At 35.4% G+C, this 72,089-nt stretch overlaps 2 protein-coding genes across 2 annotated transcripts; both read left to right on the top strand.

Moving 5' to 3' along the window:
- The first annotated feature begins 19,335 nt into the window (after nt 1-19,335).
- On the top strand, nt 19,336-20,902 carry LOC129786638 (protein maelstrom homolog). Its single transcript, XM_055821762.1, has one exon. It carries the CDS (start codon nt 19,441-19,443, stop codon nt 20,686-20,688), a length of 1,248 nt encoding a protein of 415 aa, XP_055677737.1. The 5' UTR covers nt 19,336-19,440; the 3' UTR covers nt 20,689-20,902.
- A 26,603-nt stretch (nt 20,903-47,505) lies between these two features.
- Nucleotides 47,506-50,906, top strand: LOC129786636 (sodium-coupled monocarboxylate transporter 1). Its single transcript, XM_055821761.1, has 6 exons — nt 47,506-48,138; nt 48,208-48,325; nt 48,395-48,462; nt 48,547-48,701; nt 49,573-50,409; nt 50,483-50,906. The coding sequence occupies exons 1-6, from the start codon at nt 47,749-47,751 to the stop codon at nt 50,766-50,768; spliced, it is 1,854 nt and encodes a 617-aa protein (XP_055677736.1). The 5' UTR covers nt 47,506-47,748; the 3' UTR covers nt 50,769-50,906.
- The last annotated feature ends 21,183 nt before the right edge of the window (nt 50,907-72,089 follow it).

The following is a 72,089-nucleotide window of genomic DNA, read 5'->3' as shown; positions in this document are numbered from 1 at the left end:
AAAATCCCAAAATCTTTAACTTCCAAAAAGCCAACAGTCTTCCACAGTCAATCGTGAACGAACACTGAGAGATCACCTTAATGGCTGCATTTTTATTGCGCATCAAAATGTAATAAATAAACTCAAGGAAATAATTCTCTCTATCGAGACAACACCAAAACCAAATTGATCCACCTCTCAGAATGGGAGAAAACAATCAAAATAAATAATAACGATGATGGCGCGAGGGAAAAAAAGCCTCAAATGAGAATAAAATTCTCAAATGAAAATTGACGAGAATCAAGCAAGAATTTTAATCAATACGAGGGTTAGGGAGGAACCCACAAAAAAACCCCGAGCTTTCGGGAGATGAGAAATTTTTATGGGATTTCTGGACTCTCCTAAAGTGTTACATTTAATTGAGTTGTTAATCGTTAAATGAATAATAATACAGGCTCGTTTGTTTTTAATTGAAAATCATAAATTTGGTTAATGATATTTGGGACCCATTTACGGAGTTGTTGCTTTATTTGTTTTGCGTGGTTTTTTTTTGTGAAGCATGATGGCCCAATAAATATCTCACATTAAAACCAAAACTCTCAATGCTTTTTCAATCTTTCCTTCTTTTAATGTTGCGCGGCATTTTTTTTTTCTTTAATATAAATAAAAGAAAAAAGAAAAACTTACAAGTGAAGATCCCAAACTTCCGAGGATTATGGGGGGTTAAAGAATAAAATATGTTCTGCTACTTGAATTATGCTTCCGTTAATTAGTGGGTATTTAATTGTAGCCACAATCTTAAATTTTTCCTCACACCAAAATGCATTTCCTCACTTTTTTTCTCACTCCAAAAGGCGCCAAGAAAAAAGACCTCCCTCCGTGGAATGCATTTCCTATGCAAGAGAGCTAAGGAGAAGTAGACGGTGTGCGTGCATTATTTGTGGTGTAAATTTGTAGAAAAGACTCAACAACAGAGTGCTTGCAGAGGAATATTTAGCGAAATCGGTCGGTAATAAATTAAAAGAGTGTCACTGTGAAATGAGACATGGCTCTTGGTGATCTCAAATGAACTCAAAGTATATTTTGCCTTAATCTCTGGCACTGTTTTCCATTTAATCCATATATTTGAGGACAGCCAAGAGACACTCTTCGAAAATATGTAAGCAATTCACAATGATGATTTTGGGTTCGCAGAAATCTTCGCATTTAATCATTTTATTTCCTTCGTTTTTTTATCATTTTGTTGTAGGATATGAAAACCACCACAAAGGGATTGTCAATTCAATTTTTTCCGTACAATTTCTAATAAAGTTTTTTAATTAATTAATTAATTAATTAATTAATTAAATTATGGATTGTTTTAACTATATTTCAAAATATTTTATTTATTGTAATGACGAAATTCTGAAATTTAAGCTAAACAATGATAAATAGCAGAATATTATGTAGGTACTTAGAAACATTTACCAAATCGTCGCTGGAAAAAGGATCTTCTTTTTCAAAAAGAAATTTTTATATTAAGCTCTTAAATTTCATAGAAAATATTTTTTACAATCGCGTAAAGAAATAATTAGAAGAAAATATTTTTGGACGTATAAGATGACCCTTAGAATTCCTTAGACAAAAACCTGGAATAAAAAAAAACAAATGACCCGGCGCCTCCATTAATTGGGTGAAATTCACTAATAGAACAGTCTTAAGTTTTCTTAAGAAAAACTAAGAAAACTTAAGAGAAGTTACGATAACTTAATATTTCTTAAGTTTTTTTTAAAAAAAACTTAAAATTTCTTAAGTAATGCTGAATTATTTCTTAAGTAATACTGAATTAGACCAAATGTTTATTTTTTGATGATCTTTAAGAATTTCGATATCTTAAGACGATCACAATTTTCTATTTCTTAAGTTAAAAAAATGCTCTTGGTCGTTTTGAGACATCGAAATTATGTATTAAAAATCACCAGAAAATATACATTTAGCCTCATTCAGCCTTACTTAAGAAATCTTAAGTTTTCATAAAAAAAAAGAAATCCTAAGTTTTCTTAAATTTTTTTAAAAGTTTTTTTTTGTTTTTTTTAAGAATTCTTAAGTTTTTTTTATAAAATTCTTAAGAGAACTTAAGACTGTCTACTAGTGAATTTCACCCAATTTTTTTATGACAAAATAAACTAATTTATCTTATAAATTTATATTTTCTTACCTAACATAAAATCTAAAAAAGAAATATTTAAAATTTCATCTCTAAAAATTAAAATGTAAATCAACCTAATTCTTGAATAATAAGCCCCTTGTAAACCACTTAAAATCCCCGTGGAGGAAGACACTGTTTATTTATTGATATTTGTCTTTTAATAATAATGGATGCAAGGCAAGAATTCTATCGCGAAATTCACCCACGCACTCTTCAGCTCTCTCTCCCTCTCTCTGAGGTGAAATTCCGTGCAATTTTCCACCAATTTCGTGCTGTTTACATCATCTGCCACCACCAGAAGTCGAATAGTTTCTCCTGCGTGTCGCTAAAAGTGAGGAATTGCAATGCAATGAAGGATTTATGGGGGCATGCTTGTGAAAATCATCTTGCAGATTTTCTTACGAAATGCATGTCCGAGAAGAAAGTTGTCTAAACAAACGCGAACGGTGCATTCCCATGGATTTTCGACAGTTCAGTGATCAGTAGAAGGATTTAGAGAGCCCGTCGCGGTGGAAGAGGGCAATGCCAGAGTGGAGATTTATTGGCAAAATTGCGAGAAACTTCTCAATGCGTGACCACGCAAAATACACACACCATGTGAAATTTGCTCTGCCAGAAAACATGGTCCATCCTCATCCAAAAAAATCGTTCGCGTCGTGGCGGTAGAAGGGAACACCTCACCTTACCTTATCGATATGGAAAATCGTGACAATGGCTGGAAGAGCGAGGTATGTGGACAAGTTGAGGTTCTACAAGGAGGATATTTTATAGTGTTTCCCAGTGGCAAACGTGAGGGTAATTGTTCGTTCACGTTTTTTTTCTTCTTCTTAATCTACCCATAAAAGCCATGTCGTTGGCAAGTACACACTTTTCGCCCACAAAACTTCACCAACATCACCTGCAACATCACCAGCAACAAGCATTCAGCATTATTTGTTTCGATTAATTGATTCTAATTCACTCCTTTTACCAGAAAGAGACATTTCTTTCTTTTGGTTTCAAAGAGGGATTTTTCGGTGGAATTTTCAAACAACTTTCAGTCATGTCTTATTTATTTACTGAATTTACTTGCGGTTGTTGAAAGTTATTTGGGAGCTCTTAAGGGGCGATTAAGTATTGAAAAATTCACATTTTTCATTTTTTATTCTCATTAATTTATTAATGAACATTGAGCTTAATCTGTGGCTTGTGTGAGGAAAACCCATTCAAAGTTAATATGAAAATTCACATCATTTAATGACCTGAAGAAAATACTCCCTAGGATCGAAACTTCTATAGAACATTAAGTAAAAAGTATAGTCTTTTCCTTAATTCCTAAATCCTTTTTGATGTTTTTGATTAATTTAAAAATCCTTTTATAAAAAAGATATTTTTTTTAATTATAAAAAAAACCTTTTTTGACTGAAAAAACTTGTTAATTCATCCTTTTATTTTTCTTGAATTAAAGTGAACTTTAACCCTTTCAGTTCCATTGGGTCATACGCTGACCCAAAGGCTCGATTTTAGAAATATTTAATTTTGTATAGTTAGTTTGTAAATATTGAGTCCAAATTAATACAAAACTATGTCTTTACAATCCCAGGTCACTTTATGACCACAAAAAGACATCCCCAAGGACTCACAGGATCAGGAAGGACGAAAAACTGAAAATAATTATGTTGAGATTTTTTGTTAAAAATCTTTTATTTAAGCTCAAAGAAACCCATAAAAATTATTTTTAGTTCAAGCAGTTCGCTAGATTGATTGCGGACCTCAAAGGGTTAATACTAAATTTATTTTACTTAAATTAAAATGAACTTTAAATTTCAAAATATCAGACTTTTAACATCACACAGCTGTTCAGAAGTTCCAAACAATCTTGCACAGAGACTACAGACAGCCCATGATAATCTTTAAGTTCCTTCTTCTTAAGGCTTCTTTGAGCCCAAAAAAGACTTTTCAATGTTTGCGTGTTGAGATGCCAAAAAATTTCGGGAAGGAAATGCATTGGACAGATACACAATCGCGCTACCTGTTGGTTCTGTAATTCGTCGTGGTGTGTTGCTTCAACCTTGCCCAAGACACCGCTCGTGCAGAAGGCACAAATTGCCGATCACGGATTTTGTGCAGAACAAGACACTTAAGAAGTGCTACTGCTGAGGGACTATAATTTGCTCGTGGAGGCCAAAGAACAGCGAAAATTTTCCCTTCTATTTGTCTTTCATTCCTCCTTCGCTTTGGCCCCCACTCCGTGTGCCCCGTGCAACCAATTTGCCCAAACGTTGTGCCCATAAGATCAGACTTTCTGTGCGCTATAGGTGAGTCCCATAGGTCAGGGCACTGTGACAACGTTTCTTGGTTGCAATGTAAAGGAGGTAGAAGATAGGAAATAAATTCATTGCGAGGAGGGAAGAAAAACGAAACATTTCTGCGTGATTGTGTGTTCTTTTAGCATTTTTCGTTGTTCCTCTTCCAAAAGCTCCAGCGCTCCCTTCTCTCAATCCCATCCCATAGTGCGCACATGAGGTTGCCATATCGAGGTTGCGAATTATAAAGCTGTCCAAAGTGTTAAGCGATCGGTGGAGTTTTAATAAACATGTCTCTTCGCTCCAGAAGGCTTCTTATTCACGCCACATCCAACACCCCACAACCCATTGATCCCCTCGCCGCGTATTGTAGCATTTATGAAGTTGTCACAGAGCTATATGCGCGCAATCATGTACAAGACGCACGGGATGATCTCCTCTCGATATGCAAGAATGGGGGGCGCGAGCAATATTGTTTCGAGTCACGGATCCAACGCCACTTGACTCTTATATCGGGTGCGCGGGCTCAAATTACCTGCCTGTGAGAGCGTGTGCTCGCGGTGAGAATCACCAAGAATATCAATTTTTTTCTTCTTTTCAGTTCAACTGTGCCTCAAAATGCTATAAATGCAGATTTTATCCAGCTCGATTGTTTATGAAACTCCCAATGCAATCGTACGCACGAATGATCGTTTCGTTTAGATAAATTACAAAATCCACACTCCCCGCGAGTAATTCTGTGCGTGCATTTTATGAAATACGCCATACATGGAATATTGCTTTCTTTGACAATTTTCCCCCAGCATGATCTTTCGGTTATTTTTCTTTTTTTTGTATTAAATTAATAATTTCTTAAATGGGTATAGTTGGGTGTTTTTTCGTTAAAGTGTTTAAATTTAAATAAATTAACAATTTGTATTCACATGTGCATAAGGTTTTGCTTTATCTTTCACTGAAAATCAATCGCAAAAATTTCACAAAGAAAAATCTTTGCGCTTTGTGCTATGTTCTCTGAAAATTTATTTTCTTAATTTATAATGTGGAACAATAAAATCATTTTTGAAAGTCTTTAAAAAATTCTTACGATCCTCATTAAAGACTAAAGTACCTCAATGGAAGATTGAGACCAAATTATTCAGTCCCGATCTTCCACCATATGAATTGGTCAAAAAGACAAAAACATTTATTAAATTGACAGAATGAATTAGTTAAATTTTATTCCGGGCAGTGTTTCCAGCATTTGAATTGGTCGAAATGACCGGAATACTTCAGTGAAATTGATTAAATAATTCAGTTAAATGACAATACAAGATCGCTTCAACCATTTGAATTGGTCAAAACGACCGAAATGCCTAAAAAATGACTAAATAATTCAGTCAAATCACCTGGCCAGAATGCTTTAACCATTTGAATTGGTCAAAATCAATGAAAAAAATGGTTAAATATCTTTGACCAAATAAATTAGTCAAAATACTGTCGCTAAATAAAATGGTCAAATATACACCAAATAAATTGATCAAAATAACCAAATTTTTGACCAAAGTAAATTGGTGGAAGATCGAGACCGAAATTTTCCGTTAAAAAAGCTGAAATATTTTTAACAGTGATTAAGGTCCATTTGATTTAGAAGTCATAAAAATGACAATTTTGGCAAGAAAGATCACATCAAACGATCACTTCAGCGTAAGTACAGAAGGTATATAATAAAATTTTTAATTTAATTAAATCTCTCCCCGGAGAAGCATAAATTGGATCATCTATAGAAAATTTCAAGCGGCTGCTGAGGTAATTCTCGAGAGAAGAGTTTTTTTTTTGCTCGAAGAATGATCATCAAAGATCAGGTCAATTGTTCGAAAATGTACGCAAAGAAATGGAATGGGGAGATGCCTTCGGGATCAATGAATTATTGCCATCGATTAGTTGCGCCCGATTCAAATCTTGACCCTAATTTGTAATTATGTTCCACTGTGGTGAGCGTCATTTGTGATGATCGCCTCCACATAAAAAGGCGATCCGAGAGGCGATCAGAAAAGGCAATCCGAGGGAAGCAAGAGGAGGATGGTGCGAGACATAAGAAATATCAGAAGAGATTTTTAACATCGAAATGCCATTGAAAACTCAACTTCACGCGATTTTAAATGTTTGATCAATTTTTTTTGCTGCTCTCACATCACATGGAAAATTTATGAGATCACATTATTAATACCGCACTGTCTTCTTTTTTTCCTCAACTTCTTACATGTCCACCATATTAACCACTGAGGGCGATGCATTAAAGGCCAAATCTCACAGCATTTCAGCTCACTCACTTTCTGGTTCCATTCAGCATGCAAGATAAAGGAAGCCCCTCTGTCGGTCTTGTGGAAAATTGAAAAGAGATAAAACATCCTCCATATGGGATTTTTTTTTGCTGTAGCAATATTCTCTGGATATAAATTCAATTTAACATCAAAATGATATACAAAACTGTGAGGAATCCCACACTGAGAGAGCGGAAAAGAATGCTAAAGATGGCAATAATTTAGGAGAATTTATCGTGTGTGTCTGCAATAATTGGTGTCGAACCCATTGTGGGACTCAATTTGGGGATTGAATATTGATGAAATTTGTATTTATTATTAATTAATTAGCAAGGTAAATATCGTCACGCCCATAGTGCTGATCCCGCGGACATCTTATCAAATTGGCACCCCATTGATGTTGGTAATTTTCTCACGAACCACCAGCTTTCGTTGGATCATTGGCGCGATCGCGAAGGTGAGGCAGTGATGGACAAGAAGACGTGAAGACAGCCACAATGGATATCAGAAGCGAAGAGCCAATCATCGAATATCTTAATTATCAATCAACAGTGTGGTTCAACAGACACTGATCACCCATATCATGGATCATTCATTTTCATAATAAAATATTCACCGCGAGAAGCAACCAACCAGTTCCTTAATGGTGTTGTATGGAATATTAAAGAAGCACCAAAGAACAAATCATCTCGATCGCACAAGACAATTTATTCACCCAGCTCCCCAACCGCCTCATGCTACGTTGGAAATCCAAAGAAGAAGTGATAAAAGTCTCAATATGAAGTAATAAAATTTCTCTCGTGAGCTCTCGAAAGAAAAAAATAAAAGAAATTGTACCAATTCTCAGAAATGAACGTGAAGGAAATATCTTATACAGCGAATGTGTCCCCAACGAGAGTCCGAAAAAGAAGCCTCCGGAGAACGATAAAAATTATTATTGAAAATGTGGTCATAGAGGAATTCCTATAAAATATTGGAGAGAAGCTCGTTGATCACGTTGTCGATCAATCGATACAGCTACGAGTTGTGCTGCAAGACTATTTATTTGTCTGCCTTATGGGGAACTCTGGAGGAACTTCCAAATGGGAATTGATCAAGTGCAACACAGGGGGTTTTCTGCACAACTCCTAAAGGAACCTCTTATGCCAAAACTGATTGCGAGGGAGAAATGCGCCGTATACTCCATCCGTATGAATCTCATTTTCCAGCTTCTTCACAAGCCTTCGAAGGGGTTTATCAATTTTCTAAGTAAAGTGCATTGAGAATATTTTATAATTATTGTTTGTGACCCAAAATCCATTCAGATTTGCTCTAAAATCAACAGGAGGGCCAGAAAATGCAAAAAACTGATTTCAGTCAAAAATATGTCTAAACTTCAAGGGAAAAATTGAAAATTCCTATTTTTTGCATTTGAAACTTCCCTTTGGTACATATCGATCAGGCTCATCGACGAACCTGCGGGTACGGGATGACCCAAAAATCCATTCAGATTTGCTCTAAAATCAACAGGAGAGCCAGAAAATGCAAAAAACTGATTTCAGTCAAAAATATGTCTAAACTTCAAGGGAAAAATTGAAAATTCTTATTTTTTAGAGTTGAAACTTCCCTTTGGCACATATCGATCAGGCTCATCGACGAACCTGCGGGTACGGGATGACCCAAAAATCCATTCAGATTTGCTCTAAAATCAACAGGAGGGCCAGAAAATGCAAAAAACTGATTTCAGTCAAAAATATGTCTAAACTTCAAGGGAAAAATTGAAAATTCTTATTTTTTAGAGTTGAAACTTCCCTTTGGCACATATCGATCAGGCTCATCGACGAACCTGCGGGTACGGGATGACCCAAAAATCCATTCAGATTTGCTCTAAAATCAACAGGAGGGCCAGAAAATGCAAAAAACTGTTTTCAGCCAAAAATTCAGCCTAAGCTTTATGGAAAAATTGAAATTCAAGTTGGTTATAAATTTCAAAAAATAAAGACTGGATTACGATTTCTCTCAAATTAAAAAAAAACCTTTCAATTTAAAAGTTTCCATTAACTTGAAAACTTCAAGACTTTCTTGATCACAGAATAGAAGCCAATTTTTGAGTTAATTTTCATTTATTTGCAAAAATTTAAATTGATAAACCCTTTCGTGCTAGAGACACAGCACGACAGAGATGTTTAACGCTATTTTTACAAATTTCTTCGTCTTTTATTTCTTCTATTTTGTGTAAATATTTCCTCAGATTTGCTTTTATTGCATAAATATCAGACGTTTTGGCATACCTGAGGTGAGGATTCTTTGCTCTTCTGTTGCGTCTCTCTTTTCGCCACATGTGTCTGATAAATTTGATTATTTTTAAAAATATATTCCCAATAATATTCTCACATATATTTGAGCTGATTTTTTTCTTCTTACGTTGAGATTGTTGCGGGGCCAAAGAGGCTAAATATTGAATTTTTCCTGTAATTTATGTGACACGGATTCTGCTTCACTTTGGACTCCTTCTCATTGAGTAATTTATGATCTTCCACAAATACTGGGTGTTCAAAAATAAGCGCAAAACTTTTTTTTGGAATAACTTTTTTTGTGTTTGAGATACCGGAAATCCCATGGTAGATTTGTTTTCAGGAGACAAAAGGTAATTGTCCTGCCGTATTTTCAAAATGGCCGCCATCTTTTTTTTCAAAATGGCGTTTTTCAGCCCCATATTTGGTAATGTTTAGGAGGTTTTTTTTCACCCAATCGATTAATAATCCATTAAAACACATTTTTTGAGTCAGAGGTGGTGAAAGAATCTGGCGGCCATTTTGAAAATACGGCAGGACAATTACCTTTTGTCTCCTGAAAACAAATCTACCATGGGATTTCCGGTATCTCAAACACAAAAAAAGTTATTCCAAAAAAAAGTTTTGCGCTTATTTTTGAACACCCAGTATATTGTGGGTGTCACATGTGAAATTTCTATCTTTGCTTTTTCTCGTCTCTCTCTCGTTCTCCTTTTATTGTCTTCCTGGCATGTCTTCTTGGGGAATTTCTTGTGTATGGCGCGAAATATCAGGCGCCTTCGCACAGAGAGACCTAACATATATAGAAAGAGCCTCGATGGTTGATGTATATAGCATTTGTCAATGAGAAATGCTATCAGTGAAATTGATCTAGTTGACCCAGTGTCTACCCAGGTATGAAAAAAAGGATACAAGGAAGACACAGCGATACAATTAATTCTCCATTTATAGATAGATCATGATACGGGAGAAGAATGAGAGGAAATAGAAGAGAAATTTCTCTAAAGGCTCTAAAAGGGATGATTTTGAAAATTTATTCGATTTTTATTTCTTCATTCAAAAAAATGTCTTCGTTCAAAAGCCAAAATGTTTTTTTTGGGGTAAAAGTCGTAAAAATGTGAAACAAACCAATTACTTCTGTGCACTGGAAATTGATTCCCAAATGCACGTTGAATGTTTTAATTCGGGATTAAAAAAATATATATACGCAGGGTTGACCCAAAAGTGAGATTACAATCGATATTTCTGCCAAAGCTATTAGGGAAAAGTCATAAAAATCAACCTCTGTTGGGCGAGAGTTTTAATTAAATTAATTAATGGGAAAAATTTTAATGAAATTTAAGGGTTGATTTTTACGATTTCCTCCCCGCAAACCGCATTTTTCTCCCTCTCTGCCACAGATAAGATTTTAATTGCATGGAGATGAAAGACATAAAATTTGAATTTTATCTGGAAAAATTTAGATGAGCAAAGGGTTAAAGCAACAGCAACAAAAAAATCACAAGAGATTCCTTTTCGTTTTTCTCAAAAAACTCCGCGCAAAGACTTTTCTCATTCTCCATTTGAGAATTTTATATAATAAATTCAAGTCAGAGCATTGCGATGTGACATGTCAAATTTGTCAAGCTACTCTTTCTCCGGCATCTCACCTCCTTTTCCTTCTCTTACTGCTGAAGATCCTCGTTGGGAGCTATAAATTTTTAAAATAAAAATCACCGCACAACACTGAATGACCCTCAAGCAGGGGGACACAAGGGAAGACTCTTCTTCTTTTTCTTTTCTTTTTTTTTTGGTTCTACGAAATCACCACCAAGTTGCGATGGCGATGCTCTCCTAAATCTTTTAACAAAACCAACTCTCTTACAGAGTGGACAGACAGTCAATAAATTTGGAATTCAATACATTAACTCTCACATTATTTATGTGGTGTTTATCCCCCCTTGCTTGAAAATGCTTTACAAGTGGACGCGACGAAGATGCGTGTAAATGGTGAAGAAGAGGTTGAAGGAAGAACCCACGATATTGGGCCATTCTTTCACCACACAAAAACTCCGCTGAATTTGGTATGAAGAAGTAGGAGGATTCCTTTGGCAAATAATGCGGAAGTTTATTACCTACATACATAACCTTCTTACATATATCGTTCAACCCCCTCTCTCCATCATTGAAGCGCCCAATTCATCCCTTGATTGACTTTGTCGTCAATTTCTCCACCGTGCGATCGCACCTGCCAGACTAATGAGTCGCCTGTGTTATTTATGGTTCAAAAAAACACCACAGAAGTCAAGTGATGTGCCCATATAATTAATGCCCGAACCCATGATGTTTTACTGCCCTTAGGATACCCGCTCATGCCTTCTCACAGCCCGGTTCAAGAGCCCCGCGAACATTAATGTTTCCAGAGTATCCAATTCAATGACAAAATGCACACCAAATCATCCAGAGAGAAATACAAAATAAAAAAAAGTATTTTATCAGTAAAATCCCACACACAGTGTCTTCTTCGGGATTCTCTTTTTTTTTCGCATTATTATTTATTGAGTGACCCATATGGGTGATAGATGGGCCACAGTGGGGCAATCGTGGAGGAAATCCAATGAATTTTCACCGCGTCTGAGGCGCTACTTTATGTAAATTTAAAATTTTGTCGTCTTTGACACTTTTCTGCCAGTGTGGCTATAAGATAAATCCCGTGTGGAAAAATTTATGAACACCAATTACTAGATGAATGTGTTTATGGCGCATCGATGAGACATATTTTGCTGCTTCATTTTGCCACAACGTCGGTGGTTTTGTATGTCACAGAATGTATGATGCATGGACTCGCGCATCTTGCTTGGTAATTTAGAGAAACTCCAATTAATTTATGGAGAATAATTCTATTTGATTGAACTCGTATTTTTTGCGAGAAAAATTAGTGGAAAATGGGGTAATTTTTCTCTTGATGTTTTTTCCGGGAAATTTTGAGATAAATAATTTTAAATTTAGAAATAAAAGATATTCAGATAGAGGTTTGTAATAAATTCCCGCCTTCATCCGATTTTGCTAAATATTTTTCAAACAAATGGCTAGATTCTAATAATTTTTTTTCTTTTCTTTCAATTCATGATTTTTGGTATTCTGGGAAAAATCTGGGACAGTTTATTTCTCTCTTAAGGGAGTCCCTTTGAGAGCTGGGGCTGTATTCTCTAAGAATGAAAAACTCTCGTGATAAACTCCCGAAGGCTTTTGGAAGGGAAAATGTGAGGAAAACTTCACGTGAGCTTGATCCTCTAAGAAAAATAATGCATCCGTGATAAACTCCCGTAAGATTTTCACGGTTTTCTTGTTTCTTTTAAAGCGCTTTTAAAGCGATCTTTCTGATTGTTTTCTGAGATAAAAAAAATCTTTATTTTTCTTTTACAGCACGACAATAGTACGATTGAAAACTGTCAAAATCTTACTAAAACTTTTACGTTGTTAAAAAAATAGATTTTTATCTAAATCGACCTCGAAGCTTTTAATTTCTCTATCTCTAACCATTTTCAAAAAAAAATTTCCTCACACTGCAATCATAATTTATGCTCATAATTACGTAATATTGAACTTTATGTACAAAATGCAGTAAGACATTGACCAGAAAACTTTAAAGTCGCTCTCTATTTACCGCCTTTTGCCATCGACTTCTTTGAACCACCTTTACCCATATTCATCGCAAAGTGATCAAACTTTTCTTGAATATTTTGAGAATAAATGAGCTGTGTGATGAGAATCTTTTATGCATGATTTATGGGCATTTTGCTTTTCATGACCCACAAATAAGTCTGCCTAAATACTCTTAGAGTAACACAAGAACTATAAAGATTTTTTTCTTTTATGCTGAATATTCTAAAAGAAATAATTTTTTGTTGAATTCTTGATTTTTTGTTTAATAAAAAATTGAATTTAGGTCATTTTCGGTGATTTTCTTCAAGACTCAACTGTGATTTTAAATAAGAATCTTAACAAAATAATCCAATTTAATTAATCTAGGGGGTCAATGTGATAAATTTTGGGTATTTAAGCGCCCTGACATTGAATTTTATGTGACGATGCGCCTCATTGAAAATTCCCACAGAGAAAAATCGCGCATCCAAAGAGGTTTATGCCACAAGTCAAAGTTAATCCTCACAGAAAGTTATATTGATATTTACAGCAAATCAACGAAGAATTCCCCGCCGATGGATTCTTCTGATTCTTCTCGATAATTTAGCAGACTCTCTCAGCTATATATATTTGCTATATAGGTGTGTGTGTTTGAATAATATATTTCTGACTTTGGTCGATGATTCCACTGGTGGTGGAGGCGCCGACAAATAGTTTTATTACACAATTCATCAATCGACCAGTGGGATAGGAAATTAAAAATATCCACCGGAATGTATTTTATGGCTCCCCCCAACGCAAATAGCATTAAATGTTTAGTATTTTTTCCTAGGAAAAAAAAAGGCCCGCGCAGAGGAGAGGGAAGAGAAGCGCCTACAGGAATGAGCATCACCCGAGAAATTCTTCACACTCACTTGAAAGGAAATTATTATTTAGTGAAATATAAATTTTATTGATGCCACTATCGTGTGTTTATTTGAGAGGTAAATAAATCTCATGTGACAATATTTTCCACTATTTTGATTACCATTGAAATTGACCGTGTCTCCCCAAGTCATCCTTTCCCAATAATATAAAATGGATATCCACCGCATTTGCTCTTTTAATGGACTCCACCAAACGCTTGAGAGATGGGGCCTTGGTGACAAGAATCACCATTAAATCCCCAATCCACACTCCATTCCCGCATAAAACGTATTATTATTCTCACATAAAATCCCAAATGTGATTCACATTTTGTGTAATATAATTCACATTTTATATTATATTACTATTTGAAATTGATCGTTGACTGATTGGCCACGAATGTTAGTCCGCGCGCACACGGATGGGAAATTGGTGCTCTGCTCAACACAATTTCTGTGGCGAATAAATGACGCTATATGAAGGCCTTTAATTTATTCATTTTAATTCTCCAACTTGTGACTTGATTGCTCTTTTTCCTCCTAATTTGATTGTCAATCAATCATATAAAACCCATTCGCATTCTCCTTTTTTAGCGCACTCTACTCCACAGCGTCGTGACGATCCTACAAATTCACCTTATTTGATACATTCAATTTGATTCACAATCAAAAGGGGCGATCAATTGACAGAATAATATCCTGAATTATAAAAAGAATTAAAAATATAATAAAAACTCGACAATAAAGATCTTTTGAAGGTTTTTTTTTCATAAAATTTGATGAAGGATCTATAAAATTTAGAACTTTTGACATTTGCTTAATTCCAACAAAAAATTCTAACGTTTGACATTTCAATGATCGTTTGAATCAATAACTGTTTTTATTTTTAATTTTCACGTTTCTCCATTTTCACATTTTGAAAGTAAGAACTTCAAACGGATGACAATTAAAAAAATCTAATCTTCCAATTTATTTTTCAACAATTTTCTAACGTTTGACATTTGAAGAGAACAAAATTTCTAAAATTTAATATTAAAATTGAAAAACTTTTGAAATTCTTACGCTTCTCTATTTTGACATATCGAAAGAAATAAATTCTAACGGATGACAATTTATTAAAAAAAAATCTAACGTTTGAATTTATATTTTTCAACAATTTTCTAACGTTTGGCATTTGATATTTAATTGTAAAAATGCGTTTTAATTTTACGAATTTCTCTGCGAATTACATAAAAAATTATTTTTTAACTTATCGATTTTAAAAAAAATATTTTCCTAATGACAAAGGTGAATTTCTAACGATTACCTTGAGAGAATTTTTTATTCTGGATCTTTCTTTTAGGAAATTTAAACTCAAATAATTAAAAATTTTTGACTTTTAAGTTATTATTAATTTCCAAGGTTTGACATTTAATCATAAAGGTTAATTTTATTTGTTTTAACCCTTGGAGGATTTTGCTGGCCACCGTGACCAATTTGATTTTTTTTAAATCGTCCCAAAATTAAAATTTATTTAATATTTCGTGATAAATTCTACATCTATGTATAGGGAAATTCAATTAGCTCAAGTTTGTAGAAAGAAAACTTTGAAAAAAATTGTTTTATAAGAGAAAATTAAGTTCAAAGTTTTGAGGTTAGAAACCTCGATCCTTTAAGTGTTAAGTGAGATTTTCTAACGTTGAATATTTAAAGTCTAAAATTTTTAACGTTTGATAAGATCCCTGAAAATCTATCGTAAACTGTCTGAATTCAAATTATTCCTACATGAACTTCAAAATAAATTACTTACCAACCCCTTAACTTTTTAATTCAAATTGCCAATTTAACTTTCAACATTTATTTATCTTCTCAATTTATAAAATAGGTGTTGATAAATGTTATTCCTTTTCATTTGTGTGATGACTAATTTTCCAGTTTTATAAAAAATATATTTTCCAGGTGAAACTTGAAGCTTGAGAAGCGGCAAGTAAAAGGGATAGGGGAACGTGGCCCAAATCGGACCGCCGCCCAATTGCGACCGCCCCTTTTTCTCGTAAATGACGAAATATTATAAAATTAGTTTCACTACATTATGAAGATATTATAGTAAGGTAATGTTAGCGCCTAAAATAAATTAATTTGGTACACAACAGGACTAATAAAAAATCAAAATTCATTTTCAGCACTTGGCCGACATTTTCTGATTTTAGAAACTAAGTTGATATGAGTTTTTTCCCACTATTATGTCTCATATTATGCCGCGTTTCTGTAGCTTAGAGGGTCTAGTTTATTACTTGATTTACAATTTTTTGAAAGATTTTAGGTATTTTAAGTAAATAAGTGAAAATGTAATATATGCAGAATGGTCTAATTGCGACCCCCAAAATGTTTCAATTCGGACCGTCTATTTCCACCATTCACCACGGTAAAGCAGTCGCGCATGCGTGTAGTGGTGTGGAAGTGTCTCTCTCACACAGACCGCGCTGTGTTTTGATTTCGGGAAAATCAATATTTTTTCACGTTTATTGAAAGTTTTTTCGCAGTGAAAATGTTCCTACAACCAAAAGGGAAAGCAGAAAGTGTAATTTACGCATTCCTCAGAAGAATTTTCGTGGATTTTCTGCGAATTACGTCAGTGAGTGCGCAATTGTCGGTGTGTGTGAAAGTGTGTGTAGTCACCTCAAGGGCGAAATGTCAAAACAAATGTGGGGAAGAATGAAAATAAATTCTTGATTTTCCGGCTTTTCCGGGTAATTCATGGCAGTTTCCCTATTTATAGTAGTGATAAATGTGATCTACTAGTGAAAAACCCACAAATTACGGCAAAAAAAGGGGGTCGCAATTGGAACACTCGGGGGGTCGCAATTAGAACACCGTGGTGAAAAAGTGCAATTTTAGCAACTTTTTTTAATTCCATTATTACTCAGAACAGGTAAGAGATAGAATGTTTGCATCTATAGAACAAAGTTAGCCTATTAAATGACCTTTCCAATGGTACCAAACTTGGGAAGATTTAATTCATTTTAATATAACTTTTTTCAGTCCTTCTGAAACAGAATTTAGGGGGTCGCAATTGGGCCACGTTCCCCTATTTTTGTCATTTTTAACCGTGCAATGTAAGACAAAAATGTCGAACATAAAAATCTCGGCTTTTGATACATTTTCACGCACATTAAACGACAATTTGTTCCATTTGTCTGGCCAGTGTGTGTGTGGAGGCCTCGTGGTCGAGATCTATTGAAATACTTCTTCATCGCAATTGCATCCACATATAGAACCCATTGTAATGATGATTGTTGGATGATGATAATGGCAAAGTAATCACGATAAATGACCAAGAGAATCTTCAAGAATTTCTTGGGTGCTTCTTCCAATGCTTCTTGTCTATATGAAGAATTATGTTTTATATGTGAGAATGGAATTAAATGGAACGAAGCTTTTGAAATTTTAGAATATTGTCTCTTCTTCTTCTTCTTCTGCACTTTAAATTGTACGGCTGTTGGATTCCTTCCGGATCCATATAGCCTGAGAATATTGTCTCAAGATGAAAAAAAAAATAAAATTCAATTAAAAATATCTTTTAGAAATCTCTCTCTAAAAAAAGATTTTCTCGTTAGATTTTCTTTCTTAAACACTATCTGGGCTTCGCTGGAGAAGCTTTTAAATAACACATTTTCCCATCTATATGCAACAACAGATCAAATGCACCTGATTGCAAATAATAAAAACAGAAGCAATAAAAGAAGGTACACATTGCTGTTCAATTGAAAAATATAGAACATGGCAAAGAGAGAGCAAGAAAGATGTTCCATAAAAGACAGTAAAATGCGCAATTCAGCACAATTTTTCCATTTAGAGGCCATAAAAGTTATAGGAAAGTCTTGTGCAAAAAATATAATAATTCTCATTCACCAACAACGTAGTCAAATGTGCCACATCACCGATATGCAAATTTGTCCCACAAAGAATTATGCACTGAAAATTCCCTCAGCACTGCTGAATAATACATAATGTTCGTGAAATAATCAGATGATCTGTCAGGTGACGTTAATCATATTTTGCATAAATCATAATGAGAATTGCATTTCTCACTGTGCACACTGCACACGGTGGGGCCAAAAATGGGAAGAAAATGGCAGCTGAGGGAGCAAAGAGAGGGCACAAAAAAACATTCCCTCTGAATGCTAAATGAGCAGTGAAAATTCAAGCCCGAAAAATAGTGTCAAATGATAAAGAAATCTCCGGTGGTTTCTTTTCCTAAAAGCCACCAAATTGTGTGGCTGCAGTGAACATCTTGGGCTGTACTGCAGAAGTAACTGCTATTCATACCGTTAGAAATTAAAAAAAAGACGTCAAGCGTAAGAAATAAAATGTCAAACGTTAGAATTATATGCAAATCAGCCATTTGGCGTAGTGAGGAAGAGGGTTGGGCGGTTTGTTTACATTTTTACATTTTACATGCTTTTTTACATGTAAACAATTCCTTTCTTTACATGCTTTTTTCTTTACATACTTTTCTTTACATTTTAATTTTACATAAATAATGTAAAGAAAAATAATGGTAGCATAATATTTCTTCAATTAAAAAAAATGTAATTATTTCGTAAAATTATGTAAAAAGTTATTTTATTTATTCAGACACAAAAAAATCTTAATCAGAGACAAAATTGTAAAGTAATTTTTTATGCATTTATGATTTTATTAACGTTATTCAAATGTTTTATAAAATACAGATAAAATTAATTTGTTAAATGTTTGTAAATTCTCATACTTTTATGGGAAAGTTCATTTCTAGTTTTGTAAAAATTGTTTTCAGCTCCATTATAAAGGAGAAAATTTGTTGAAACTGAACTCATTCCCTGTTTTTGACCCATTCTTTCCTATATTCAAAATTCTTAATATAGCATTTATATACACATTACCTTTAAAAGATGCGTTTTCTCCATGAAAAAATATATAAGTTTTCATCTCAAATAAACGCGTAATGATCTATCATGGTAATTTGAGCTTTAGCTTTTAGTATTTTTTATCGATATACGAAAAATATCCATTTTAAAATCATTTAGTGTGCTTTAAGAACCACAAAAGAATGAAATCAAGGATATTTCATCGATTTCTTTACAAAAAGGAAATTTCTACATACAGTCATACCCCGCATAATCAAGTCGAGGTTATACTCTTCTCACCCATTAATTTTAATGCGTAAGAAGAGTATAACCTCGACTTGATTATGCGGGGTATGACTGTATTAATATTGACCTAAGTTTGTTATTTTAAGATTTTTTTAAAATATTTTAACGGGTTTCATTTAAAAGATGATTTCTCATCTAAGTTTCTGACCAATCAGTAATTTTGCATACATAAGAAATTAAAAACCTTTTAAAAGAATTGACAATCTTTTTACAAATTAATTTTTCACTTAATGTAAAACCACTTTTTGATTTAAAGACTTTTAGTTGATTACTTCAAAGAAAAATCAAACTTTAGGTTTTTCCGCTCATTTCTCTCTCAAATATTGTTTTTTACAAATTCTTTACATCTTTTTTACATTTTTACAAATACTTTACACGCTTTTTACATGTAAAATGTAAAAATCATGTAAACAAATAATTTTACATATTTTAAATATTTACAAACCTTATTTAAGAAAAATATCTACTAAAAACACTTAAAATGTGAAAAAAAAAATAAAATTTTAGTTGTTTCACGTTAAAATTCAAACTAGATCAAGAAAATTCCGCGGAAAATTTCTACTGCATCAATTCTATGAACTGTTGGTGGGAAGTTTTGTTTGTTTAGAATTTGAGGTTATGTCGCACGTGAGATCACAACAAAAACATTGGAATTAGTGTGGAAAAGTGAAAAGTTTAATTAATTGCGTAGATTGAGGTGAAAAGTGAAGGGAAAATGCCAACTAAAAAGCGACAACCCTTCTACTTCTTCATGGTGGAGATGCAGAAGAAGCATCGGGAGAAGGGAACAAAGTATTCCCTGCGTGAGATGCCGGCAATTGCTGCGCCATTTTGGGCAAAGATGACCAAGGAGGAGAAAGCAAAGTATGAGGCCCAGTCGAAGAGGTACAACGAGGACAGGAGCGGAAGTAGTGACATTAAGACATGCCATGGGATTGCCTACAGGGAGGTTGAGCAGGAAAAGCGAAGAGCTGCTGAGGAGAGTAGGAAGATGAAGGAGGAGGTGCGACAGCTCATCAATACGGCAATCCTGGCACAGAATCTCAGCAGCAAGATGTACTACGTGATTCACATTAACTACTTCTGTGAATCCAGAGATTCCAACGGGGAGGTGCGGTATGATGCGGCTGAATTGGCGATTTTGGACTTTTCCTTGGAGGATGGGGTGAAGCATGGCATGCACACGGTCATTAGGCTCGATGAGCTGCCCTATGGGTACACTTTTGAGGCATCCTACCACACGGAGAAGACTCACATGCTGCCCCTGCCGCCGAAGACAATAGGCTGCAGCACAATTGACGATGCCGTGGAGGAAGTTTTGAGATTCATAAACATGGATGAGGATGTTTGCCCACCGATCTTCACGTCGGACCTTGATCTCCCCATTGTCCGGAGTGTCTTCCGCGAGGTACTCCAACGGCTCCCGACAAAGCACCACGATGTACGCATTTATTCCCTCTCGGAGCTTCTTTTCAATCTCAAGAACGTCACGCACGGACAAACAGCCTCAGCCGTCACACAGCCTCCCTTTGCATCCGTCTACCTGGCTGAGTGCTACCTCGCACGGGGAACATTCGACTTTGCCGAGGGGCTTCCGTGTCAGTTCCATCAGGAAGTTGATCGCGTGACGCACTGCTCACAGACAAAGGTCAAAGGTTGGGCATTCTCCGTCATTCACAGCTGTGCTCCGGATTTGGGGATTCAATTTGTTGAGGGAAAGCACGAACCGGAGAGTGCTATGAGTGAACCAACGTACGTAAAGCCTCAGGATGAATCATTCACATCAGTTGCTGGATTGATGTCTGAAGCTGATCGTTTGAAGTACTTCAGCATCTTGCCGTCCACGGATACGAGCTTCCTGGACAACTTCAAGGATCTCTCAATTGCCAACACCATCAATACGGATGACTTCCCACTCTTGCGGGACTTCAAGAGGGGCAAAGGACGTGGGAATCTCGTATAAGTCTCCAAAGACTGTATCATTTTTATTTGGGAATTAAAAGCCCCCTGAAAACCCCCAATTATCATTGAAATAAGAGCATAGAAGTAGCATAAATGTATATAGCTAAAAGTATGAAGAAGAAGCTTTGAAGAAAAAAAGCTTCCAAGAGAACTCAGGAGGTCAAAGAAGTTTGTAATGAAAATTCTGCGAATTAAATGTTCTTCTCAGATGGCAAAAGAAAATTAGTTGATAATTTATGATTCTATTCTCAAAATGCTTCGGGGGCCGCGTAGACACTTTGTCTCTCACGTGAGTCATCGTGTGCGCTGCTGCTGATGATGAAAATGAAGAAGTTGTCACACATGAGTTAATGGAATTGAGACGATGAGGTGAGTTGGAATGGTTGCAAGAGGAGGTTCAGCAGCAACAACAACAAAAAAAATTAAGAAGAAGTTGTAAGAAATCCTCCGTATCACTCACTGTTTGTCTTGTTGCAGAAGACGAAGAGATCACAATCATTTTGATGCGTTTGTATTTTTATGGCCATCACATTTTGCCATGTTTGTGCGCCAAGAAGTGAACAGGGACAAGGGGGGAATGCAAAGGGGTGTTTATCTGAATTTAAAAAAAAAATTGTGTCTTCGTTAATATTCGGTTGATTCGCTGAAAGAAATCAGAATATTCCGCAGATAAAGAGTAAAAGTCTTTAAAGTAGTAAATTTAAACCCCAGACGTACTAGTTTTAGTCGAAAATATGTTCAGTTTTTACTCCTAACAAGGCTCAGACTGAGATTAAAATAAAATACTTCATTTTTAGCATAAAAAACCTAATTTTTAAGTCTGAAAAGAAATAAATTAATGCCTAAAAAGTATTTAATTCAAGTCTAAGAAGTAGTAAATTCAAGCATAAAGAATACTTGACTTAAGCCCAAAAAGTAGGTACTTAATTCAAGCCTAAAGAGTAATTAATTCTAGCCTGAAAGGTACTAATTTCAAGCCCAAAATAGTACTTTATTTAAACCTAAAAAGTACTTAATTTAAGCCTCAAAAATACTAAATTCAAACCCAAAAAATACTAGACTTAAGCATGAAAAATACTTGATTCTAGTCAGAAAAGTAGAAGATTCTAACGGAAAAAATGTTCAAAAAGTCTTAGATTTTCAAGAAAAAGCTTAAAATAAGTATTTCATTCACAAATTCGTAAAGTATTAAATTGAAGCCTAAAAAATACTAAGATCAAGCCATAAAAGTACTCAATTCAGGCTCAATTTGAGAAGAAAAAGTTTTAACAGAAGTACGTACTTTACGTACTTAATTCTTGAAACCAAAAAATACTAAATTCTAGCTCAAAAATTGATAAATTCAAACTTGAAAAGTACTTAATTAAGGCTTCAAAAATATTAAATTAAAGCCAAAAATAGTATTTCATTCAATCCTAAGAAGTAGTAAAGTTAAGCCCCAAAACTACTAGATTTTAGCCGAAAAAATGTTCGGTTTTACTCCTAAACTAGCTAAGATTAAGATAAAAAAGCCTAAAATGAGTAATTAATTTTCAAATTAAAAGCTACAAAATTTTAAGTCTTAAAAAAATTAATTATTGCCTAAAAAGTATTGAATTCAAACCTAAAAATTCTAGCCTGAATGGTACTAATTTTAAACCCAAAATAGTACTTTATTCAAGCCTGAAAAGTATTTAATTTAAGTCCTAGAAATACTAAATTTAAGACAGAAATAGTACTTGATCTAAGCCTAAAAAGTATGTACTAAATTTAAGCCCACAAAATCTGAAATTGAAGCCTGAAAAATACTAGATTCTAGCCTAAAATGTGCCGTTTTTCTCAAAAAAAAAAGCTTAGGTTGAGATCAAAAAGCCTAAAAAAAAATAATTTTCAACCTTATAAGTAGTAAATTCAACCCAAAAAAACTACTAAATTTAAGCCCAAAAAGTGCTAAATTCACACCCAAGAAGTTCTTAAAAAAGTACTAAAAAGCCGAAAAATACGTTTTTTTCTTTAAAAAGTCTCAGATTAAAAGGAAAAGGCTCAAAATAAGAACTTAATTCTCTGTTCAAGAAATACTAAAATCAATCTTAAAAAGTCCTAAAACTGTTAAATTCAAGAATAAAAAGTTCTTAATTCAAACCTAAAAAGTTCTTAATTCAAGTCTAAAATAGTTGATCAGTTTTTAGCTTTTATCAATCTGTAGGAAATATTCCGTTCTTTTTGCCAATATTCAGATAATTCCCCAAGAATAAGTCAAAATATTCGACAGATAAGCACCCCTTGGGGGACGATGTGTTGTATGTGTTTTTTGCACCAAAGCAGATCATTTTTATGTGATCACCGCGGCGTCATCAGAAGGCTCGCTCTTCCCTCCTCGCCCTGCCAAGTTGGTTCCCATCTCTGGGTATGCATTGGGGAGAGATAATCAACCGCAGAAAATATTATTTATGGTAAATTACATTAGGAAGGAGCATTCTCTGTGTGGCTTTTGGAGAAAACGCGCGCGCGAATATTGATGATCTGCAGCTGCCGCTTTGACGATCTCTCCCGTTTTTACGCTACCGAGCCTGATGGGATCCTCGTGAGGGGATGATTTTTTTTGCCCACACGGAGATCGTACCAAGTTGAATCTCACTGAATCTCTTTTGATCATAAAAATAAATAATTTTACTCCTTCCCCAATGAGAGGCGCACAACGTTTTATAATTGAAATATTCTGGCCGTGCTGTCTGTCTCTGCCATGTCATGGGGCCGGGGGGAGACAGTGTTGTGAAAGAAGGCCTCTTTCCGAAGAAAGTTGCGACAATAATCACAAAATGCTTTGTAACAATTAAATTTATGTCGTTTGAGCTAATAAATCACATTGTGATTAACTCTATAACCTCTCTCACGGTCTTTCATTGCGGCAATTTTTCCAGAAAAACTCTTTAACATTACCTACTATATACTATATTTATGTTTGTATATAGCATGAGGCTAAAAAATCCTCTGTTGATTTTCCTTTAATTTCTAAAAAGAAAAGCTGAAAGTTTGCTGAAAGATTTTTTAAAAATCTGTTAAAAAGATATTTTATTTGTGATCATTTTCTGAGAAAAAAAATTCTTTTTAGCAACTTCTTTTTTGATTCAGCGTTCCTTCGTTCCTTCATACGCTTCATACAATGTATTCTGTTGTGCGAGACAGACAAGACACCTCAATAATGAGTCTGTCGCAAAGAAATGATCCGCAAGAGGCTCGGGCAAATGCTTATAAATGCCAATTAAATCCCCTGACATTGTACGTGCTCTGAAAATATTGCTTGTTATGTGTGTGGAGGATGGTGGTTTAATTTTCAAAATCTCCAATTGTTGGCGCGCGGGGCTTTCACTCGATTATTTATTGCCAAACAGTGTGCGACACAGTCCTCACTGTAGCGATCGTTGCTTTATGAGTTTTAAGAAGAAGAAAATATAAGTAGGTACAACAAAATGCTTGATCTGTTATCACAAAGTAAAGATCACGTTCACGTAAATTCAATAAAAATTACCATGATATTTGATATTGTTTCCACTCCCTCCCGCGCGATTCATTCGTGCGATCCTCGCGATCGTGCGATCATCAACTGTTGGCGGTAAATAATTCAGCGTCTTGGTCGTTTTTTTTTTTCGTTGATCTTCCTCATCAAGAAAGTAGCTCTTCACTGGCTGAGTCACGTAACTGTCGTTCCATATTAATTTAAATAATTATTTTTCTTCAATCCCCGAGTGTGGCTCCATTTGATGTTGTGTTGTGTGGCTGAGCCACCTCCGGAGTGACGTTTTCTTTTGATCGAGCGATCGATGGCGATCTGTGGGGAGAGATCACAGAGTCAAGGAGTCAAAGAGAGCGGAGCTGAGAGGGAGCTACTGGGCTATCAATTTGTCTTATTGATTGATCGATCAGTCCGATGATTTTGACATTATGCCGTGAATAATAATATTGAGATCGTGATCATCGATTGATCAATGGGTGGCGCACAACAGCATTATTTTATCGTACAAGTCAATCGAATTTGCTACCGTGACGCGAATTCTTCTTAATCATTTTTTTTTCGTTTAGTTTCTTCAACTTCTTCTTCATCATAATCGCTCTCTAAACTACTCACATTTCTCTACTCATTTTTTTTTTAATTTTATAATTTTTTTCTGCTACGTTTGAAGAATAACGTCGAATGGGAAAATAGTTTAAGAGGCACAGAGAGCAATTTCACTAATTTACTGCACAACACACCTTTTGCCCATACGGTTGTTCCTCACGGCTGTCTTATCATGGGGACTATGCAATTTTCAACAAGTGCACCACTCCACGGAGCCATCAAAGGTGACACGCAATTAATTTATGATGCGATCTTGCTGCATGAAATAATTCCAACATACGGAATAAAAGTTTCATCGCAGATACTGCTGAATGATAATGTTTGTTTCCTCTTGTTTTTTTTTTTGCAAAAATAATAATAATTTCTGGATTTTTTTTTCTAATAAATTGTCAAATTTATTGGTAAATTATTTCGAAGAATTTTACTCTTATTTCTCTGAAGAATTTATTCTTCTTTTGAGATTTATTCTGTTTTAACGATTTATTTTACATTGAGAATTTATTCTTTTGTTGGGATTTTTTGCAAGGGGTGTTTTCTAGGGAATATTTTTCTTTTTGTGATTAAACATTTGTCATATAAAAAGCATAAAATCCGAATTATGTTTTTCGACTTAAAATTAGTATTTTTTAGACTTGAACAATCAAGGGGTGTTGAATGAAAATCTTCGAATTTGGATTTTTCGTCAAGATTCAGATAATTTGTGATAGAAATTCAGATTATTCGTTAAGAACAATTTGTTGGATTATTTGTCAAAATTCGAATAATTCGTTGACATTTGGATTGTTCGTCAAGAAGATTCAGATTATTCGTAATGAAAAATTGAATTATTCGTCGAGATTCCAATTGCAAAAGGTTCGGATTATTCGTTGAGATTCGGACTTTTCGTTGAGAATTAGATTATTCGTGAAAAATAATCGAATTATTCGTTAAGACTCAGATTTTTCGTTGAGATTTGAATTAACCGCCAAGATTCTGATTATTGGTTAAGAACATTCGGATTATTTGTCAAAATTCGGATTGTTCGAAAAGATGAAACGAATTATTCGATGAAATTCGGATGATTTGTTCGAATTCTGATTATTCATCATGGAAATTCAAACTATTCGTCAAGATTCGGATTTTTCGTCGAGATTCGGCAAAATAATCGAAATATTCGACAGACAAACACCCCTTGATCGCAATACTTTTCAGACTTAAATTTAATATTTTTTAGGCTTCAATTTAATACTTTTAGGGCTTAAATTAAATATTTTTTACCTCATGTTCCTTAATATTCCGAATATTTCCGACAATATGAATATTTTCATCCATTTGAACACCCCTTGATTTTTTTCTCCAATAATTTTCTCCTTTTGTAAATTTCTTTTCATTAAGAATAAATTCATCTGAAAGAATCAAAAGAATAAATTCTTTCAATGAAAATAAAATTCTTAAGATCTCTCTTAATCATCCAGAGAGACGTTAAAGAATTTTGATTAACATCTGAGTGACAAAAGATCAGAAATGATTTTCTAATAGTCCCATCAATTTTATATTATTTCTCCTTCAACAAAGCTCAACATTTTGTTAAAAGATCGTGGACCATTGACTGCCCGGAAATGTATTGTGTGTTCGTATGTGCGTCCAACAAATCATCCGGATGTTGATTTGAGAGAAGAGAAGAAAAGGTACGCGCTGACTAGGCGAAAGGTATGCTAGGCAAGCATAGCAAAGAGTTCAGTAGCTCCGAGAGAAATTAGCGGTGTATTATTCCAATTGGAGTTTAAGAAAGCAATTCAATTAGATCTCTATGTGTCCATTGAGCTGAATGGGAAGAATCCCCGGTGGAATCCAAGGCTAATTGGACAAATTTAACGCCTCACCTTTTAGTCAATGTGACGTCGGCACCTGTCATCCACCTCTTGTATGCGGGGGACCTCCAAAAATTCCTCGCATCCAGAAAAATCTCCTTTGGCATTCAATATGCTGTGAAAAGATGAGTGACAGTGATCATTAATCAATAGGCGAGAGCCAATCCGTGCCTGAATGGGCATTTAGTGGCCTCAAAAGAGATCTCCGAAGGTGATGACTTCTCCATCACACTGTGTCCGATGCCGCACTCGCATCATTCTTTGCCAATGGATCTTCCTTTCGACTCATTGTCTGAGACATTTATATTTTATACATTCACCATTATATACATTATATAGGTATATATTTCTATTTAATAAAAGGCACAGAACAAACCGATCTTGAAGGGTGTTATGTGTGGAAAATAATGGTGGGAGAGAGAGAAAAAAATGATTCTTCTCTCGTGAAATCTATCAATCTGTTTGCCTCTTCAGGGGGAATTTGTGTGAAAAATTGAGATGTCACAGGGAACAATATGTAATGATAGGTAATTCTCTCAATCAACGGCAGAACTTTTTATCATTCACGTCACTCAGCCCATCAATTTTGCTCATTCAATTCGGCAATTCCATATTTGTTATGTTACCTTTTATATTATTCATTCGATACAGAAACTTCCCCGCAAGCTCTTCTCAGTGAGACTTTTCATTGAGATGTTCTCAATTAATTTACAATCGCCAGAGGAATTTTTTCTTGAATAAAATGAAATACCCACAGATCTATTTTTAGGGGTAAATGGGGTGAAGTCGGTCAAAATTGAACTTTAATGAAAGAAAATTGAATTCTATAGTTTGCAAAGTTTAATAAAATATCTTTTTTAGAATTATTTTGATCAATGAAATATTTCAAGGAAGCAGTAAAAAAAATTAAAACAACATGATGAGCATCACCCCATCCTCCCCTATTCACTCTGATAAATAACAAAATAGAATTATTTCTTTCAAGCTTAAAAAATAAATAAACTCTCAAAATTAATCAAAGAAATAAAAGTAATTTGAGGAGGAAAATCAAAATTGAAATGAAATGCAAAAAGAGAGGAGAAGAATTTTCCTGTGAGGAAAATCTCTCTGAGTATTTCGCGCCATTTAATATGCATAATCAAGAGATTTTAATTGAAATGCACATCAAATTTCGGAACTTTCTTAAAATTGTATTTAATTTTATTAAAAGACGGTTGACACGACAATATGTGGCATGGAGACTTTTTGGTTGAGAACAGAGAGAGGAGGGAAGGATTCTGATGGAAATACATGCTGAAGGCATTCTCTGTCAGGAGAACTAAAACTTGTAAATTAGTTTGTTGGTGGCTGTGGGTGATAAAAAGCTAAAGTATTTCACACATTTCTCAATTACTTTGCAAATTTTACCCACACACACTCACGAGACTTTTCGAATTTTCTTCGAATAATTTTGGGTTACGTGGAGGCGCCTGGTGTGATGGAGACGCCTGGTGGTTTTTTCTCTCTCTTTGGTTCAGGAGACTTTAGCTGTGCAAATGAAGGCGGGAGCGGGGAGGGAGGCGTCTTGTGGGGTATTTGAGATGAGAATAAGAGATTTTATGGGATTGACTTGAGAGCAATTATTTACAGTTTAAAATTCATAATGATTGATTTTCTGTCATGCTTCGAGTGGAGCATACATAATTGTACTCTAAAAGAACGTGCTTTCATCGGGGTCTGTGTGGCTCTCCTCGATATGGATCACTCACGATCACCACTCAATGTTTCATTCTGACTGTGCGGCTTTCTCAAAATCAATAGATGTTCTGTGAGACAAATTTTCCCCGCATCAGAGCAGTTAAAATTCTGAGAATTCTCCGCGATATTTTGCATTGAATGTTTGCAGCAATTGCTGTGTGAATTTGGTTTGGTTTCGCGGCAAAATGAGCACTTGAGGGTCTTGGGGGAGAGACGCGAAAAAAATAGGGAGGATCAGATGGAAGAAATTACCCGTCGATGGGGACATGAAAGAGTGACCAATTCGTTTGTCACACGCCATCAATTGTGGTGGCGGCATCGGTCGCCTTGATGATTGAGCCCCGGAGTGCAAATGTGAGGCCACATCAGAAGAATCCATCCGCGCGCGTTCACCCATTCTTTTTGGCCCCCCTCGAGACATATTTGTTTCTCCGCAAATGGGCAGCACGAGGAGGAGGGAAACACCCAAGAAGACACAATGGGGAAATGACCAAGATTTTTGCTCAATTGAAATTGAGACTGCAAGTTCAATTGCTGCGGAGAGATCAGCAAAGAAAAAAAAAAGATCGCGGCGAAGGAAAAGAAGTAAACAGAAGAAAATGTTTTCTTTAGCGCTCCATGCCACACGTTTTGATTTCTATTAGCGCGGCAAATGTGGCAAATTTATGATCTCATCTCTTTGCTTTATTCACACAGAATTGATCACAGTGGACGCTACCATTGGCATACAATTCTTGATTGCGATGGAAGGGCGCAATCGACTTTTGCCACGATTGCATCATTTTGCCTTAACAGAGTTGAGTCAGCAATGAGGTCAGAATGTAGAGTGAAGAATTTTTTAAGAAGTTTGAAATAACAATGTTTAAGATTTTTTTTTTAAGTTTTAAACTCCTACTGACATTTTTTACTAAAGACTTAAGTTTAGTTAATGATTCCTTGAGAAAAAAAAACTTAAAATTTCTTGAAAAATTTAAGATTCTTAAGTTCTTTTAAGGGAAATTAAAGATTTCTTAAGTAAATTTTGATGATTTTCCAGAATTTTGATGCCCGAAGGTGAACAAAAAATCATCGAAAAATATACATTGAGCCCAATTCAGCTTGACTGAAAAAATCTTAAGTTTTGCTTAAGAAAACTTAAGAATCTTAATTTTTTTCTAAGAAATGTTAAGGTTTTTCTTAAAGAATCTTAAGAAATCTTATGAAAACTTAACAAATTTTTAAGAAAACTTAAAGAATATTTAAAAAAAAAAATTAAGTTTTACTTAAGAAAAAACTAATGATTTAAAAATTTAAGATTTTAAAGTAATGGGTAAAGCCAGTCAGGCTGAATCGGGATACATGGATATTTTTTCGAAGATTTTTTTGATCATCTTCAGGCATATTTATTCATTTAAGAAATCTTCAGAAAACTTAAAGAATTTTAAGAAATCTTAAAGAATTATTTAAGAAAACTCAAAGAATCTTAAGAAAACAGAAAAAAATATTAGGAAAACTTTAAGAATCTTAAGAAAACTGAAAGAATCTTTAAAAAAAACTTTAAAAATCATAAGAAAACTTAAAGAATATTAAGAAAACTTTAAGAACCTCAGAAAAACTTTTAGAATCCCAAGAAAACTTAAAGAATCTTTTAAGAAAACTTAAATAATGGGCTTTCTTCAGCGACCAAGAAACCCTTGAAATTCGCTTAAAATCTTGAAATTTCAGTACAAAATTCAAAGATTTCAAGAGTTTCTTGGTCGCTGAATCAGGCCCAATATTAGGAAAACTTTAAGAATCTTAACTGAACTTATATCTTTCTTAAGCAATCTCAAGTCGGTCTGACTTGAATTTCACCATCTCTCTGAATTTTAAAGACAACTTTGAAACGATTTTAAGAAATTAGGAGATCGCAGCTTCTAAAGTTAATTAGAAAATTAAGGAATTAAAAGAAATCTATAAAAAAAGAAAATATAATTTTTTAACAGTTGTTTTTCTTGCGTTTGTGCTTTATATGGGGTTCGAATTGTATAACGAAAGCTCCGGAAAAGTCTCTGGAATAAAATTCTACCACAAAAGATTTCTTTTTAAGCCCAGATTTAAGAGAATTTTAAGAGAAAATTTAAAATCTAAATCTATATTTTCTCCGTTTTTTATTTCAACTCTGATGCTATTCGCAAAATGGCATAGATATTTGTACGGGTGGTCCATGAGACATTGATCCCGCGACGCCTCTTGTGGAACGTGCACCACTGCACCACTTTTGTGGCACTCTGCAATTTAAGCTTTATGTGTGCAGAGAATACAATCAATACGTTGTCCAATTCTTCTTGGCTGAAACGTGGGGTCACAGGTGATAATCTCGTGATTTTATTTTCATCTCAGATGTGGAAGAAGTATTCCCTTTTTCTTCTTCTCCTCTTCTCCTTCTGCGGGATGTTGTGTGTAATCCAGGGTGGGGGTTCAAAGGGACTCTGTGTCGGACCTCCGTCACACACAGGAGGAGCCAGGAGGAGCTTCATGAGAGAGGAGACTTTTTCTAGGCATACAAAACGAGGGCAATTAGGCCTAGGGGTGATGGGATGTGTGACACAGGCTAATTATGTCAGCACACCTTCCAACCAACCGGCTGAAGAGGTCGAAGGAAAAAGATTAATAGTAGAACTGTGATATGTAAATACACCAAAAATTTCCAAATGTGCTCTCGGTGCGTCATTCATCTTATTTGGTATCAAAATTACATTATCCTTAATTCTAAATGATATATTGTTTTTCCTTTCGCACCCTAACATGCCCGTCAATGTGCCCCGTGGTTGGGTCTCGGGGATCACAAATAAATGGGGTTTTATTTGGAAAATCGCCGTAACACGAGAAAATGTCACTCCAAATCTATCTGTCACACAGAGCAGCTAAAAAGGATACCCCACAATGCATATGTATGTAGTTTTCATCTCATAGCCAATGACCATACGTTCACGGTCAATCCTTTATCACAGAAAGTCGAGGAAAAAAGTCTTTTCTAGAGATGGACAAAGTGGATTTGGATCAACGTCGTTGCTTAAATACAAAGAAAAGTGTCCGAGGAGAAAGAAGAAAGTATTATTCCATCACATGCCCCCGCATCAAATCCCATCTCGTCAAGAAAGGGGGCAAAAGAGATGAGAATTTATTCTTAACACGCTTGACGAAGGTGATTTAATTCTCTCCTATCCATCGCAACAAAATTACAAAATATTCAAAATAGAAGCCAACAACACACCCAAAATAGATTATAGACAATTAATTATTAGAATTATGAAGCCACCGCGGGATTTCCAAATCTCCTCTTCTCAGTCTCCTCAATGAATGTCTCAGAATGAAAGACATGCCTCAATATACGCGGATGCAGCGTCACGATGGCACGAAGCTGCGAAGATGTAGAAGAAGAAGAAAAAAATGTCTATTACCAATAAACATGACGCATAGTTCCTCTTGAGTTTTAAAATTAATTTCGCATTGCGTGGAGGAAAAAAGGCTCATTTCATTTTATTCTCCAAACACACACAAAATCCATTCCATCTGCTGCACAAAGTCACCAAATTCAGGGCTGCAATAAAATGCACAAAATCCATCTGATATTAATCTCCGTTGCCACAGGACTTTTTTACCATCCAACGTTTTTTTGCAGCAGCAGCAAGTTGTGCACAAGAAGATTTTGCCAACAGAGGAAATGAATTTCATTGCATTCATCAAATCCCAAATTTGTCTCCAAACTCCCATGTGTTCCATTATGATCCATTTAACGTATATATTTTCCACATACATATGTAGGTATATGTATATAAAGTATGACGAAAGGACAAAAAGACTCGTGTGCATTGCATTTTATTATAATTTTGTTTGAATAATAATGTGTTTGAAGAAATCCATTTTTCCTGGAAAATTTAATTATTTCTTTACAGGATTTAATTTAATTATTTTTTTGTAGTTAAATAAATTTTCAAGAGGTATTTATCTGAATGAAAATATTCGGATCTTCGGATAAATTCAGGTGATTCACAAAAGGAAATAAAAATATTCGTAAGATATTATTGAATTTTAGAGCCTAAAAATTTCAAATTGGGAATAAAAAGAGATTATTTCAAGCCTAAAACATACTAAATTCAAGCCTGAAAAGTACTAAAATCAACCAGAAAAATTATTCCGAGTTTAGACTTTAAAAAGCTCAGATTGAGCTTAAATATAGCTTAATTTAAACATAGAAAGTTCTGAATTTAAGCCGAAAAAAGTTTTTTCGCTAAAAAATCAAAATATTTGCCGGATAAACACCCCTTGTAGTTTTATTTTTGTCCGTTAATATTGAACTATATATAGGGGAGGACGGGGTAATTTGGCCACTTTGGCGGTTTTTGGGATATATCAATCAAGTTTGGTAGTATGAAGAAAACCAAATAGCCCTATTTTGTAGGAAATTTTTCGGCCTACAACTTCCCCATATAACACTTTTCTCTATCTCGATGAGAAATGGGTGAATTTTCCATTTTCCTGGACCCTTAGCTTAGTGTCCAAATTACCCCGAGCACGGGTAATTTGGACACTTTGGCGCACAAATTATTAAACATGAAAATTTTTGGACAATAAAAAAATTTTATTTTTTCGATTATTTTTTTGGAAGATAGGATATTTATTTAAGATTCATTTCCAGTAATTTGCCTGATAAAAATATTTAACAGAGCCTTAAACTTTAACATTTTCTGAACCATAAACGGGCAAAGTCTAAAAAAGGCCATTTTTCAAAATATCGTAAATATCTTTTTTTAGATAAAATTTTTTATCCTACTTTGCTTATAATCTTTAAGAAACCATTAAAAGGCACAACCACAATGAATATCTTGAACGTGCGTCGGAAAATAGTGCCGGAAAAACTCAAGTGGCCAAATTACCCCACTCCAATTTTCCGGATAAAACCATTTCCACAGGAAAATCTGTTTGAGATATAGGAAAATGGATGTCACTATCGTGTTTATTAATGGCCTTAATGGCTTAAAAGTTAATTTTTAAGTGTTAAAAATTTTTCGAAAATGATGTACATTCAAAATGCCAAAAGCACTTGAAAAAGTGAAAAAATGATTTTTATCAAATAAAAGGAAATCTAATGGTCGGATTTTTCTCAAACCTTGTACAATTGATTATCTCTATGGGGAGTATAAACTGTGGAGAAATGGATTTTCTAGCATTTACCATACTTGAGATATTTCCATTAATGACTTTGCCAAAGTGGCCAAATTACCCCGTCTTCCCCTACAAAATCTTCATTGAATTAGCAAGTTATTGAATTACTTTGTATTAAAAAAAAACAGAGAAATTGAATATTTTTTAAATTAAAACAAACATATCAAAACGTCGTTGTACTAGCTAGAAAAATTGCAATAAAATGATGCTGCTTTGTCTTTCTAAAAACTTCGTTAAACTTTATAAAAAAAATACTAAACTTCTTTTACTTATTTTAAATAAAATTCTTAAAAATACAGAAAAAAGATTTTTTTCTAAGCTGAAAATTAATCAAGAAAATTAATAAAATAACTTTGTTGTCTTCCTATTAAAAGAAGAGCAAAAAACAGAAACTAATCCAAAGTTGGTATCAATAAAAAGCAATGTGTGTGATTGTCTGTATCCAATGTTTTGGGCTTTTTTTTGTTCTTTTGCCTTCTTTGGAAGAATATATAATATTCTTTTTCCTTTCTCTTTCATGATGGAAAAATACAATGATCATATTGATGGAATAAATTTAGCTAAATGATTCCCTTTCATCCCAATGTCGCTCGCTCAATGTACTTTGGCGGGACGAGAGAAAAAGAAAATTTGCTCATATTTCTTTTATTTATCAGAAAGAATCACTAATAATAATAAAAGGCAAAGAATAAAAATAAATGAGTGGATTTTTTTATTATTTGTCTTCTTCCATTCATTTCTTTTTCTTGCTGGACTCCAAATGACTATTATGTATGTTATGTATGTTCCTATATGTATATTGTAAGTAGATTCTCGCGCCAGATTTCTTCTTTATGAGAGCACCATATGAAGAATTAAAGCCGCCACATTCGTTCCAGTGATCTATCACGAGAACAAACTGATATTCGAATTGAAGATCGAGGTAAAAAAAATATGTATAAAACAAAAAATCCACGCGGAGATGTGAATGAATTGAGGTGTGAGATCAATGACGATTTATTCGTCAGGGAGCCTTTCCTTGGTGCGTGGAAAGGTGAGTTATGAGGTTCGATTTGGTTTTGCCATTGTCCATTGGGTACGGGCATAGAGGGTATAATTTTTTAAGTCTTTTGATACCAATTTTCGCTCTGATGTTGCCCTTTTAATCTAATTTGATATACCGCGCGCAATGTGATATGTATGTATCGGCCATATGGTGCATCTGATGCATCACGAAGACTTCCAAGCCAGCCCGTGAGAGACATTAATTCGTGCCGAGAAAATGTTGCATGCTGCATAAAAACGTAATTTGTCTCATTACTTTTTTTGAACATACAGCATTGAAAGAAATTCCAAGTAATATCGAAATAGTCATCGTGGTAAACACGTTGAAATTAATTTATTAATATTCTTCTACCCCTCTCTTTCTCTTCCTTTGATGCTCTCTTTTTTTTCACTTTATGTTGTTCTCATTTTTTTTCGGTTCTTCAACCTTCTTATACCTATACCTATATACCTTCTTGTATTAGAATGGTAGCGAAGTGTGAGGGGAGGGATAAATTGAAGATGATCATGAACTTATTTTTTCTTCATTTCTTCCTCACCTACAATTAGTTTTCTTCCAAAAGGTATATTTTTTAACACCATTTGACGGGATATATTGCTGACCGCATGTAATAAAAAAGCAATTTTAATCGCATTCAGAGATCTTCAATTTTTTCCTAGAGATATCACTGGGTTGTCCAGTAAAATGGTAATGAAATCATTCAACTCTACAAAATAACTCAATGAATATTTATAAAATGTTTTCATTATTTCCCTAAAAATGTTATTTACCACACTGGTGAAGGAGAGAGAGAAAAAAAGTGAGAGGAGAAGGCAATAAAGTTTTGTGTACAAAACACATAAGGAGCCAATGTGGGTATGAGTGAGAGAGGCGAAAGAAATTACCAGTGAGAATAAAAATTGATCTTATACGATAGTAATTATAACTCGAGGGGTTAAATTAATGCCCGAAGAATTGCTTAACGAGGAAAGCAATATTGTAATCAATCGGGGAATTTAATGTTAGTTTCTCTCATTTTCTTTTACTTTTAAAAAGAGCATTCCTTTTTTATGTCTCTGATGCAAGCGCAATTGATGGAAAAACAATTAAGTTGCTCTATTAACTAATAATAAATTAGAGAATTTAAAGAAAATAAAAACACTTAAAATTAGTTAAAACAAGATTTAATGATTTTTTTTTGTAAAGAATATTGAATATTTCATTGATGTAGAAAAGTAAATAAACTTTAAGAAGTTTTGAAATGATCAACTCGGAGATTTCATTTAAATCTAATATTTTATTATGCTTCCAAAGAATTTCTTTGTGAAGTTAATTTTAAGAAATATTATTTCTGAACAAAATAATTCTTTAAAAATTTCTTTTACGATAGGTAATCATTAAGGCTTTGGATTAAAACAATTATTCATAGAATACTTCTAATTTTAAGGCCTACTTAAGATTAAGATAAAATAATTTTTTTTAATTAAGCTTTTCATTGATTATAACGGTTTTATGAAAAACGTTTTTCACAATTAAGCAAATCTTATATTTATTTTCTTTAAATTATATACTTATATATTTTTTAAGGAAAAAATATTGAAATTAACATTTAAATTTAAAAATAAATTAAGCAAATTGACTGATCTGATGTAGATAAGAAAGTTGTAAAAATTTTTCAAATTACTTAATTTTTAAAGTCTTTGTTAATACAACGTATTTCTGAGGTCGTTAAAAAAAATATTAAAATTTTTTTAGTGAGATTTTCAAGTAATTCTAGCAATTTTAATATATTTTCAAACTTGCTACAGTCAATTTTTTTTGAACCAACAAAAATGTTATTCGGTTTAGATTAAAAAAATATATTGAAATCTTTTTAAGAAATACGTAAACATTCATTTAATTCATTAAAATAATAACGAATTAAATTTTAAATAAATTAGACTTAAAAACTTTAAACTGCAGAAGAGCATTCAGCAAAGTCATCCAACTTCTACCCAAAATGGTCTCTACTCTCCACTTTTAATGATAGAAGTTGACCCTATATTGGGTAAAAATTCAAATATAAATTGCGGTTAAACTATTAATAAATAATATTTCTTGGTATCTCCGAAGTACTCGCATCATTATGACCGATCGAAATGAGCTCACACAGAGGGAACGTTAGCGATTGAAGTGAGAATATGAGGAGAACGCGCGCACACCTTGCGCAGGTCGATGCATTCCATTTGCACGATCACCTGTTTGTACGATCATTGCGGTTTCATTTAATCTAAATGTGTGCATTTAACAACCAAGGGAATTCCTTGAGTGCCCTTTTTTGTCCTCTTCCTGAGTGATCGCCCCGAAAAAAAAAAAGAACCATCCATCGAGCCCCTGTGCAGCAAATGCGACAGGCAATCGGCAAAATTACACCATATTTTATAAATAGTTTTATTGTGTTACACTAATGAGATACAGAGTTGTACGATGATGCGATCATGTTGCAAATTTATGGACGGAATATTGCACAGCATGGCTAATAATGCAAATAGCTGAATTTATTGGAAGAAATATCATTTGCTGTATTTTTAACTTATGACTTTGGCGCATTTACGTGATCTCCGCGATCTCTCCTTGCAATTTTAACACCATAATTCCCCCCTCTCCTCCCCATTTGCGGGCCGACATAGAGGCAATTTGTGATTGAGTGCACTTTGAGACTTTCTTCTATACGATTCCCCAACATAATAAGAAGAAAAACATCAAACGATCGAGGTTGGAATTTATGCACAACACTCCGGGAGTGATCATCAATTGACTGAGCAATAAATGGTGCTGAAAATCGTGATGACATTAATTGATCAGTGCACAAGCAGTGGTGGTGCCTGAATATCTGTTATGGGTACAATCGCAGAAATAGATCGGCAGAATTGATCACCAATGCCAATTGACTGAGGTGCAGAGATCGCATTTTACGATCGCTTGATGCTGAGTAAGATATCACTATTTCTGCAATGCAATGAATTTTTCATTTCTTCTATTCATTGATTTTCTGGAATTTTTTTTCTCAATTGAAGCATAAATTTTTATGCTTTTCATTAGAAAATCGGATAAATTCGTAAAGCTCACTTTAGAAATAAAAGCTCAAGAATTCGTCTTATCAAACACTTAGAAAGTTTGATAAACTTCAACGTTAAAAATAGAACGTTAGAAATTGATTGTAAAAAGCTTCGAAAGAGCTCAAAATTAGACTTCTTTTCTATTCGTATCAAATCAAAATATTCCACAAACAAATATTTCTTTTTTTAGTCCTAAATTGTTAAAGACTGAGGAGCAGAAGCTTAAAGAGTACTAAATTTTAGTCAAAGAAGTGAAATTCAATTTAGTACTTTATATGCTTAAAAGTACTTTTTCCCATTGTATTCAGTATACTTTATCAGCTAGAATTTACTATGTTTTTGGCAAGAATTTAGTACTTTTTCGGCTTGAATTTATTACTTTGGCTAGAATTTAGTATTTTTTGAAAATTCAATCTTAAGAAGTAAATTCAATAATCAAAAAGTACTAAATTTTAGACGAAAACATATTAAATTCTAGCCCGAAATATAGTAAATTCTAAGTGAAAACGTTCCGAGTTCAATCGGAAAACGTACTAAATTTAAGCCGGAAGAGTACTAAATTAAGGGCGAATAAGTACTAAATTTAAGGCAAATAAAAAATAAATTTACGGCGAAAAAGTACTAAATTCAAGCTGAAGAAGTACTAAATTTTAATTGAAAATGAGAATATTTAGATCTTTGGATATATTGTGATTATTCACTAATCTTCGGATTATTCGCCAAAATAGTTAAAATATTCGGTAGATAAACACCCCTTGATTCGCAGTTTTCTTTTTTTTACCATTTTCAAGAGAAATTCCAAATGTTTGCAAAGTGTCAGAATTTGCAAATCCCTCCATGAGCACAAAGTAGAATGTCGAATGGAAAATTGGGAGAGAGGGAGAGAACGTAGAGAAAGAAATACAACAAGGGGGGTGAGTGGGTGAGAAAGTGTTCAAATTGCCAGAGTTAAAAGGTTGGGATAGTTTGAACTCTTGACACCCATTGACGGCCTGAGTGTCTCCGTGTGTCGGCCTGAAATTTTCTGATATATACATAAAGGCCACCCTCATATTTCGCCACATTTCCCACCCTCCCATCACAGATTGGTCCATACAACCCCTCGTGTTTCGTCTGTATGTCCATTCTGTAATTCCCGGGGTTAAATATGGGCTCCTGGGGAGGAAAAGGCTTACAGGACGAGAAGAGGAGACTGACGGAGAGACTGGCGGAGGAATAAATAGTGGTCGAGGAGAAATTTTGCAGGCGTGAGTGGGTGGGTGGGTTCGAATGAATTTTCCAAAGAGGGGCGAGTTGGATATTTTGGGTGAAATTTTGCGCCAGGAAGGGGGTGCGATGGTGGTGGGTTTATTGGATGATATGTCATTGAGAAGGAGGCTCGTAGGTGGGTTTGGTCGTTGACTAATGATTCCTGTGAGCAACGTGTCATTTCTAAGGGTGTAGAATTAATTAATCAAAGGATTTCAAACTGGACTCTTTCAACTCTTGGCCCAAAAACCACCCACCCAATTGTACGGAGATGTGGATAAGTAGATGTGTTATATGGATAATGGTACAATGGTGTTGTACAACGAGCGGATGGATGGTTCGTTTTTCCATGAGATGATGCTGCTGCTTCCCACTCGGAAATTGGCACGGGGGTGCGGAGTGTGGGAGGATGGGGGTGTGTTTGGCCATGATGGGGGTTTGCAAGCCCCGGCATTTATTCCCCCATGGATGGTGGTCGGTCCGTGTATCATTCTCGCTTTTAATGTATTCAAAAAGGACTAATATGGTGTAATACGGATCACGTTTTATATTGGCACTAAGGTTTTTGCCTGTTTAATTAAGTAATTCGCCCACCCACCACCTCAACCACCCTCCCTCCACCCCTCAGGATATATATGTGGAAAAAGGGAAAGAGAATTTTGGGGTGGTCAAGTGGAAGAATGAGATGGAAATCCCACATATATAGTATGAAGAATATTTACGGCCAAAATTACGAGGAGCCCACCAAAGTGACCGGTCAAGCGTCTCCCCTGTGGCTACGCGGGGGTGGGATTCTGTCACTCCCTCATATATAGATATATAGGGTGGTCCCATACATTCATAATGTACCTACATAGTACAGTATGTATAATAAATATATTTATATTAATGACCAAAAACTGAATATAATTCCGTATAAATTCATAATTTTGCCACCCTTTTTCCATGAATAATAATTTATCTTCCAACCCACTCTCATGTGCGCTCCTGTCGACGATGTATTTCGCGTTTTTCACCACCATTGTCGCACACTGAAGTGTATTTAGGAATGGTTCACGGCTTCTTCTTTTCATTTTCATCGCATATGTACATACCCTTTGCTGCTTCCTTCCACAAATTAATGTGAAAACGTGAGTAAAGTATTTTGACAAGAAATTCGTCTCACCTGGGTATGTTTCTTTGATAAACAACATAAGTAGATAAATCAAATTTCCAGTTGAAAAAAAAGGACTGTCATTTAATTTTCTATTTTTTGAGGATTTACTTATTTGAAAACAAAAAAACCTTGATAAGCTTTCTATTCTGTTGAAAGAAAAACTAAGAAAAGGGAAAGAATATTAATCGTTTGAAGTATGATGCAACTTATGATAATTAGAAGATTATGCTCTGAGCACATTTCAGTGAATTCTTCTTAATTAATTGAGAAATTTTTATTTTGAACACCATGATTAATAAACTCATTTCCGGCGTCTCCCTGAATATTTCATCAATTTCATTTATTACGTAGGGGAAACTGGGGTAATTTGGACAGTTAAATGGTTTAAGAAATTTAAGAAAAAGGAGTTATGAATTTATCTTTAGAATAAGGGAAGGTGGTGGAAATTGTTTAAACTAGGAATTGATAAATTTCATACAAAATAGTTGAAAATAAAATATTTGTTACCTTTAAAGAAGGATTAGAATAGAATCAAAAAAGGAGTTTACTCACTGTCGTCTAGGAAAATTCCTCATTGGATGGATCAACATGAAATCGGTCAGTGGCGTAGCCAGGGGGGAGTTTTCGGGGTTAAAACCCCCACCTCGAGCCAAATTAACTCGAAATTAGATTGACAAAAAAATTCAAATTTTTCCAAAATACTCAAAAACCGAATCAGTCATCCGTGGGATGATGCTTTCTGAGCAAAAAAAAATGTCATGCATAAAAAATTTAGGTCATGCATCTAAAACTAAACGTCATGCATAAAATTTTCAATCCCAAACTCAAACAAACTTAAAATAACTCCCCCCAAAATTTCGTTCTGGCTACGCCCCTGAAATCGGTTAATCTTTTAAAGAATCAAAAAATAAAAACTCGCCAATGAGAATTTTCCGCTGGGATAACGTAGAAAAGTCCTCAATTTTCCTTAAAACTATTTATGCTAATACTTCCTCGAGCATTGACGTCATTCTTTGCTTGATGGTTGTTTTCTTGACGTGGTTAATTTAGCTTTTTTTGGTGGGAGCTGAGGTGCTCTCTCCGGGGGCGTCAAGGGTGCGTGTCAATCCGAGAAAAACACAATTTTTACCAGAGCTTTCGGCGAATCACCTCGCCTTCTTCTGTGGTCCTTTGAAGGAGATTTTATTTTCAATTTTAATACAATGAATTTAGATTATTTTCTTTTTTAACTTACAATTTTTGTCTATTTTTGGATTCCGTCAATTTCTTTTTCTCTTTCAGGCAGTATAATGACCTGGTTTTGGGAACCGGGAGAGAGCACCTCAGCTCCCACCAAAAAAAGTCATTCTTCGCATTTTTGGTCAATTTTTTGCAGTTTTTTTTTACCATTTGATCCACTATAAATTTTCCTATACAACAGTGAATAAACTCCTTTAAAATATTTCTATCCCACACTTAAATATAATTTATAATAATTTTACTTGATATCGATTGAAGAAAAAAACAAAAAATAATTTAAAAAAAATACTTTTTAATAATAAATTGAGTGAAAAATAAATGAAATCAACCACCCACATAATTCAGAACTCCTTGATCTGCCCAACTTCCATACATTTCTTCGGGTCTCTGTGTGTATGTTTGTGGAATCCAAGAAGTGGCAAAAGGTGGAAAAAATGGATGAAGAATGAGCAATGTCGTGAAAGGCAGGCAGGCAAGCAGCGAAAAAAAAGGTGACGGCGCTTTGCGACAAAGTGCGAGATATCGTGTAAATTCTTAGAATGAATACACATTTTAACATTAACTGTGGCCAATTAATCAAGTGACAAAGTTGTTTATAGAGCGTAAATCAAGAAGTCGACTATATTTAATTTACGTGTATAATTTATATTAATTGAAAAATAGGAAGATGGTGGAGACATCACCTCCTGGATGCTGCGTGAGGGACAGTTCTTGAGACGAGCAAGAGATAAAGGAGTGAGTGAGTGATCTGTGCGGGCACTCTGCTACCATTTGTGCGCCAAAAAGTATTTCATTTTAATTAATAACGCCATAGATTCTCAAATGCACCAGAAAAGGTGAACATGAGGCAAAATACAGATGAAGCGCGACGATAATTCATGGGAGAGATGTGTGGTGGTGGAGTCCTCCACCCCGACCACATGAGGCACTTTGAATTATAATTTAAGAGGGAACACACATGAGATTTATTCATGTTAATATTTTCACGCACAAGATGATTTTTCGTTTGGTTTACATTAAAAATCCGTACAATGGTATAAATCATCAAATCGCTGGAATAAATAATTTTATCTTTTTTTATGTGATGTCTTAGAAAACTCTCTCAGGCCGCTATATTTAGTTAGATGAACCCCACCTAAACACCAGGGCTAAGTGCGAGTGTGCGAAATCTCTCGTCTTTTTCAGCTAATCTCAATTTTAATTTAAATTTTCTCCCCCCCCCTCCCGCCCCGCCGCATAAATGTGAACAACATACGAAAGGGGATTAAAATGCTATGCTTGCGTGGAAATCTTTTACATATAGCGCGATTACAAAGCCATCACATGTGCAATAATGCTTGCTCCAAATGCAAGAAATATAACTTTGTACAGTGTGTTGGGTGTTTTTGAACTCGCTCTGGATCGAATTGAAAAATTGCACCACCTTCATTGCCAATGATAACCCCAAAAGAGGGAAAAAAAATTGAGAACGATTCCACTCTCATGGTAATTTATGGGCATTCCCAGAAATATACTTGAGGAGACACATTTTAGCAGTCATTTCCTGTCGCTGGAGGAGTTGCAGATTATTGTTGCTTAATGGCTTCACTCGGGTCTGCTTGGGTATGATTATTTGATTTCCAGCATCTGCAAAAATTGCCCAAGACAATCAGTGATTAATGTTGCTTGGTGCCTCTTAATGGGGGTGTTGAATTTCCATGCACTATTAAAGTTGCTCTGTGGATCGAACGTTGCAGCATTGTGAAAAATTGAAATTGTACCGCCAATGATTACAAATTGATTACGCCAATGGAGCAGGGGAAGGGTGAACGAACAACTTATAGCCTCGACAGACGTGGGAATTAAGTCTTAAGATTTATACAGAAGCTGGACTTTTTCAAAGAGAGAATACAGGTAAACGAAAATTGTCAAAAATTGCGAGAAAATTGATGAAATATTGCTAGAAATTGATAAAATCGTATAAAATAAATTATTTATCTGAATATTATTTTAAAAATTGAGAAAATATTGCTAAAAAATGACAGTACTCGTATAAATCAACAAGTTTATTATAAATTATTGTTTTAAAAAATCGACAAAATGTATCAAAAAGTATTACAAAATTGTTAATTTTTTTAATAATAAGAAAATTCGCATTAAATTAAAATACAGTTATAAATTTTTTTAAAAGTTTACAAAACTAGTCGAAAGCTGACAAAAATGATAGAAATCGTATAAAATAAACATTTATTTAAATATTGTTTTAAAAATTGACAAATTTAGTTGAATGATTGACAAAAGATTGCAAAAAAGTGAAAAAATGACAGAACTCGTATAAAACAAATTTATTATTAATTATCGTTTCAAAAATCGGCAAAATGTATCAAAAAGTATTACAAAATTGTGAAAATTATTTTTAAATAATGATATAAGTCGCATTAAATAAGCAGACAGTTATAAAATATTTTAAAAGTTGACAAAACTGGTCGAAATTTGATAGAAAAATATCAAAAATAATAGAAATCGTATAAAATGTAAAAAATAATGACAAAAACTAAAAATAAGTTAATAAAACAATATGAAATCAATTTTATACTTCATAAAGAAAATATTTTCAATATAAAATTAACGAATTTTAGTATTAATTTCGAATTGAATTCAAAATTAATTCTTCCAGCTTAAAAATTCAAAAAGACCCCCGTAAGGTATTCCAAAGCGACAATCATTTAATGGTAATAATGACTCTTTAGATGCAAAACATGCTCCATCACAGGTGTAAAAGGTGGCACAGAGAAGGAGAAATCTCACGCAGCAGGACTGAAGATGCGTCCTCGAAGACCAACCACGGCGATTTATTCTTTCTTCGTTTCTTAAAAAAAAAACTAAAGGAATCTGATAGTGATCAATTCCATCGAATAATTTCTAATAGCGCCTCCAAAGTGTTGTGTCTCTCAAACAAAATTTAAGAAAAAAAAACGAAAGACAAGAGGGGAAAAGAAGAGAAGTGAGCTTCTCAAAGATTATTGAATGTGGTGTGAGATCGTAAATAAATTTCTTGATTTATTTTGTCATTTTTAAATTTATTCGATGTCTTTCTTTCCGGTGCTTTATTCTCCTCGTGTGGCTCGATGGAGTTCTGTTTTTTTCTCCCTGTATATATACACTCTTTTTGTGATGTGCAGAGTGCTATGTGTTGAAATAACTCTTTGGTTTCAAGGGGAATTGCATTTATGTTTGGTGTACATGCAAATGGACAAATTGGTGAAAGAAATGTCAAACAGAGTTCTAGAATTTAAGATTTATTAATTCTTTTAGAAGAACAAGGAGTATGGAAAAATGAGAATTGAAGAAAAAAAACGTTGGAAAACGAATCAGTTTTGAATTTAAATCTGACAGCTTTGACAGATCTTTGAAAATATTTAGATTCCTTAAAAAAATATTATTAAATCATGTTATAAATATACCATTTTTCTTTACAAAGTATAAATTCATTAAAATTAATAATTAAAAAATAATTTAAATTTTTAAACCTCTATAGCAGTTTAACGATTCAACACTTAATTACCCAACGTAGTGTACATAGTCTCCTTCAACCAAAACTTCCCTTGGCATATCCTCAAAGAGTTGATATTGAAATTGTAATGTAAAATACAATAAAAGTATATACTTTGAGCATTTCTCCTTCCTTTTTTTGTACCCCAAGTTGCTGGTGAGACAGAGAAATGCAATTAAGTAGATTATTAAACAAGATAATTGCAAAAGAGCCAGTAACTGACATTATTATTTTCTTTCTTTATACCAACAATTAAGGTGAAGTGTTTAAGAATATCAAACAATGAGCCAATGCTTTAGGAATTAGTCAACTTTTTGAGGAGACACTGCGCGCACCTTAACCTGTAAGCCCTGAATTTGAAAAAAAAAGAAAAGAAAAACTACGACCCTGTGTTGCCTATTTTCATTGAGTTTAAACACTAAAATTTATTATTATTATTATTATGTCCAGCAACAATACAATTTTGTGTTAATTTCCCTCATTCCTTCTCTCTATATAGCTACCTACTCCTAATAATATATGTAGGTATATAAAAAGTTGTTTCATTTATTAATAACTCATGAGGTGTTTGTACTCTTGTCTGTTCCTATTTCTTCGACAGTTAATTTCCATGTAAGAGAACATAATTTTTTCGGCATAAAATTCATTTCTGTGAAAATATTGCTTTTATTTTTAATATCTTTATTGTGTTGGGCGCATTTTTTCATTACATGCCTTTTTGGGTTTTTTGTGATTTCTTACTGTGGGAAATGCAAGACAAAAAGGCCACTCAGGTGCAAATAAACTGATCTTTTTTGTTGTTTTCTTGACCATTTTGTGATCTTTTCTTCATGTTCAATTTCACTGCGTATGATGCTTTTGTTTGTCTTTGGTTCAAAGAGAGAAATATATCATCTTACAACACGATGAACCCATTATATTCTTTTCACGTTGATTGTGATGAAATTTTGTAGCGCACAAAAATGGCGTCACCATACAAAATTATATTTTATTTGGAGTAATTAATTTTATATGCAAACATTACACAAATTTCTCCCATTGCTCCGTCATTTTGCTATTAAGCTCAATTTTATGAATAATTTCCGCAATCATTGTTAAATCAAACAATTAATTTAAAAACTACTTTTATGATAATTAACCCTTTGAGGATTTTGCTGGCCAAAGTGGCCAATTCGACTTTTTTAATCGCCACAGAATTAAAATCTATTTTTCATGATAAATTCTACATCTGTGTAAAGAGGTGTTTAATTATTTTAAGATCGTCGAAAGAAAATGTCAAAAAGTATTTTCTTTTTAGAGAAAATTAGCGTCAAACTTTTGTTAAGCACTACAACGATAGATGGCGGTTTTTGCAGAAATTTAAAAATATGCAGATAATTCAAATTCTAACGGTGTGTGAAAAGATGAATCAACCTAATTTTTATCCAAAAATTGACCTCATTCACTTTGATCTCTCAACAATTTCAACACTTTGATCAACTTTTAGCTCATCCCACAACATGTCTCCGCTCATCAACGGTTGCGCGTGGTGGTTTAAAAATAAAGAGAAAAAAATACGCGCAATATCGCAATCAATTGCAACAAAGCCAACAATGGAATCAGAAGACACCCCAATTATCCAATCAAACTCCAAAGAAAATTTCTCTATTGGTGACACATTCGGGCAGCTCTTCAAGAAACTTTGTCACCCGCGAGGTCTCTCTGCTCAATTCAAAGGCAGATTCATTTCAATTGTGCCCAATTGCGCGTGAGACGTATGCGGCAAGAAAAGGCACGGCGTGTGCAAAAAATCACCAATTTTTGCAGAGAGAGAAAGAAATTTTTCTGCGGAAATGCCAGAGGTGGGCAATCGCGTGCTGATAATTGATATATTCCGCCACCGCCAGTTCAACACATTGTCGGGTATTTTTCGGTGAAAAATAGAAGAAATTAGCAAGTTGAATTTTTTCCCCATCTTCCACCGTTAAAGGTAGAAATAATCAATGATGCTGCTTCTTGTTTTGCTACCTGAAATCACCGTGTAAATTGTACATTTTCGTGGTGAAAGATAAACACATTCCGCTTGGCGCATTGACAACCGTCACTGCCCATCAGTGAGAGAATGCAACTTTTTCAATGTTCCGCGAAATATGACACGCAAAGGGGAGATTAATTGGTAGAATTTTAATACTCTGAGACATGAAAACTAAATCAATAAAGTTAGTCCATCCCTGCTAATCATACACGCAGAAAATCTACCGGATGTTGAAGACAGATGAAGAGGAGACAATCAGAGCAAAGGAATCAAAAAGACTTTATTCCACAACAGACAAAAAGAGTAAAGAATCTCTCTCTGTGGTTTTATTCTCTATGATCCAATTTATTCAAATGAACACAAATGCTCCACAAGTTAATCCGGAATATTCGCATGTGGCACAGAATACTCCGTAAAGGCAAACCCCTTAAATTACTTCAATGGTCAGTGAAGGCGACAGAATCCATTTGGCAAAACTACGTGCTACATCGCGAGATTCGTGATGTTTGAAGAATACATAAACACTTGGCGGAATCAACGATAATGGGACCAATTTTCTTGTTAATGGTCCAATCCCAACTTTACACAGATTGACTATGAGGGATTTGTATGACATGGACGTAGTGTCGTCTTATCAGTTGCCTCGCATCGATCGTCGTGGTTGAGCAAAAAAAAAAAAGACTTGCACACAGCATAAGTTTTGCAAAATTTGTTAAGCAAAGGTGCTTTAGGAGATATGAATCAATCTGTGAATAGTCCCTCTGTGAAGAATCCTTCTGTGTTACATTAACCATTCCTTAAATCAGAAAATCTGTGGTAGAACAAAGACTTTAAGAAAAATATAAAATCTCAGGTGAAAAGTTCCTTAAAAAAATTCAAAATGCAACTGAAAGGAGTTGTGGGCGTTGATGACGTCAAAATAAGTCTTCAACGATTCGGTTGGCCAGACTATTTGGTTTTTGGTTGCATGCTAATCAGTTGCTCCCTCATAGGGGTATACTTTGGCTTTATAAAGAAGAAACCGAAAAAGAGTAGTGAAGAGGCGGACAACTACCTCGTTGGTGGTCGCAAAATGCGAATATTTCCCATTGCAATGTCTCTCATTGCAACCTACATATCTGGGATAAGTCTCCTGGGAACGCCAACGGAAATTTACGTCTTTGGAGTTCAATACATGTACATTCTGATTGGGGTGATTGCTGTTGCGCTAATTATGACCTTTATCTTCCTCCCTGTCTTTCATGATCTGAAACTCACATCCACCTATGAGGTAAACTAACCACCCCTACGTTTGAACTTCCGCCAACATTTTCTCAATGAAAAAATATCCTTTTTGCAGTACCTAGAGATGCGTTTTGATAAAAGAGTTAGAATGCTTGGTTCAGTAATGTTCATCTTTGGTACAATGGCATGGCTCCCAATTGTTATCTATGTGCCCGCGTTAGCTTTCAATCAAGGTCAGTTAAGTCTATTTTAAGACGCTTTTGCTTTTATGGGTTTGACCGCATATATAATTTCTTCCACAGTTACGGGAATCAATGTTCACCTAATTACTCCACTTGTGTGCATTGTGTGTATCTTCTATACATGCGTTGTGAGTAAAAATAGACTTAGAATATATTATGAAATTGTCCTTGGGTCACGCTGATGTGCTATATATGTATATTGCGAATTCCAGGGTGGACTGAAAGCCGTTGTATGGACGGATGTGGTACAAACATTCTTAATGTTTGGCGCCATTATTCTCGTCATGATAAAAGGAACGAAAGATATTGGTGGAATGGGCGTACTCTGGGACAGAGCTATGGATAGTGGGAGGATTGAAGGACCAGAGTAAGTCCTGCAATTTCTTTCTTTGTTAACTATAAAAGCTTAGCAGGGAAGTGCAGGAATATGTTCTTCTTATAATTTTACAATCTTCCAATCTTACAATCCTTACAATTTTGGTCAGAGATTACGACGCGTCTTCAGTGATCAATTGGGTCTTTATTATTAGGACTTTAAAAATCGTGAAGTTTGACTATCAGGATTAAAATACGGGAGATTTAAAATTTCTTTTCTTTGTTTTACGTTTTACGGCTCGTGGATTGCTTTTAGATCCAAAAATTCAGGTCAGAATTTTAAGACGAATTCGGCCTCAGTTCAGCCTGAACTTAAAAAAACTTAAGTCTAGTCTACAACAAAGATCTTGCTTAAAAATTTTAGGACTGACTTTAAAAACTTAAATCTAGTTCGAAGAAAACTGTAGTCTAAATAAAAGAAGTTTATTCTGGTTTAGATAAACTCAGATCTAACTTAAGACGATTTTCCTTTAGCTAAGAAAATCGAAACTTTCTAAATTGCAGTCATTTCAATTTCCGATTTTTTAGTTTTCTGATACTACCAAATATAAAAGCCCAAAAATTAAAATCGTGTGACCCGGAGAAATTCATTCTAAACCCACAGTCCGGAGATCATACCCCAAAATCCGAAGTCTCCGGGTGAAACCTCTAGAGGTGGTAACCCAAGGCTTGATACAGCTCAGACTTTCGATCTAAGCTTCGAAGCGTAGGTGATCGAAGATTCGAAAAGTTAGATTTTTCTAGGTCCTACATAGGACGCTGTTAGAAGGACTATCCTGTACTTTCCTGCTAACAATTCTCGGCATCCTACAATCAGATTTAAAAGCTTAGTTTAGAACTGAATTGTGAATATATTCTTACAGTTTTGACTTAGATCCTCGAACGAGAAATACCATCTTTTCCGTTGTCATCGGTGGTATGGCGTACTGGCTAAAGAGCAATGCCATAAGTCAGAATATGATTCAGAGATATCTATCCTTGCCAACACTTTCAGCAGCTAGAAAATCCCTCTGGATTTTCACAATAGGTGTATCTGTGTTAATCCTTATGTGCTGTTACTGTGGACTTCTGATCTATGCTACATACTACGACTGTGATCCGTTAACAACGAAACTAGCTAAAGCAAAGGATCAACTACTACCACTCCTAGTTATGGATATTCTAGGAGATTACCCCGGACTTCCTGGACTCTTTGTAGCCGGGGTATTTAGTGCAGCTCTGAGTTCTCTCTCAACCGGTTTGAATTCCTTATCTGCTGTCTTCCTTGAAGACTTCTTCCGTGCCTTCTCAAAGGAGCAACTCTCCGAAAAGAAGACAGCCTACATTATGAGAGGTGTTGTCGTTATTCTAGGCACTATTTGTGTATGCCTTGTATTTGTAGTTGAAAGACTTGGGACAGTTCTGCAGCTCTCAATGAGTCTAGGATCTGTAACCAATGGCCCATTGCTCGGGGTGTTTACAATGGGTGTTATGGTGCCATGGGTTGAAGGAACAGGAGCTGTTGTAGGAGCTGTTACAGGACTTATTATAATGGCGTGGATCGTGTTTAATGCACAAGTTGCCATTGCTTCTGGGGATATAAAGTTTCCGGCAAAACCCGTAGCTACAAATGGATGCACGTATACTTTTATCCCAGGAGAACCCCTCAGTATGCTGGCGATTAATGTAACAGAAATTGATGTTGCATCCTCAATACCTCCGTAAGTTTTTTTTTTTTAATTTTTTTATGAAAGTTAATGGTAATTTTCCTTTTTCTTAATACTTAATTTTCAGAGAAGACGATAGCTTCTCAATCTATCACATCTCCTACCTCTGGTACGTCCTTCTTGGATGTATAATAACCATCTGCGTGGCTCTGGTGGTATCATTTATCAACGGAGCTAATAAACCATCACAAGTGAAACCAAATATGCTTGCTCCTTTTGTAAGGAGAATCATCTGGAAGAAGTCTCATGAATCGGATTCACCTCAGAGTATCGGAAAGTCCGATGAAATGATTCTTTCCAACAAGGATTCTACCACTAAAGTTGAATCAATTAATGTAAGAACACCTGCATGAGCTTTTTTGTTTAAGATCTTCCTCCTTAAATGTATTTCCTTTAAGCATTTATTAAAATTCTTTCCAAAAAAATACACAAAAAAGAATTCTTTGCAAAAATTCCTCTCTCAGACAAAAATGACTGAAGATGACAATCAAAATTTAATTTTTTGCAAAGAGAAAAAGTCATCAGAATCATATTGGTTTGATACCCTGACTTGGGTGATGATTAAAATGCCTTCGGGGTCCACCTCAATTCCAACAGCAAGAAAACAAATTGAACGAAAAGCCCTCCCACCACAACTGAAAAATCACAGCCAACAATCAAATTCCAAAAAAGATATCCGCACACAGACACGCAGACCCAAAGAATAATTTAACTTTTCGATTAAACTTATTTAGTTGTTTATTTGATGTGTTTTGTTGGCGTACCCGAGAAAAGAGATTGTATGGAAGTTGGATATGTATACAAAAAAAAACGACGTCTCTTCTTTTGTAGCAATGCTGGGGCGATTGGGGCAAATATGAGGAAGGAATAAAAAATAATCACGAAGCTGTCAACGTCTTCCTTTTCAGAAAATATAATATCTGAATTGTCAAATAATACAAACTGGCTGATTCAGAGACGAATATGTACAGCATGGTGTGGGTGGGACGTCACAGAAAACTTTGAAAATATGCAGATACATTAGTTGAGCTTTTTTTATACGAATCCACCCAGTAAACAAATGATTGAGTCAATAAAAGCTCAATAAATATTGATTGATCATTAATTGATCAATAATTAAGAAATCAGTTGAGCCTGTTAATCGATTGATCAATCATTGGTCAATTATTGGTCAATTTCAGATCAATTCTGATTCATCATCTATGCGGACCTATATTAACTTAATATTGATTGATTCATTATTGAGTCTCCCATATAATCCTTTGTGTATTAATTAGGAAAATATTAATTAAATTACAATTAAAATCCATATATGATGATTGGAACGAAGGGATTTTTTTTTATTTTTCTCAAGTTTTCTTTATAGATTTATTCATGTAACTTACATTTGTATAATTTGGCGCATAGAAAAATCTCCCTCTTCCTCCGCTGAATGCAAAATCATCCAGAATTTTGATTTAAGGTTATTCAACAATCAATAACTCTGTTATCTGCGAAATTTTTCGCTACATAAAGTTTTTATAAGTTTCCTAAAATCGCGAATAAACTTTTGAAATTTTGCGCAAAGGATTTTGTATTGACCAAGACAAGAAAAATTCCCCTAATTTCTTTTATGTACAACTTCTTTTGCATAAAACGTATGCATTTAATACATTTGTTGAATTAGGATATTACTTAGAAGTTTCACCTGAGATTGATCAATTCTTGGTCAATAATTAATCAATCGAATACCAACTCAATTAATTTATTGATTATTGAATAATATTTGATAAATGTGATTAATTCAATTATGAATGAGAAATCTCCACAAGAAACAAAGAAAAGAAACACCTTGACTGGGTCATTCTTTTAAGCTATTTTATGCTGTCGTTTTCACACAACAACCTTGCCACGACGGAAAATTGTCCAGAGAATGCATTGATTAATCAAAAGAAAAAAGAAATATGTATTGTAATTTGCAATTCAGCTGATGAGATAGAAAGTGTCTGGTCAGATGGCTGATGACCTCCTCAATTCGAGATTCTGCAAATGGGGTTGCGCGGAGGAAATAGCGCGCGCGGCAAAAATCAAACAATCGGATAATTTGGATGTTGGAATTATTCGGATTGTGTTGAACATTGAACAGTAGCCAGATAGAGAATTGAAATTTGATTCAGTAATTATCTCAGAAAGGCGCACCACTACCACGGACAATGCTCTCTCGACGTCTGATGGATGATGGAAGTCGATGATAGTCTCTTGGGTGAGCCGCAAGAGTCGGACAAGGTAGAAGAAGACAGACAAGAACAACGCGGGAGCATTTTTTCCATCATCCGACATTACACACGTCGATATTAATAAATTGATTTAAGAAGTTCAATGGATTAAATGGCGTGAGATGACGGTGAAGGAGGTGAACCACTTGACGATGCTGTGGAGTGGATTTATGCTGGAAATTCACCGTGAAAACATTCAAACAGAAAAATGTTTACAGTGATGACTTTCAATATTTTACAAATTCAAATCGATTTTATGCCATCGTTTTAAGGCGTTCTTTTCACATTGTGCACCCCGAAATGGTTCTGATTGAAGGCATCCCATAGTGCGGGATCCCCTCTGGATGACTCTCAAAACTCACAGAGAGAGGTGTTGCTACAAAAGAACCAAAAACGGTGGCCAGCGGATGATAGGAATCAACAGTGTGGCCACAATGGGAGTCAAACAGTAGCCAATAATTGATGGTCATTGTTTGGATCTACTGATTGACTTCACTTATTAAATTACACACGCTTTGCCAGCGAGATGGAATTTTTGGTAATTTCCCAATTTAGGCTTAAAGATAGACACATGGAGAATGAGACGTGTCTCCCTGCAGATTAGATTCTCTCTCACAGGTATTTTGGAGGAATTTGTAGGTAAATCTCCCAATAAGAATGCCATTTAGTTTATATTGAACTCGTTGGAATTTTCAGGAAGATCTTCAATAAAGTATTTGATAAATAATCATTGATTTTATTTAAAAAAGAAATAGTTTTATTGCTTTGTTTTCCCTAATACTCTTTATACGTTTTCTTTTGATTCTAAGACGATTTTTTAATTCTTTGTGCATTTCTTGTTTAAAAAAAATCTTTAAAAGGTTTATTTTTTTGGGCTTTTTTCTTAAGGTATTTTAAAACTTTATTTCTAATTTTTGTGTTTTGAACCTGGCTTAAGGCAATTTCCTTTGTTTTTCCGGTCGTCGCCAGGGGTAGAAATTCTCGCCCAAATGAAAGACGTACTTCCCAAAGCTTTCAACCCCTATCCGGGCCTTCCAGCCACTGAGGAAGACCCGGATAGGGGTTGAAAGCTTTGGGAAGTACGTCTTTCATTTGGGCGAGAATTTCTACCCCTGGCGACGACCGGAAAAACAAAGGAAATTTATTTCTACTTTCCCGTTTTGTTAATTTTCTTTTATTTTTACTTTTCTTTTTGTGTTTTCTCGTGACCTTTTAATATTTCAGCACACTTTACATATTTTTCTTGGATTTTCGATATTTTTTTCAACGCATTCCCTAAACTTTTCACAATTTTCTTTATTTTTCACGCATATTTTATTTTTTATTTTTATTATTTAAAATATTGTATTTTATGCTTTTCCTCATTTTTTAACACTTCTTCTAATTTCTTCTAAGATTTTCTTAAAGATTTTACGAATTTCTAATATTTTTTCTCTCATTTTCTTAACTTCTTTCGCGCTTCATACCAATTTTCCAACGATTTTTCTAATTTCTGATCCAATTTTTTAAAATCTTCTTTAACGTTAAATAATTTTAAACGAATATTCTTCGTATTTTAATTTTATAAAGAATAAATTTAATTTCAAGATTCAATCTAAAATCTGTCTTATCAAAATATCAACGAAAACAGTCATAGCAGGCATACAGCCAAGTCTCACGCATTCATTGAAAAATTCATTCAATTCCTTCACATCATCGATATTATGTTAATTGATTGAATTGTCGAGTTTTGTTCGAATGGTTGTTTGTGTAGGAATTTCTCACATAGCATAGCCGAGCAATTAAGTGAGTTCCCCGTGAAATTGATTCGTCATCCAATGGTCATTTTCCACTCTGCAAAAACATACTCACGAAAGAGAAAAAAAAGAACTCCTCGTAATGGCAAACAATCAACAAACAAATCGAATTGATTCCATCGGCTGCAAAGTGGTTCATGCCAAATGAGCAAATGAGCCGTGACTGCGAATTTATGCGGCTTTGGTGTATTTTTGTAAATTGATTGCAATCATCGACTAATGATTTCTGACGGCTTTCACGGTGCGGGAATTCCTTCACGGGCTCCCGTGTGATTGAGAGGAAATATTGTCACCTGAGGAGGAAGGTGTGCGCGCACGGGCATTTCTGTTGTGTCATTTAATTTGATGATAATTTTCTTGTTCATGGAATTGATTTTAACCTGATTGGAATTGAGATATGGACAAAATTCTCACACGACAAATTGGAATGTCTTCTCGCATTCAACAAGTTCTTTCAGGTGTTTTCTTTACATTTTTTTTGGGTATAGGTATATAGTTATTGAGGGGATGTCATCGAGTGTCGGTTAAAGGTGACTCTTCAAGTATTTATTTGAGCAGGCATAATGAATTTTTAAACATTATAAATACCCAGTAAACAAATTTTGCCAATCATTGATCAATTATTGAAGTCAATATTGAGTCAATATAGGTCCGCATAGATGATCAAAAGTTGCTCAATTAGATTGATAAACAATAATAGGTCAATAGATGATAAATCTGATTGATAGACAATTATCCCTCAATATAGATTCAATAATGAATCAATCAATAGAACCAATAATGAATATATCAATAAAGAATCAATCAATATTGAGTCAATATAGATCCGCATAGAAGATCAATTATTAAGCAACCAGAAATCATCTGAGATTGACCAATTATTGACCAATGATTGATCAATCGATTAACAGGCTCAACTGATTTCTCAATTATTGATCAATCAATCATCAATCAAGATTGATTGAGCTTTTATTGACTCTCATTTGTTTACTGGGTATTAAAAAAATTATTTTAAAAAATATAGAATTAAATAAAAAAAAAAGAAACTACTTTAGACAGAAAAAGACTAAAAAAGAAAATCAAAAGAAAATTCAATTTAAATCAAAATCAAATTTGTAACGAATTTAACAGAAATTATAAAATATCTTTATGATGTTTTTCATAGAAATTTTGCAGCTTCCATTCTCATTTAAATTCCCATGATCTCATCTATAGTTGGCGTCAGACTAAACTCAAAAAGAAAAGATTCCGACCGATTGGGGCCTCTTGAAGAGGGCTCCTCTTGGAGAAATCTTCTCAATCAAGTGGCCAAAAGAAAGACCCATTGAGTTTTTTCAACAATTTATTGAACACTCCCCAAACCGCGAGAGAAATTGATCATAATGCTGCCCATTGTGTGCCCGGGATGTTCTGCTGTGCGCAATATAAAGAAAAAGATTTAAAGTGTGTGACTGTTTGATCCCTCTCCTCAGCATTTTCGTTGTACGGATATTTATGATATTTATTACACGAACAGAACACAATCCAGAAATTAATTTTCAAGTCTGTCATATCATATTTGTTGTACGCAGAAGAGAGAGCTGCGTGCCTTTTCGTAGTCAGTGTGAGAGTTCAATGAGAAGAATGTTATTTAATTTCGATCGCAATGGATCGACTGGGGACCTCACTTTGGTGGCTGCCAACTGACACATTCTCGCATCTTTGTTGCGTTTGGGTGGACACACGGCGGCTAAATCGGTGCTGATCTTGAAATATTGGGCTGTATGGGCTCTGCGCCTGATGAACGGGATGGGGCGGGGGGAGAGAGCATCTTAAATGGATGAATAAATCACAATGTGTGCACGTTGATTGCAAAAAGTTACCCACTTCACCTTCCTGGGGCCCCCACAATGCACTGCATCGCGTACCACGCTAAGAAATGCCCTACAACACCCCGGAATTTATGGTGGGTCGCCCCATTGCACAACTCACATAAATCACACCGAGTGAAAGAGAAAAAGTCATCCAATACCTTTCCAACTTTATTCCTTTTTGCACAATTCAATCGATAATCCGATTGAGGAGCACAAGTGACTCCTTCACAGTTCATTAGAGACAACAAAACAAGAATTTTGTAGACTTGCTCTTCAATTTTCCTCATTTTATTGCCGCAACGCTTGAACGTCTTGGACGCAGAGCGTCTTGAGCTGCTCAAGAGGTGCTGGGAGAGCTTGGCGCGCGTTTCAGGTTTCGCTCGTTCACCAAATAAACGATTCAAAGGACACTAATTGCAGAGGTGAAGTGATATTGAAATATTCTGTTTGGTGGTGCTGTTTATTGAAATTTCTCGTCTCTGAAGCTCGTGGAAGCATTTCATGCAGCTAAACTTCAACATCTTGAGGTTGAAAGTTAATCTGCTACCTGCAATTAAAATTGCAGCGTATGTGGATTATTTTTTTTATTTATTTAAATTTAAGAATGAATATTCTAATGAAACAAAATAGAGGAAGATTGGAATGTTGAGAATTTGCCTAAGAATTCCATGAAAGATTTCTTCAGGGTGTTATTTTTTCTTTATTTATTGTCAAAGTATTTGATTTTGGCGAGTATTGAAAATTTTTAAAAATATTCTGTTAGGAATTTTATTGGTTTGAAACATTGAGGCAGAGTAGAGCATAAATTTGTATTTTCTTAACATTTAAAAAACATCTGCTCATTTATTTTCCGCAGCAGCATCTCCAGATGAATCAATTTCTTCCCACAGAAATCCGAAAAAATTCAAACCTCTTCAAATAACAAAAAAAAATGGATCAAAGATATCAACGAAGCAGCAAAACGTCGCGATTTTCGGCATTGGAATTTTATTAGAAGCCCCCGAGAGGATCATAAAAATTTCCTTATCGCTGCATCCACCTTTTGATCCTGCGTACCTTTGGTCATAAAAGACCTGCATGTGTGCTGCACAAAATCCACATTTTTTTCTGCCCTAACGCCAATGTGCGAACTCTCACCTCTATGTGTCTTTCCCATCAATGCGTCCCATAGGGGTGTACGTCGTGCTGTGGGGGATGTGCTATGTGGTGTGTCAAAAAAGGTGATACAATGAATTTCGTTGTTTTACAAGGATATCCGTTTCAAATATTTGTACCGCACCGAACTTTTTTTTTTGTTCCAACCACCCGCGTTGTGCAAAGGGGATGATAAATAAGTAAATATTTCCATTCATCCACACACCCCCCGAAAAAACCAGCAGAGGGCGAGAAGAGGAAAAAGAGTCCATGAGAATTTGTCACGTTGATTCCCAGGAATCGAATGCGATCTGCATATCTATACACTGTGTGTTCCCTTTCGATAACGAAATTCCTGGTAAATGTGAGGCGCTTTTTCTCGCTTTTTTTACGTCCATCGCGGGGGAGGGTCTTTTTGTTTGGTTTGTTTGCTTGTAAATTGTCGCGTTCTCGCTATATGGCATTGTCGATTTACTCGCACAACCCGACGCCACGCTATTTGCGCCACGACGCGTCATTCATCGCCATTCTGCCTTCACCTACCTGCTGCATGATGCTATATAGGGTAACCACCGGCAGATTTAACCCTTTGAATTCTCTAAATCACTTCATATCAGGAAGATTTATTTTATGCAATGGTTTTTATATATTTTTTAAACAAATCTATTAAATCTTTTCTTTGTAAGATCAAAAGAAATTCGAGTGAAAAAGCTCAAGATTTAGGCCACCTTCTCCTCCTGATCTCAACAACGATGCCAATAAAATTCAAATAAGAACAAATCTGTTAACGGAAATAAAGTGATAGGCAGTGAGAAAAAATAAAAATTGAAGGAAGTTCCTTGTAAAATTCATCCCACTTACACCACCTACAATACGACACCTTTCTCTAGTCAATTTAACGAGGAGTTTATTGAAATTTCCGCACATTTAGCACCTAATGCGCCATCGAAAGCCACTCTCATGGAAACGTGACGTGATTCTCGAAGGCGCGCTAGGCAAAAAAAAATCGTCCAAATTGAAATCTATCGCGATTATTTGGAAATTGACGGTACGTGCGACCGGAACGCCCGGGGGGATGTTCGCGATTGCCATTGGGGCGTAAATCCGGCCCAGTGTGGGGGAGGATGGTTTTTCTCCATGTAATTGAGCAACGACCTGTTGACACACTGACTCGTGTCAATTTCATCACCCTCTGGCCCTTTGGCTCATTTGTTCTTCCTCCAACGTCAGTCTTACTTGGAATTTTTCATCTGCTAAATTTTCTCACCCTCTCAGGTTCCCGCCGGAGGTGCCCTACGCAAAAGATCTATATATTGTAAAGAATTTTTCCTTCTCCGCGTCAAAGGATAGATTGGCCGATTTAATTTCCCCGCACGTACCGTTTTAATACATGAGAGAATTTTTTTTCCTTCGCGGGGGTGTCACGACATGGCAGGGATGAAGATGCCAAGAGTAAAAATTACTCCAAGAGCAAGGTGAGGGGGTGAATGTCGAAGGAGGAATTTTTCTTGTGCGATTGCCTTTGAAGTGATTGAAAAATACGCCATACGATGGTTGAAATCAAATTAAGATGAGAAGGGGATGGAAGAAATACAACCCTCGAGGGTGAGAATCAACAAGAACAAGTTGCCAAAGAGATAAGGAAGAGCCTTTTTCCCGCTTTTTTTCTCTCCAAACCACCCCCCGCAGCTCCATTTAACGAAACATACTTTCTATTATAATAAATGACGACAAACCATCTTTCGAAGAAAAAAATCTCTCCATCCGAACTTTCGATTGTTCTCCCCATTCTTGTGCCATCAAACCTCCATATCTATCTATGGTGCAGGAGGGAGTCTTTGCGAGAAGAAAAGCAAAGAAAAAAAAAACAAGATGATACCAAAATGTGGTGAATTTTTGGGTGAAGGTGAAAGAATGGAGGGTAAGAAAAAAAGAGAAGAAGAAGTAATTCCCAAACAGAGATAAATCGCTATCAAAGGAATTCTTCCGTGAATCTCACTCCCCCATTTATCCATCAGCAATGTTAAGAGAAAAAAAAACGTAGGTATAGCATCTATTGAATAATGAAACTCTGTTTACCACGTTACACAATTTTGATGGAAAACACGACAAAGGGGGTGAGGGTTGATAAAATTGGGTGGAAAATTACGCAATGTGGGAATTTTTTTTAAAAGAAAAATAAATTCATGGAAAAAAGATACAGATTTATGAAAGAAAAAGTCTCTAGATTCCCTGGAAAATCTCGAAAATCTTTAACAAAATTTCTTCTTTTCAATGCAATTCATTCCCTTGAAGATCTCACAATGCTCGAGTTTTTTTTCTTTCTTCTTTAAAGAGCAGAATTTATTATTAATTTGAGTTTCTCTCACTCCGCCAAGTGTTTCAATGGTGATCGACTTAATTTCCAATCCGCCTTCCTTTGAAGCGACTTCACGAGTCTAAAAGGCAAAGAAAAAAAAAGAAGGTTTGTAGTGGATGCCCCAAGACGCGTCTTATGTCTGCCTTTGCACCTTCCCTCGCACCCGTGATCCCTCACGCAGTCCCAGGGAAATTACTCTCTGTCAGTTGGAACTATCTGGTTTGTGGTGCTTGTCCCTCCTTCCCCCGGGCTTCCTGCCTCGCCCGTTTAGAAAAATCGAACAGAAATCTATATAATTACCTGGCACTGTGAGGAATCATCGAAAGCCAATAATTAAAAAGACATCAGCGCGCTGCAGACCAATCAGTCAAAATCAAAATAAAATTATTTGTTCGAATGTTCTTACATTTTTTTTCGCGCGCTCTATCAGCCCATTCTTCCCCCTCCTTCATCTCACACACCGTCGATATTTATCTCCTTTCATTATTTCCCCCCGGAGTTGTCTTTCATTTTCATATGTATGTAATGTACATTTCAAGAGGTGTGGTGTGTTGCTGCGCGCAGCAGTGGTAGAACCTGAGCGACAGTTGCGGGTAACCGGGATGATTTTTCAGCTTACGTTTTATGGTGAAAAATCATCCCAAGAAGGGAGATTTGCCAGTTCGAAGAAGATGGTATAGGCACAAAAAGTCTGCCTTCCTTTTTGCAAAAAAAAAAAAATAATGCGTATATTTGTCTCAATTTCCTTCCAACCGGTGGATGCAACATTTTGCATTTTGACGAGATATCGGTTTGATGGGAGGCGTGTTCCTCAACTTCTTACGTTTTCTTGCACATTTCGTGGGGGAATCATTCTGCCCTCGGCCACAAACGATTTGATTGATTTGGAATATTTTTGTTGAATATCCCTCAACCTCTAAATGTTCTCTCTCCCAGCTCTTTTTTGTTCTTTATACCTTCGCGGCCAGCACTTCTTGGATTGTTTTTTTTTTTATTACAGCACACCATCGGCAATAATTGATGCCATATCCGCAATGACGGAATTTTCTAATAAACTTTACACAACGTGATTGATGAGCCCCTCGATTTAGTTATGTAGAAAATCAATCAGACGCCCAAATTGCAACGCCCAAGAAGTACTTTTTGTGGTTAATTTATTGAGAATTCTCTGGCTATATAAGATTAAATCCGCATGAGGTTTTCATGAGAATCACACAATGGGAGGAGAAGTCATGAGATGAAGATTAAACTCGGCTATTAGTTTGCAATTATCTATTTTATTTATTTTTAGGTTACATTTAAAAAAAAGCTTTACATGAAAATCTTTCAAAGGAACAAACTTTGAAAGGAAATTTTCAAAAGAGCTCATTTACAAGGAAAATCTTTTAAAATATTCTTTAAAAGAAAATCAATCGAAAATAAATCTATTTCTATTCTAAAAGCTATTCTTAAAAAAAATCTTCTCTCATTTTAAACGTGCTAAATGACCCCATGTACCCCTTTTTGCATTTTTAAACCCCCCTTCAGAACGTGTTAAGGTGGAAAAATGTGTGTGAATTGAATTTTGGGTGATTGTTCGTTTTATCAGTTAACACAGTGTCGACGGATGAAAACAATGCACCCCCCATTGGTGAAATCGAATGCCCCAGCGTGTACAAAATCACCCCCAAATTGAATTAACCCCACCCACACCCATTGAATTCCACACACTGGCCACGGAAGCCTTTTCCCACCGCTGAGACACCCAGCTTCCCGGACAGCCGATATCCCCGGCTTATACGGGGGGAGGAGGGGACTATAGATTGGTGGGGGTGCGGTGGTGGCTTCGATGACGGCTCAAAAGCATTCACAACCCTCGTGTGGCGTGTGCAAACTAGCTGGTCCACCACACTGACCACCACCACCCCCGCACCGATCGGAGCGAATCACGTCCATTCTCAATCACCCAGGGGCTGCGTTTGACACCTGTTGATGCGCGCCCCTTGGCCAAAGCTGCATGTATGCGGGGGAGGCTACCACCCACGGCTTCTCAACGACCCATCGACCTCTGCCGATGCTTTTCAATTAATCCCCCACACAGTGATCCCCTCAATTGACCCTCAATTTGGTGGTTTGGGTGTGTTTGAAATTTGATACTTGAATTGAGCTTCGAGGAGGGACACTTTAGGGCATTTAAAGTTTTAAAGTACATAGGTGTTATACCTGCCAATACAAGAGCATTAAATTAAAACTATTAAAGAATTTAAATTAAATTTCATAGAGTGAAATTAATAATTTAATTAATAATTAATTTTATAAATTAATTATAATTAATTTAATAAATTAATTAGGTATCTATTTTTTTATTTTAAATATAATTTTTTCTATATTTTCTAGCGTTAATATTTTTTTATTTGTTTGAAAATCTTTCTAAATTTTATAATTTTTGCTGACAAAGTTTTCCCAATTTTATTACCTGTAAGTTCTTTGTTTTTTAATTTTATTTAATTTTTAATTAATTTTTCAATTTTAAATTTAAACACAAATCCAATTTAATAACTTATAAACTCAAAATTGTAATTGATTCAAAATTCAAAAACTAAAATTGTAACGATTGTTACACACTTTACAGTCAGGTATTGGTTAACGTCGCCTGGGATATACTCTTTCCACTCATTATTATTAATGGGTAAGAAGAGTATATCCCATGCGACGTTAACCAATACCTGACTGTAATGTATTATTAGCTTAAAAAAAAATTAATAAATTTAAAATTTAAGAGAACTTCAAGGTTGCCTCTCTCAGTTCTTAAATAATCGAGTTTTCTTCCTTCTTCGAACCTCCCACATGAAAATTATTCACCTTAACCTGAGAGATTTCTTATCAAGATATCATTCATCAATTCCTCACGTTATAATGCAAATTTCGCTATGAGCTAAAGAAATATTATCTCTCTCTCTCTCCAAATGGGAGAGAAAATGTGTGGAAAAATCTTCCCTTTCCAACAATGTGTGAATGCCTTTCGATATAATTTATCATGTCAATGCCATTAAATTGACATTAAGGTAAAATCATCAGAGTAAGATGGAAATGATTAAGTGGCGCAAGACAATCTTGACTGAAAAATCTATATTATGGGCAGATTTGCAAGAAATCTCGCGCGAGACTTTTCAATGAGAGAGAAACAAATTTTCCCCCGAGGCGGGTTTGTATGTATTCCATATATTACATGTTATGATAATTCGCGCCAAATTCTCACGCAAAAGCGATTCATTTGGGAAAAAGAAGAATCAACATTACACCCGATTTTTTGCCATTAATTTGATTCATATCTCCATTCATTTGTGCTCACAGTCAACTCTCTTACGTTTTCCATCATCATCGTGATCTTGGGAGTCTCTTCTTGTTAGGCACAATTATACCGAATATATATGAAAATATTCACCATATCGTTGAAATATACTTAAAAGAGACGACGATGACGATGGGATTAATTTCAGTCATCAAACCATGAATAAGAGAATTAAAGAAAAAAAAAGAGAGAAAAATCTTTTTCTTCCTCAACCCAAAAAGAAACATCATATTACAATAAATAACCAAACAATGAAGCTCACCGGATATGAAACGGTAAAAATTTATATACATTTTTCACTTAAAAGATTTTCTTGTGTGCTCACCTCCAACATGTCTCGTTCGATATGGAGAAATCTTTTTTCTTTCTCGAATTATGGAGATTTTTTTCTTATTCGAAAAAACACCCAAAAGGGGGGCGGGAAATGGCATGGAAAATTTGCTGATGGACTAGAAGTTCGGTCGGTACCTAGCTGTGGTATTGTATGTAGTGGAACGATTGTACGATTGGAGTTAGTTTGTGCGTTAAAGCGTGTGCACTTTCGAATTCACATTTTATTCTCGTGTCTCTCGCAGAACCGAACAAAATTAATTTTGCAAGTTAAAATGAGAATTCCGTCGTTGTAGTCAACAAGTGTAGTAATGGAAGAAATTATAGATGCGTTGATATGACTACCAGGCGCCTCCACTAATGTTTTTGAGCTCAATTATTTGATTAGAATAATGTAATCAATCCAAAAATCAATTTAGTGCAATAATGTTCAATTTAAATAAAAATCTGTGTTAAGGTAAAGCAATAATAAAGTTGGAAAAAACATTTTTTCCAAACTTTACAAGACTTTTCAAGCCTTTATGGATGGAAACAATAATTTTGACCAACATTGTCTTTTGAAAAATTAAAAAAAAATTAAGAGTACTCACATACTCATCCGAGACCTGGCCACTTAGCAAAAGTGAATGCGAACTCCTGTCCGTATTCGAAAGAAGGATCCTGCGAAGGATCTTTGGCCCAGTATGTGAGGGAGGACAATTCCGCAGTCTATACAACCATGAGGTGTACGAGCGCTACCGAGAGATAAATGTCGTCAAGCAAATACGCCTTAATAGACTGCGGTGGGCTGGTCATCTAGCACGTATGGATGAAGACGACCCAGCTCGGAAAGTCCTCTGGGGTAGAGTCTATGGCACGAGGCGACGAGGAAGGCCCAGCCTCAGATGAATCGACGGCGTGAACCAGGACGCCAAGTCAATAGGGGTGCCGAACTGGCGGACAGTGACGCGGGATAGGGACAGATGGAAGAGGATCCTTGATCAGGCCAAGGCTGGAGACCAGCTGTAGCGCCGCTTAAGCAAGTAAGTAAGTAAAAAAAATATTTTGTCCCTTAAAATCTTCCCAAACATTTAGCATAATTCTTTCGTCTATGGCTCTAAGTTTAAATAGGTTCCTTTTTCGTACAAAAATTTAATTTAATATTTTTGTGGCGCCCTGAATAGGGGGGCGCCACAGGGCTTTGGTCAACTCCTCTAGTAACCTCAACCTTCTCGTCCTCAAACTAAACTACAGAGCACTTTGAGCTTGCAGCCATACCCGCACAAGGCTGAGCTCCGACTAACTCTCTCTACACTCATCAGCACTCTTTGCTACTCTCCCATGTAATTACTCTCTCAGTGCTCTCCTATATTCTCTTGTGAATTCTCATATTCTCTCGCCTATTTGAGGGTTTGTAACCTAGAGGCAGAAGCCGTTCCCAAGGGTGGGCAGCCATTACAGTTACCGGCAATCTAAGGGTACTCACTCTATGAGCAGGTTAATATTCGCTGGATAGTGAGTCGGGCGCTACATTTTTTTCCACCTTTCGGCATTTGCTGCCCAATGCGACGAAAGTTGTAGGAGGAAGACACCACACTTGGTGGGATGATTGCGATAATTTACATAAAATCGCAATTTCGAGTGATTCTATAATTGGTGGGTTGGATGGGAAGGGGGGAAAGGTGGGTGGCACACTAATGGACATACGAGCGATTCACCATTTAATTTCCGAAAGTGTGAAATTCGACTTCAATTGAGATCGATTGATGCGATAGTGACCAAAGAAATTCACACACAACCCATTCATTTTCTTTTTTTTTACTTTAATTTTTTCCTCCTCCTCCACCCACCTTCATTTTATTGTTGCATTTTGGCTCTTTTTTCTTGCTAATAAATTTTCATATATTTCTCTATGGGGCTTTCAGGGAAGCACCCGCACACATCTCCATGTCATTCCATCATCTTGACCATCAATTTAGGTGAAGTTGTTCACATGAATGAGAAATTATTTCCCATCGCACAATTGCTTATTAATTTCGAGAGGAGTGATATAAAAGATTTATACACGGTGTGTGAATGATTCGCAAGAGCATCGTAAAGTGATCTAATTCTTTCCAGCTGGTACTTCCCCCATCTTTGCCACATTTATTGCCATTAATTATGAAAAAAAAATGAGAAGGAAAAGATTAATAAGTGAGACATAAAAATTAAAATTGAATAAAAGATTTCTTTCACAAGACGCGCGCGCGGGGGGCTCTCCGTGTGGTTTTTATGTGTGAACTTGGAGGCTAAAAGTGTGTCTCATTGGAGCATGGAGGGCATCCGAATGACGCTCTATCCTCCCCTGAAAAGCAAGAAAAAATCCATTCACCTCAATTCAATACTTCAGAAAATGAGCTTTGAGCTTTTCAGTACAACATGTAGCTTGCATTTGGGGTTGTGCACACAATTGCTCTATATATGCGCTGAAACTTTTTGGCGGCGTATTTTGCCATTTTAGTGCAATGCAGACATTGTCGAATAATAAACAAGAAGAGTTTTCACCACGTTTTATGCGCTAACATGCATCCCCCGTTCCATTTTCGAAATATACCTACATATATTCGTACAGTACGTACGCTAGGGTGCACACAGCTTCTGTCGTGCTTTCGATGCACACACACACACACACCGTAGAAAGAGTTTTGGGGGCATCCGCAAAAGGAAGTGGGTGGCCCACCCCCGCACCCACCCATTCGTGTTGACAGTGAAAATTTTCGCGTACAATCAAATTACGCTACATGAGGGAATAGAGATGCACGAATGGATTTCCTTGAAATGCATTTCACCAATTCATCCTCCAAACATGGATTGCTCATTGTTGGAGCTAAAGCGATTCTTGGGTTCACATTCTTGGAAATTCCACCCACTTTTTCTTCACATATATTCTTACTACCCCTCCACAATTGCTGGAGCAGCAGCAGGGGATGCTGACAGAGGGAGTCTCATGCGAGTAGAGCAAACGTATAGATATAACAATGCTCCGCAGTGGATTATGTAATTACCTCCATGAGCCCCTTTTTCGCATCTTCCCCCATTTTTCTTGCCTTCCGTTCACTTAATTGCTCACAAAAGTGAACACGAACAGCCAAATCGAACAACATTCACAATCTCTCCCCAAATATTTATTCTTTTGCCCCCTCGGCGTCCGGGTGGAGGATGCTGATGAAAATTTGGCGAAATTTTTGAAAGATTCAAGTTTAAGTATAATTCTTGACGGAACCTTTGCAGAATGTTTTTGTAAGAGTATTTTTTCCTTCCGGGGGCGTCAATCTAGTGAAAATTCCCTGCCGGTAATTGTTGTTTCTTCTATTTAAATTAGAAATTTAGTTAATTTTTATTGTTTTTAAATTAATTTAGATGAAAAATGCCAAGAGAAGCTAAGGAGATTGTTGAAAAGGATTCAAATAATTGATAAACTGTAAGTTACACTGAGAAAAATTTATGTTCCTTAAAGTTAAAATTAAAAATTGTAAATTTTATTTTTTCTTTCTTTATTCTCAATCCACATTTGATTTTTACACACTATTCTATACATTTTATTATCTACAAATTCAATTTGTGATTTTGATGTACGATAGGCGCGCAAGATCATCTGTGGAGCGGTACGCCGCGCCGGAGTCTTGTAGACTGTGTTGGCTACGGGGGGGATGATAATATCCTGTCGGCGGCAGAGGTTAGTCGGTCCAAGTTGGCTTCCGTAACTTTAGGCGCAGGCCGCCGGCATTCGATCGTCCTCAGCCACCGGGAGACAGTTCTGGGCACTCGGTGAGCGTAGTTTCATCTTCCGCCAGATAGATGGCGCTGCAGTTAGGCTCCGCCTCAAAGCGACACAAACGTGCGTTATAGCAGGAAAGGATGAACTGTGGAATGGAAAGGAAAGAGAGGATAGGAAGCACGGGCCATGAACGGCGAAAAAACCGCAGGGGGATTCGAACCCTCTACTCCGGGGAGGTATGACCGAGAGTCGTGCTTAAACCCTCTCGGCCACCGGAGCTCAATTCTTGTTGTAATGTTTAAAATAAATTTCTTCCCTTAGTACCACTGAGGAAGACGTGGTTAACGCCGAAAGCTTTGGGAAAAGATTTAGTTTCTTTTACACCCGAATCCCCTATTGATGCTCCCGGAAAGAGAATAATACTTTTACAAAAACATTAAGGATTTCTTGCGCTAAAATACGTTGAATATTTTGGTTTTTTGGCGATAATCCCAATATTTCTGTAGATCTTTCATATTTTCATTCACATAAACATCTCTTACTAAAAATCGAATAATTCAAAACCATAAAATCAATTTAGTGCTTCTTCGGTTTTGAATTTAGCGCTTTTCAGCTTGAATTTACTACTTTTTGGCTTGAATTTAGTCCTTTTTGGGCTCGAACTTAATCCCTGTTGGGTTGACATTTATATATTTTAGGCTTTTGCTCCTAAATCTGTCTTTTTACGACTGAAATCCAAAAAAATATTTTTAGTCTTGAATTCAGTCATTTCTCGACTTGAAATTACTCATTTTTCAGCTTAAATTAAGTATTTTTCAGTTTGAATTAAATACTTCTTAAATTTGAATTTCATACTTTGTCTTGTAGAAAATATATCAATATTGAATTTTCCCAAAATAAAAGAAAACCCTAAATTACTCTCAATCACTTGCATAGAAGTCTTTTTTGGTTGAAATGAAACACATGGAAGATTTTTGTCATCCCCCCAACCCCGTCCACACGTTGGAAAATCCCAAATGGGGGTTAAATGTGAATTTTAAGCATCAAAAACCAAAAACCATCCCCCCCGACTCCCGCGTGAACAGTGAATGGGTGGAAAATGGTGCAGGTTGTGTCGCCAGCAGAAAATGCGAACAATGGAAGGGTTAATAATTTGCTGAAATGGTGCAAGTTGTCATCAGTTGGTTGCGGAAAAGTCGCGCGAGGAAATTCTCCTTCAGAAGAAATGAATTTAATTCTCATAGAAAATTTGACTTATCTCGCGGCTTTTGGGGGTGGTGGTGGTGGATCTGTTGTGGTGGCACTGAAGGAGTTCTCTCTGGATGGAAATGTTGATGGTGAAATGACGAATTAAAGTGTAGTATATATGAGTTCACTTGGCGCGCGATGTTCACAGTGGGGGTGGATGTTGGGAGGTGGTAGATGTTGGGGGATGAGCTAAAAGGCGTTGCAGATGATGCTTTTGCCATACAGTGTTTCGGGTTTTGGGATTTTTCAGCGTGGGTGTGTGCTGAAGGGGGGTGGCGGGGGGATGATAATATCGCATTTAGACTATATGGCAAAATCAGAAATGTACAAATGAGTGGCGCAGCACAATAATTTTTCGCTTCGATGCTCCCGAATCCGTGGAAAATGTCTTAACACTCACGAGATGAAACTTTTCCAATCTCCCTCGTCTCCTGCAGTTCCTTCAAATTATAAATCCTCATGTTTCCCACCCCCTCTCATTTCCCTTGGGAGCATCATCTCTTCACCAACATACCGTTCAATGGGAAATCCTCCCGCACCTCAAATAAAAAAAATATATAAAGAATTCAACAATCGAGCTGAAGAGTCTTCGAAGTTTAAACAAAAAAAAAGAACATCAAGCAAATGCAGAGAGAGAGACAAAAACTTCCGGATGGCATGCAGGAAAATTCTTTGGTTAAAAAAACGAAGAAATAATTCTACGAGAGTGATTAACAATAACAATTAGACGCTCTCCACCATCCAAGTCATTCGCCGAACGGCTATGTGAATTAATTCCCTTGGCGTTGGTAAAACCATTAGCATACAATACAGAGCGTATTTAATTTTATTTGGTTTCTGATTGAATTAATTTATATACCTTCAGGGTGATTAAGGCGCACTCACAAGAGCACACCAATATGGCCAACAAGACGCATCCACGGGAAAAAAAATCCCGCATACAGCAATGCGAGTCCAATCGCGGAAAAAAGCTCGCAAAAGACCAAAATAAGCGCGTCCCCATGCAAGACAGTTCCATTCATCAGATTGCAGAGGAGCATTTCACATTATTCTTTCATGTGCTGCAAAATGCTCCAGCACAATTTTTTTCCGCGTCAACCTTACCCATTTTTGCCATTATCAGCTCTTGCAGTCGCGCGCGATTCCATTTCCCTCGTTGTTGTTGGCTTTTGTAACCTTTTCCTTCTATTGCACACTTCTTTTATCACGTGTCATTAGCATTTTAGTGAAATCCCACGGAAAACAGAGACATTCTAAATCCACCAAAATCAAGATTCAATGGCACGTTTGCTTCTCTTTCACGACACTATCGCCTTTCTTCCATCGAAATTAAATACATATGTATACGAATTTTGTGGTAGATTTTTCATACCAACAAAAGTTTAAAATGTAACCGTTAAATTAAAAAAAATCTTATTAAATTGCCTTAAAAGCCTATTAGGGTTTACGGAAAAAACTTTAAGAAAATTTTCAAAAAGCTCCTTAAAATTTTATGTAAAAAAAAGGATTGAAAACTTTGAGAAGTGTAAGAGTTTTCCAGAATAGAAAAACACTAGGAAAATTATATTTTTTTATATAATTTTGTAGTTAAGTTATATAATTTTTTATTAATATTCTTTACCTAATGTTTTATTTTAAAAAAATTAATGGAAATTCATTTTTTTTAAATATTTTTTTTCAATCTTATGAGAGTTCTTGAAAAAAGAAATCGCCTAAGAAATTAACTTGTTAAATTAATTAATAAGAAAAAAAATCTTTTATAAAGAATCTAATCATTGATTAGTTTCTTCAAGAGTTAGTTTCTTAATTAAATAAATATCTAGAAAATCATTAATAAGCAATGCTTTAAGCATGAAAACAACCTAAATCTTTTTTCCAAAACTTTCCTCATTATTGAGAGAAAAAAGTATCATAATATTGCCCAGAAAACCCGTTAAGAAGATTCCCAAAATCGAAAAAGAGATACCTTTATTCCGAAAAATAAGAGAAAACGATTTGGATCTTCTATTTGGGATTCCATATGGCAATTTATGGTTAGATATCAAGATGTGTTGATCATCAGTCCGAAAACAACTTCATTCGATTAATGTGAATTGTTGGATTGATTAGAATTTTTAAATAGGAATTAAACATAAATTTTCCCTAATCTGAGAACTCGAATCTCCCACTGTACCTCCATCATCGTTTTATATGGGAAAAAAATAATATGCTTTGAGATTTTCTCGGCGCTATTTCGCGTAATTTAATTTCCATATTTAGCACATATAAGATTTCTCAAACGGAGCTTATGTGTAGTTAGCATTTGAGCCGCATATTTGCAACGACAAAGAAAAATCAATTTATTGTTTTAAGAAGAAGAAAAATGTATAATTTGAATAAATTATAAATAATTCGCAAGACAAAGGTATAACAAAACTACACATGGTGTTGCTTTTTCTTCTTGCTTCGATGTGAGTGAGGAAATGTGGATATGGTTCGCTAAATTGCTCCAAACTCCACGGTCATATCGGATTTTATTATATTGTATTCAATCTATGGAAAGATTAGAGACTCTCTTGTACCCGCGTGTGTTGTGTGTTTTTGGCGTCAGCACACGGGGAAGACTGTAAAAGAGAACGGTGTGTGGAAGAGTTTTAAGAGAGGAGAAGTAGAAAGAAAAAAAATATGTAGAGTTTAGCAGGTAGGGGGGTGAAGGTGCAAGAGCACATTGGGCTTCCCAACATAGCACCACACAGCAAATATGTCAAGAAAATTAATTAAAAATGCGATGAGAATTGTTGTAAATCCAAAAGGCGTTCATATGTGTAACATTAGTTGCTCTTTTTTGCGATGGATCTAATGCACATATGGTGGCTACTAAAGCAACATTTGCACCTTGAATGCGCTGAGATTTTCCCTATTGGGTCGAAGATAACACTTGAAAAAAAATCCCATTGAGTCGCGAACAAGATGAGCAGGGAGATGCGGGGGTGGGTGCGATGAGGAGTTGCAAATAAATTACAAACGACGATTTGCATTTAAATTTATACCGCATTTTCTCTCAAGCCATCTCTCAATTTCCACTCATTTGCTGCCGCATCTTCCGCGAAAATTGTACCCGATTTTCCCGCAAGTATAAGGGGGGGGGGGTGGTGTGTGTGTGAGAAAGGTGAGGACGAAAGATTGTGTCGCAAAATTACTTTCAAATGCATTTATGTTACATTATTTCCACGTGAAGTGCACCACCCCCGCCAGCACCGACAGCGTGTACTTTAAAATATAAACACAATTGCATTTTGATTACGGTGTATCTTCAATTAGCTCCACTTGAATTTAATTCGCGCATTTAGCTTCTTCCTTAAATACTCTGTGATTTTTGCTCATTCAGCCACTGCGCGTTGGTAGCCCCCCAAAAAAAGCTCAAAGTCGAAATATATATAATTTTAAAACAACTTTCAAAAATAAAGAGAGAGAGAGGAATTGGCAAAATGACCAATTTATTCCTTAACTCACCTTTCCCTCCCCTTTTTCCCATGGGAATGAGAAGACACGGAATTGAAAATGCAAACCCTTTCCTGCATAAACATCCGCAGCGACAAAATGTTATTTTATGCTTAAGAATCAAAGCAGAAGGAAGAAACTCCATCGTCCCG

Source organism: Lutzomyia longipalpis, chromosome 1, assembly GCF_024334085.1.
Source record: "Lutzomyia longipalpis isolate SR_M1_2022 chromosome 1, ASM2433408v1".
NCBI lineage: Eukaryota > Metazoa > Arthropoda > Insecta > Diptera > Psychodidae > Lutzomyia > Lutzomyia longipalpis.
The sequence above is the reverse complement of the archived record's forward strand: the minus strand, read 5'-3'. Positions and strand labels throughout refer to the sequence as shown.

Coding starts and splice junctions, on each gene's coding strand:
- LOC129786638 (XM_055821762.1), top strand. CDS start 19,441: ATGCCAACTAAAAAGCGACAACCCTTCTACTTCTTCATGGTGGAGATG.
- LOC129786636 (XM_055821761.1), top strand. CDS start 47,749: ATGCAACTGAAAGGAGTTGTGGGCGTTGATGACGTCAAAATAAGTCTT. Junction 48,139..48,207: donor AACTCACATCCACCTATGAG/GTAAACTAACCA, acceptor TCCTTTTTGCAG/TACCTAGAGATGCGTTTTGA. Junction 50,410..50,482: donor GTTGCATCCTCAATACCTCC/GTAAGTTTTTTT, acceptor CTTAATTTTCAG/AGAAGACGATAGCTTCTCAA.